Below are 72,089 nucleotides of genomic sequence, written 5' to 3'. Positions count from 1 at the left end.
GGCCAGGTTTCTCTCGTTCGCACCTGCGATTGGTGGCTCGCACCTGCGGCTGTCCAATGCGCAGGTGCGATTATGATAGTAGCTGGGAGCTTTAGTCCTTGCTCAATTTCCCAAAATTGGTCCGAGCCTCGTCCGGTTAACACTCGGGACCCCTAGGGCCCCGCCCGAACATACCAACAGGTTTGAAATCATAAAACAGATTCTCTCGAACTCTTGGAACGCATAAAACAACATCAAATCTAAGAATCATACCCTAAACCAAATTGATTCAAACTTAGGAATTTCAAGTTCTTCAGTTTACTTCCAATTCGTCGAAATATACTTAAACTGCTCGGAATGACACGAAAATTTGCGTGCAATTCTTAAATCACTATACGGAACTATTTCCAAACTCGAAATTCCAAACGGACTTCAATTACTCAAAAACCTACTCCAAACCAATTTTTAAAGAACTTTAAATCTTCAAATCGTTGATTTTCACTATTAAGCGCCAAAACGCTCCCGGGTTATCCAAAACCCGATTCGAACATACACCCAAGTCCGAAATCATTATACGAACCTACTAGAACCGTCAAATCCCGATTCCGAGGTCGTTTTTCAAAATGTTGATCGAAGTCAAACTTGGCCTTTTAAGGTTAACTTAAGGAACCAAGTGTTCCGATTTCAACTCAAACACATCCAAATCCCGAACCAACCATCCCCGCAAGTGATAAATCATTAAAAACACATTCGAGGAGTTTTATTTAAGGGAACGGGGTTCTTAAAGGTGACACGACCGGTTGGGTCATTACATATAATCACTTTCTGGTATAGAACACTTACCCCGGTCGAGGTCATGAAGAAATCCTAAAAATCGCACAAAAACTGAACTCCAAAAATCCCAATCGAAAATGAAGAAATGACAGATTTTCAATCCTTAAGTTTCTGCCCAAGTTCGCATTTGCGAACAAAAATTCGCTTTTGCGAATGAACAGTGCTCGCAATTGCGAACTTCAATAAAATCGATAAATTGTTCGCAATTGCGAACTTCACTAAAATCCAAAATCATCGCAATTGCGATAAAGCGTTCGCAATTGCGAATGAACAGTACCTCACCATAAATCAATAAACTCAAACTTCATCGAAATGATCCGAAACCACCCCCGAAACTCATCCGGAATCTCCCGGACACAAATCATATATGAATTTCAATCATAAAACATACTACGGACCTTTTTGCGCACTCCAAATACTGAAAAGAGGTCATCTTAACCCGATATTGACCATGGTCAAACTCTCAAATTTCTTAACTTTACTAGTCTCTCAACCAATGATCCAAAAATATACCCAAGCCCCTTGAGACCCCGTCAAATCATATCAACATGTCCCAAAACGTGATACAAACTTAGTCGAGGCTTCAAATCACATAAAAAAATGCCGAAATAACGAATTGCGCCTCGAATCGAATTATGAGTTTTCAAATCTTCCAACTTCTATATTTTTGCGCTGAAACGTATCAAATCAATCCGGAATGACTTCAAATTTTGCACACAAGTCATAAATGACGTAATGGAGCTATTCCAATTTCCGAAACCACTACAAAAAAGGTTTAATTTGTGGCAGTTATACTGAGGAGGTTACTCGAACCTCTATAAATTGCATCAAATTACGGAGCTTAGTCAAACCCCCAAAATAAAACCCCTACTAATAACACCCACTAGCTAGTTCCATCTGTTACAAGGCGATGACACCACATCAAAATTGAGAACTCTACCACACTCGAAAATATCAAGCTCGTTACTCCATCAACCCCAAACCTAAACATTCATAGTCCGATTGCCTTTTCTCTGCTAGCATTAAAACACGGAACCTCTGAATCATGTACTGAGAAAACCTTCTTTCTTGTCGTTTTACTGCCCAGACACATAGACAGGCATTCTACCATTACATAAACACTGTGCGATAACAACACACGAATCGTCGTAACAATAAATGCCATATTTCAAATCCTTAGGTATTATTGATACTTAACTTGAAACGATAGAGCGGCCTTCTGCAAGACGACGACAATATCCCAACTAATTACATAGGGAGAAGCATCCCGCACTACATCTATAGTACCATTAAAAATTTTCTCGATCCCCAATTTATAACAAGCGCTTCACTTTGCATAAGATTGAATATGAAGCAAATATAGGCACAGCCTCAAAGGAATCGAATCGCACGATGAGGAATCAAAAAGGAAAGTATTCCTAACACCCCTGTAGCCTCTCGAAGATAAGCACAGACATCTCCATACCGATCCGCAAGACTCTACTAGAATCTCTTATGACTCGTGAGACCTAAGTGGACCTAGTGCTCTGATACCATGTTGTCACAACCAAAGATCTAATTAAAGGCCGTGATGGCGCCGGACACCACTATCAGGCAAGCCAACCATAATCAATTAACTTAATTACCCATTTTAATATTTTTGAAATAAATATTTCTTTAATGAAGTTGTAAAGATAAAACTCATAGAGTAAATGATAAATATTTTTAGCAACTAAATTTCTAAACAATTCACAACCATTCCCAAAATCCGGTGTCACAAGTGCATGAGCATTTACTAGGGAATTAAAAATAAACTACAACATCTGTCCAGATAACAAATTAGACAGGGAAATATAATAACTCTGAAGGAGTCTTTATTAGCTGCGGATCGTAATATAGAATGCAACTCACCTATGTCCCCACAATTATTAACCACACTTTTGCGCCCACAAGGCCGCTATACATATATGTACCTGCACAATAAAATGTGCAGCAAGTGCAGTATGAGTATGAAAACAACGTGTACCCAATAAGTATCAAGCCTAATCTCGAAGTGGTAGAGACGAGATAGTCGACTTTGACACTCACTCTGGGTCAATAATAATAATTGGAATAAATTGTAATTATTCAAATCAGCATAGTTCACAGAGTTAACAATAATTTTATTCATTTAGCAAAAATAATAACAATCCTTCAAATGCAATAATTTTTCCAATTTATTTATATTTAGTCATGCAATTTCAATAAAACTTCCAATTTATCAAATAGCTTTACAAGCTGCAATTCAATTTCAATAAACTTTTAATTTATCAAATAAATCTCATTTACAGGAATAATAATTAATTCCTTAACAAGCAAGAATAACAATTCATTAAATTTCAAGGATTTTTTAATTTATCAATTAGCTTCGCAAGCTGAAATACATTATTAAAGTATCGTGTAATTATTATTATTAAGCACGATTTCTGCTGAGGACGTACGGCCCGATCCAGAGTGTCGTGTACACTTCCGAGGGACGTGCGGCGCGATCCATAGATACATCTATCCTGCCGAGGCGTTCGACCCGCTCCATAAGAAAGGAGGACATTTTCTTCTGTACCTCCGGAAGGAGAGTATATTTATTATGAGATAAATTCGGGAGGAAGAATAATTTCTTTTAACAATTAATTAATTTAAACAGAAAATCAAACATATAAATTTTCCATCCTTTAATATTTTGATCTAAAAAATCACAATATATATATATATATATATATATATATATATATATATATATATATATATATATATATAAATCTATCAAATAATATTAATTAAACAAGGAATATAATTTTCACAAGTAATTCATGCTTTGAGTCCTAAACTACCCGAACTTTAGCATTAATAGTAGCTACGCACGGACTCTCGTTACCTCGTGCGTACGTAGCCCCCGCAATTATCAATAATTATTCAATTTAATCCCTATGGAGTAATTTTCCCCTTACAAGATTAGACAAGAGACTTACCTCGTCTCAAAGTCCACTTTTCGATTACCACGTCGCGTTGAATTCTCGATTCCACGCCGAAAAATCCGAAACTATCCAAATATTATACAAATTAATTAATATATGCTAAATGATTCGAAATTTATCTATTAAATAAATTACCTTATACAAAATGATAAAATTCCTAAAATTCACCCCGGGCCCACGTGATCGGATTCTGGAAATTTTTGGATAAAAACGTTACCCATAATCTCAAGAACTTGAATATTTAATTTCTACCCGATTCCATAACTATTTTTGCGGTCAAAATCTCATTTTTATAAAAATCTAGGTTTTTCATCTAACTCATTGATTTCTAAGATTTACTAGTTATAATCTACTTATAATCTATGTATTTAACTCAAAGGGTGTAGAATTAACTTACCTCCAAGTTGATAGTTGAAACTCCTCACAAAGAGCTCTGAAATCGCCCAACAATGGATGAAAAATAGAAAGAAAAGGACTGAGTTTTCGTCCGTTTTAAGGTTCTGCCCAGACAGGTTTTTCGCACCTGCAGAACGAATACCGCACATGCGGCTTTCGCACCTGCGGAAATTCCTCGCAGGTGCACATTTTCCTGGTTCCGCACCTGCGGAAGAAATGCTCGCTTCTGCGCAAGCGCAGGTGCGCCCATCCCTTCGCACCTGCGCATTATTCCGTTTCTGCGCACAAGGCCATCGCACCTGCGCATTCGCAGGTGTGCCAAATGCTTCGCATTTGCGATGGCTGGGCAGGTTTCTCTCATTCGCACCTGCGGCTGTCCAATGCGCAGGTGCGATAATGACAGTAGCTGGGAGCTTTAGTCCTTACTCAATTTTCCAAAATTGGTCCGAGCCTCGTCCAGTTAACACTCGGGACCCCTGGGGTCCCGCCCGAACATACCAACAGGTTTGAAATCATAAAACGGACTCTCTCGAACTCTTGGAACGCATAAAACAATATCAAATCTAAGAATCATACCCTAAACCAAATTGATTCAAACTTAGGAATTTCAAGTTCTTCACTTTACTTCCAATGCGTCGAAATATACTTAAACTGCTCGGTATGACACGAAAATTTGTGTGCAAGTCTTAAATCACTATACGGAACTATTCCCAAACTCGAAATTCCAAACGGACTTCAATTACTCAAAAACCTACTCCAAACAAATTTTTAAAGAACTTTAAACCTTCAAATAGTTGATTTTCACTATTAAGCGCCAAAATGCTCCCGGGTTATCCAAAACCCGATTCGAACATACACCCAAGTCCAAAATCATTATACGAACCTACTGGAACCATCAAATCCCGATTTCGAGGTCGTTTTTCAAAATTTTGATCGTAGTCAAACTTGGCCTTTTAAGGTTAACTTAAGGAACCAAGTGTTCCGATTTCAACTCAAACACATCCAAATCCCGAACCAACCATCCCCGCAAGTGATAAATCATTAAAAATACATTCGAGGAGTTTTATTTAAGGGAACGAGGTTCTTAAAGGTGAAACGACCGGTTGGGTCGTTACATATAATCACTTTCTGGTATAGAACACTTACCCCGGTCGATGTCATGAAAAAATCCTCAAAATCGCCCAAAAATCGAGCTCCAAAAATACCAATCGAAAATGAAGAAATTACAGATTTTCAATCCTTAAGTTTCTGCCTAAGTTCACATTTGCGAACAAAAAATTCGCTTTTGTGAATGAACAGTAACCTCCAATGAACAGTAGTCGCAATTGCGAACTTCAATAAAATCGATAAATTGTTCGCAATTGCGAACTTCACTAAAATCCAAAATCATCGCAATTGCGATAAAGCGTTCGCAATTGCAAATGAACAGTACCTCACCATAAACCAATAAACTCAAACTTCTTCGAAATGATCCGAACCCCCTCCTCCCCCCCCCCCGAAACTCATCCGGAACCTCTCGGAAAAATCATAAAACATGCTACGGACCTTATTGCGCACTCCAAATATTGAAAAGAGGTCGTCTTAACCCGATATTGACCATGGTCAAACTCTCAAATTTCTTAACTTTACTAGTCTCTCAACCAATTATCCAAAAATATACGCAAGCCCCTCGGGACCCCGTTAAATCATACCAACAAGTCCTAAAACGTGATACAAACTTAGTCGAGGCTTCAAATTACATCAAACAACGCTGAAAAAATGAATTGCGCCTCAAATCAAATTATGAGTTTTCAAATCATCCAACTTCTATATTTTTGCGCTGAAACGTATCAAATTAATCCGGAATGACTTCAAATTTTGCACACAAGTCATAAATGACGTAATGGAGCTATTCCAATTTTCGAAATCAGTACAAAAAAAGGTTTAATTTGTGACAGTTATACTGAGGAGGTTACTCGAACCTCTATAAATTGCATCAAATTACGGAGCTTAGTCAAACCCCCATAATAAAACCCCTACTAATAACACCCACTAGCTAGTTCCATCTGTTACAAGGCGATGACACCACATCAAAATTGAGAACTCTACCACACTCGAAAATATCAAGCTTCGTTACTCCATCAACCCCAAACCTGAACATTCATAGTCCGATTGTCTTTTCTCCGCTGGAATTAAAACACAGAACCTCTGAATCATGTACTGAGAAAACCTTCTTTCAAGTCGTTTTACTTCCCTGACACATAGACATGCATTCTACCATTACATAAATACTGTGCGATAACAACGCACGAATCGTTGTAACAATAAATGCCAAATTTAAAAACCTTAGGTAGTATTGATACGTAACTTGAAACGATAGAGCGGCCTTCCGCAAGGCGATGACAATATCCCAATTAATAACATAGGGAGAAGCATCCCGCACTACATCTATAGTATCATTAAAAATTTTCTCGATCCCCAATTTATAACAAGCGCTTCACTTCGCATAAGATTGAATAGGAAGAAAATGTAGGCATCAGCCTCAAAGGAATCGAATCGCACGATGAGTAATCAAAAAGAGTATTCCTAACACCCCTGTAGCCTCTCGAAGATAAGCACAGACGTCTCCGTACCGATCCGCAAGACTCTACTAGACTCGTTCATGACTCGTGAGACCTAAGTGAACCTAGTGCTCTGATACCATGTTGTCACGACTCAAAATCTAATTAAAAGTCGTGATGGCGCCGGACACCACTGTCTGGCAAGCCAACCATAATCAATTTACTTAATTACCCATTTTAGTATTTTTGAAATAAAATTTTTTCAATGAAATTGTAAAGATAAAACTTATAGAGTAAATGATAAATATTTTTAGCAACTAAATTTCAAAACAATTCACAACCATTCCCAAAACCCGGTGTCACAAGTGCATGAGCATTTACTAGGCAATTAAAAATAAACTACAGCATCTGTCCAGAATACAAATTAGACAGGAAAATATAATAACTCTGAAGGAGACTCTGTTAGCTGCGGATCGTAATATAGAATGCAGCTCACCTATGTCCCCACAATTATTAACCACACCTCTGCACCCACAAGGCCGTTATACATATATGTACCTGCATAATAAAATGTGCAGCAAGTACAGTATGAGTATGAAAACAACATGTACCCAATAAGTATCAAGCCTAATCTCGAAGTGGTAGAGACGAGATAGCAGACTTTGACACTCACTATGAGTCAATAATAATAATTAGAATAAATTGTAATTATTCAAATCAGCATAGTTCACAGAGTTAACAATAATTTTATTCATTTAGTAAAAATAATGACAATCCTTCAAATGCAATAATTTTTCCAATTTATTTATTTTTAATCATGAAATTTCAATAAAACTTTCAATTTATCAAATAGCTTTACAAGATGCAATTCAATTTCAATAAATTTTCAATTTATCAATTAAATCTCATTTACAGGATTAACAATTAATTCCTTAACAAGCAAGAATAATAATTAATTAAATTCCAAGGATTTTTCAATTTATCAATTAGCTTCGCAAGCTAAAATACATTATTAAAGTATCGTGTAATTATTATTATTAAGCACGATTTCTACCGAGGACATACGGCCCGATCCAGAGTGTCGTGTACACTGCCGAGGGACATGCGGCGCGATCCATAGATGCATCTATCCTGCCGAGGCGTTCGGCCCGCTCCACAATAAAGAAGGACATTTTCTTATGTACCTCCGGAAGGAGAGTATATTTATTATGAGATAAATTCGGGAGGAAGAATAATTCTTTTTAACAATTAATTAATTTAAACAGAAAATCAAACATATAAATTTTCCATCCTTTAATATTTTGATCTAAAAAATAACTATATATATATATATATATAACAATTCACAATATATATATATATATATCAAATAATATTAATTAAACAAGGAATACAATTTTCACAAGTAATTCATGCTTTGAGTCCTAAACTACCCGGACTTTAGCATTAATAGTAGCTACGCACGGACTCTCGTTACCTCGTGCGTACGTAGCCCCCGCAATTATCAATAATTATTCAATTTAATCCCTATGGAGTAATTTTCCCCTCACAAGATTAGACAAGAGACTTACCTCGTCTCAAAGTCTACTTTTCGATTACCACGTCGCGTTGAATTCTCGATTCAACGCCGAAAAATCCGAAACTATCCAAATATTATACAAATTAATTAATATATGCTAAATGATTCGAAATTTATCTATTAAATAAATTACCTTATACAAAATGATAAAATTCCTAAAATTCACCTCGGGCCCACGTGATCGGATTCTGGAAATTTTTAGATAAAAACGTTACCCATAATCTCAAGAACTTGAATATTTAATTTCTACCCGATTCCATAACTATTTTTTTGGTCAAAATCTCATTATTATAAAAATCTAGGTTTTTCATCTAACTCATTGATTTCTAAGAATTACTAGTTATAATCTACTTATAATCTATGTATTTAACTCAAAGGGTGTAGAATTAACTTACCTCCAAGTTGATAGTTGAAACTCCTCACAAAGAGCTCTGAAATCGCCCAACAATGAATGAAAAATAGAAAGAAATGGACTGAGTTTTCGTCCATTTTAAGGTTCTGCCCAGACAGGTTTTTCGCACCTGCAGAACGAGTACCGCACATGCGGCTTTCGCACCTGCGGAAATTCCTCGCAGGTGCTCATTTTCCTTCTTTTCCTGGTTCCGCACCTGCGGAAGAAATGCTCGCTTCTGTGCAAGCGCAGGTGCGCCCATCCCTTCGCACCTGCGCATTATTCCGCTTCTGCGCACAAGGTCATCACACCTGCGCGTTCGCAGGTGCGCCAAATGCTTCGCATCTGCGATGGCTGAGCATGTTTCTCTCGTTCGCACCTGCAATTGGTGGCTCGAACCTGCGAGCTCGCACCTGCGGCTGTCCAATGCGCAGGTGCGATTATGACACTAGCTGAGAGATTTAGTCCTTGCTCAATTTTCCAAAATTGGTCTGAGCCTCGTCCGGTTAACACTCGGGACCCCTGGGGCCCCGCCCGAACATACCAATAGGTTTGAAATCATAAAACGGACTCTCTCGAACTCTTGGAACGCATAAAACAATATCAAATCTAAGAATCATACCCTAAACTAAATTGATTCAAACTTAGGAATTTCAAGTTCTTCAGTTTACTTCCAATTCGTCGAAATATACTTAAACTGCTCGGAATGACACGAAAATTTGCGTGCAATTCTTAAATCACTATACGGAACTATTCCCAAACTCGGAATTCCAAACGGACTTCAATTACTCAAAAACCTACTCCAAACCAATTTTTAAAGAACTTTAAACCTTCAAATAGTTGATTTTTACTATTAAGCGCCAAAACGCTCCCGGGTTATCCAAAACCCGATTCGAACATACACCCAAGTCTGAAATCATTATAAGAACCTATTGGAACCGTCAAATTCCGATTCCGAGGTCGTTTTTTAAAATATTGATCGTAGTCAAACTTGGCCTTTAAAGGTTAACTTAAGGAACCAAATGTTCCGATTTCAACTCAAGCAAATCCAAATTCCGAACCAACCATCCCCGCAAGTGATAAATCATTAAAAACACATTTAGGGAGTTTTATTTAAGGGAATGAGGTTTTTAAAGTCGAAACGACTAGTTGGGTCGTTACATATAATCACGTTCTGGTATAGAACACTTATCCCGGTCAAGGTCATGAAGAAATCCTCAAAATCGCCCAAAAACCGAGCTCCAAAAATCCCAATCGAAAATGAAGAAATGACAAATTTTCAATCCTTAAGTTTCTGCCCAAGTTCGCATTTGCGAATAAAAATTCGCTTTTGCGAATGAACAGTAACCTCCAATGAACAGTGCTCGCAATTGCGAACTTCAATAAAATCGATAAATTGTTCGCAATTGCGAACTTCACTAACTTCACTAAAATCGCAGGTGTAATTGCGAACTTCACTAAAATCCAAAATCATCGCAATTGCGATAAAGCGTTCGCAATTGCGAATGAACAGTACCTCACCATAAACTAAAAAACTCAAACTTCTTCGAAATGATCCGAAACCACCCCGAAACTCATCCGGAACCTCCCGGACACAAATCATGTATGAATTTCAATCATAAAACACGCTACGGACCTTCTTGCGCACTCCAAATACTGAAAAGAGGTCGTCTTAACCCGATATTGACCATGGTCAAACTCTCAAATTTCTTATCTTTACTAGTCTCTCAACCAATGATACAAAAATACACCCAAGCCCCCGGGGACCCCGTCAAATCATACCAACAAGTCCCAAAATGTGATACAAACTTAGTCGAGGCTTCAAATCACATCAAACAATGCCGAAACAATGAATTGCGCCTTGAATCGAATAATGAGTTTTCAAATCTTCCAACTTCTATATTTTTGCGCTGAAACGTATCAAATCAATCCGGAATGACTTCAAATTTTGCACACAAGTCATAAATGACGTAACGGAGCTATTCCAATTTCTGAAATCACTACAAAAAAAGGTGTAATTTGTGACAGTTATACTGATGAGGTTACTCGAACCTCTATAAATTTCATCAAATTACGGAGCTTAGTCAAACCCCCATAATAAAACCCCTACTAATAACACCCACTAGCTAGTTCCATCTGTTACAAGGCAATGACACCGCCCAAAATATTTTATTTTCACAATTCTGTCGCGGGTCTTTTTCCCTCTTTTCTTTTGCAGCCAAACCCTATCTCTACAGTATCCTCAACCCAACTGTCCCCCCTTTCCTTAGTCGTAGCTTGTTGATTAATTCTCTTAGATTTTTCTTGCGGACAGTGGTTCCTGAAATCAATGTCAGCCGTTGGTGTCGACGACATTGACAATTTCCTGAAGACTATCTGTCACGACCCAATTTCCCCTCCGTGTGACGTCGTGACGGCACCTAGTCTCTACAACTAGGTAAGCCTAACACTTTTAGGAATAATGAAATAAAAATATAAATTTAACCAACTATTCAAAAATACACAACAAATCCCAAAACCTGAAACATCGGGAATCACAAACTACAGAAGGAAAAATCTAGTGTCTCTATACGTCAGAGTCTAACAAGGAAAAATACAGAAGATAATGGACATGAAAAAGAGTAGAAGGGGACTCTGAGGTCTACGGGCGCGGCAGATATACCTTGAAGTCTCCAAAGCTGTCCCGGCTCACTGATTGTGCGGCTGATAAGGTGCACCTGGATCTGCACACGAAAAATATGTGCAGAGAGTAGCATGAGTACACCACAATCGGTACCCAGTAAGTGCCAAGCCTAACCTCGGTCGAGTAGTGACGAGGTCAGGTCAGGGCCCTACTGGTAAATATATAATAAAACAATACATAGTGTAATATCGCAATAAAAATAAAGGCTGAAATTTAACAACAATGGAATCATAGAAGGTAACAACTCAGTACACAGAAACACAACAGGGGATCTCCAGAGATACCGTCTCATAGTCCCAAACGTAAATGGGCAGGGGGATCTCCCAGAATATCGTTCCGTAGTCCCAAAGTAAATGTGCAGGGGGATCTCCCGGAATACTGTTCCGTAGTCCCAAAGTAAATGTGCAGGGGGATCTCCCGGAATACCGTTCCGTAGTCCCAAAGTAAATATGCAAGACAGGGAATCTCCCGGAATACTGTTTCGTAGTCCCAAAGTAATTATGCAGTGCGAATGATAGAAATACAACTACATCACAAAATTCTTACAATTTAGACTAAGTACCAGTCAGGGAAGAAGCAGAAAATTCACTAAGCATGCTGCACATAATTCACATAAACAATTAAGACACGTAGACATGTTGTATTTAGACTAAACATGATAGCTACACATATTGGAATAACTCGATTAAGAATGAAAATAGATTAGTATTCATTAAAATGGTATAACTCAAAATAACAGGAAAACATGTTGCTGCTCGGTAAGAAAATACGGTTTTACCACAACTAGCCCGTGTACGTACTCGTCACCTCATGTACACGATGCTCACATAGCACAATAGTACCAAATCTTAAGGGGATTTCCCCCACGCAAAGTTAGACAAGCCACTTACCTCGAACCAAGCTTAATCAATCGGTCACAATGCCTTTCCCACGAATATCCGGCTCTGAATGGCCCAAATCTAACTAAAAGCAATTACATATCATAAATACAATAATAATAGACTCATCTAATTAACGAAATCAACATTTTAACCAAAATTTTGAAATTAACTCGAAAATCGCATGTGGGGCCCACGTCTCGAAATTGAGCAAAAGGCATAAAATACGAAAGACCGTTCACTCACGACTCTAACTATATCAAATTTACTAAAATCCGACACCAAATGGTCTTCCAAATCCACAAATCAAACTTCCAAATCCCTAGCCTCAAATTCTCAATTTCCACCTTAAATACACACTAACTAGGTAAAAAAATACATGGGGAAGCAAGATTATTGATCAAAAATAAGCACAAGAGACTTACCTTAAGAAATCTCTCGAAAATGCTCTCATAAATCGCCCTAAACCGAGTTGCAAAGTCCAAAAATCGCGAAGCCCTTCGGTTTTAACCACTGCCTAGGTATTTCCGCACCAGCAGAGCCTGGGCTCGCACCTGCGGGTGCGCTTGTGCGGCAAAATGTGTGCATCTGCGCAAATCACTTACCCCCTCTGCCTTCACACCTGCGATGAAAGGGCTGCACCTGCGCGTGCGCGCATGCGGAAATCCCTTCCGCTTCTGCGGACATTGCGCACCTGCGATGACCCTGTCACATCTGCGGGCATCGCAGATGCAGAATTACCCTCGCACCTGCGACCCCTGGCACTCCTCCATTTTTTCGCTTCTGCGCTTGCCTCTCCGCACGTGCGATCACGCACCTGCGGTCTCTCCACCGCAGGTGCGAAGATGACAGATGCCTGAAGACTTCAGCAGCAACTCAAATCCAACTTTTAATCCGTTAAGCACTCGAAACTCACCCGAGGCCCCCGGGACTTCAACCAAACATACCAACCAATTCTAAAACACCATACGAACTTAGTCGATCCCACATATCACATTAACTAACGCTAAAATCACGAATCACCCTCCAATTCAAATTTAAAGAACTTGAAACTTCAAATTCTTACAACCGATGCCGAAATCTATCAAACCACATCCGAATATCGCAAAATTTTGCACACAAGTCATATTCAACATTACGGACCTACTCCAACTTCCGGAATCGGAATACGACCCCGATATCAAAATTTTCACTACCGGTCCAAAACTCCAAAAATTCAATTTTCGCCAATTCAAGCTTAAATAAGCTACGGACCTCCAAAACACAATACGGACAAGCCTCTAAGTCCAAAATCATCTAACGGAACTGACGAAATTCCATTCCAGAGCCGTCTTCACACAGTTCTGACTACGGTCCAAATTCTAAGACTTAAGCTCTCATTTAGGGATTAAGTGTCCCAAAACACTCAGAAACTTAAAACCAATCATCCCGGCAAGTCACAATAGTAGAAATAGATATGGAAAAAGCGGTTAATAGGGGTTCGGGGCTCTAACTCTCAAAACGACCTATCGGGTCGTTATACTATCACTGTTTCTCGGTGCTCGGAAGGTTTGGACTCAACCGTCTCTCACCACCTCCATGGTTATCCATTTCTATTTTCAATTTTAGTCTCTACTCATAATTTTATGCTCAAAATGGTTAGAATATCGGATTCTGATATGAACTCAATTTTAGTGCCTCCATATACTTTTTGCAATGCGGCTTTTACAGAGGACGATACCCTGAAGGCTCCTACACTAATTACGATTAGGTCTGTCTCATCAGTATCTTTTTATTTCAATCCCTTTTTTTCATGTTTTCTCTTTAGCTTTAATCTCTCCAAATTTCACGGGGAAAAGCTATGGATGTACATTTTCTCATTGTTCTATTTGCTTACAACATAGATATTAAAAGCTAGGATGTGGAATTTTCGTCTGAATAAAGTGTCTTGATTTATTAAATTCATTCTAGCCCCAATGATATCTGGCAGAAGGACAATTCTGGTTTGATAATTACTTGGCAATGGAAGCTTTATACTTAAACTGTTCCCTAGTATCTCTTGAAGTGAACTAATAATCAGCCACTGCAGCACTCTAATTGGTCTAGTTCATAGTATTTCCCATTCATTTGAACTATGATGAATATATCAGTTTCCCACATACTTAGATACTATTCAAGTTGTTGTTTAGTGTAGTTAACTTATGTGGAGATTCTATCAACTTTTGTTACCTATCTTAACTAGTAGTTATCTACCTGGTCTTGCAGGGGATTTGCTATGCTAAACTTGCATATTTTGATCTTCAATATGGGCTATGTAAAGTTACTCCCCCCTCACGGAGTCATTCCTTGTGTCTGCTTTATTTCATTCTTCTAATATATGGTTTATGCTTTTGTCGGCAGTTCATGAGATATTGCGTGGTTAGTGGTTATCTTGTCTCTCTTTCTTGGAAGCATGCTTTAGGATCCTATCAAATAGAAGTTGGAACATCAGCCCCTTGTATCTGCTGCTACGTTCTTAACAGTCATTACACAGTTTGTTCTTGTATGTTTTGAGTTATTTATACATCCTTTAATATGCGATATGTAGTTTTATATATCACATTGCATGCTTTAACATGTATGTTTCTAATCTCAACTCTTTCGTATAACATTTTGGATTTCTGAGTAGTTACTGCAGCTTGCACTAGAATAAGCTGGCATGATTATTCTTTTTAGGTGCAGTTTCTTGATTGAGTTTCTTCCTCATGCAATTGGCTTCATAACTGGAGGTTGGAGCAACCATGCCTATTAACCTTCAGCAGCTGAAGGGTTTACTTCTCTTGAATTGTTAATAAGAGCTAACTATCTTTCTCTTTGAACTCTAGTGGAATTAGACCAATGTGATAGGACTTTTTATCTTCACTTTCGTTCTGAGTGCAATGTGGAATGTATGAGTCAAATTACTTTCTTCTTCACTAAGTCTTTGTGGCCATTCGATTTGAAAATAGCAGTTGTATCATTGAGGAGAGGGTACAGAAGGGCCTTTTTTACCTTATGTCTGAAGTATGTCTAGGCTTGATATAATTAGTGGCTCTCTGTTGCCAAGGAAAATATTTTTCTATATAATGGTAGGGTATCTGTAGCAACTAATATCTCTGAGAATATGATTAATTGCTAAAAGTTACAATCCATCTTTTAAACCATGTGTATGCTACATGGACCAGTAGTGACTGAAGAAAAAATCAGTCAACTTGCTTCCTCTGTTTCATCTGTAGCAACTAGGTATTGCGTGTTCTAAAATGAGTTCCTTTATTTTATTACTCCAATTTTGTTGATTTTTTAGTAACCTGAACTTGACCATCCTTCAAGAATGGATAATATTGAGGAGAAGGGGTAGTCTTCCAAGATAAACAGGTAAAATTACTAACGATACATTGTTGTTCCACTTTAAAATTACTACTGTTACTGCTGCGGATAAGGTTGGTCTTATTCATGGCTTCTGTATCTTTGACAAGGATAATTCAAATATTTTGGAGTTTCTCTATTCAAGGAAAAAAAAGAAGATTATTCTCAACATTCATTGTGCATAACATTTAGAATAATTGAAAATCTAAAGCACTCTAATCAAGGATTAACTAGGACTTGTAATTGTTACGGTTCACTGTCATGGCAGTGGATATCTTAGTTTGTTCTATATACTCATTTTATTGAATGTACTAAAAACTAACTCTTTGATATGCTTACAAGGGGAGCAACCCATGTAGATATAGCTTGTGACTCTGAGCTGGTTAAGCTTGCCTTAGGCTTGATTAACCTTCCGGTAAATAATTTTTGTCGGAATTTGTTTGGTCTTTCCTTTAGCCTTGCATTATGCAGAATAGCTTGGGTGGACTCTTAACTTTAACATAAACAATAGATCTACTGTTTCAACCTTTGTTTTGTGAAATTGTTCTTAGGCAACATTAAAATGATAGTACTACTTCTCACATCCAAATTTTGTGCAGGTTAAAATTGAAAACTATGACTCATTCTATGAGATGACATAGATCTTCTCTCCTGAGCAGGTATTCACCTTCAACTATTACAGGATTTCGCGAAAAGTAGTTATTTGCTAAGGAATTAGTACTTCAAAACATGTTATAATGGCTAGCCAGATTCCATTCCTTTTCTTGGTTTCTAACTAATATCGAAATCCGACCTTGTTATAAAAAATTCAACCTTCGGTCGAAGTTTCTAAAAATCTTCTATTTTCCAACTTTCACCAAAATGCGTCGAATTGACCTATGGACTTCCAAATCCAATTTGGACGGACTCCTAAGTCCGAAATCACCATAAGAAGCTATTGACATCATCAAAATTTCATTCCGGAACCGTTTGCTCAAAAGTGAACTCTCCGGTCAACTCTTTTCATTTTAGCTTCTAAACTAAGAATTGTTCTTTCAATTTTATTCTGAATCTTCCGAAAATCAAACTCAACGGCACACACAAGTCATAATACATATTACGAAGTTTCACGGGACCTTAAGTCACTGAACAGAGCGTTAATTCTTAAAACGACAAGTCGGGTCGTTACAACCTTACACCTTCCCCTCGATCAACAGAATTCCTTACTCAGTCTTCTATTTTCGTAGACCATAAGGAGTCAAACCTTCCATTTGATGAGGGATTCAAAGAAAAGGTGACTTGAAACACCAAAACTCAATTCCAAGTGGCGACTCTAAATAATAAATAATCCCTTTTCGAAATGTCACTTCAATTGGAAAACCTCTTCTAACTCAATCTCGTAATAGAATTGTGTGGGAAAAAAAGAGGTGTGATAGCTCTGTGAACAACTAATTTTTGAACACACCCAAATTCTATACTATTTTAATGTAAATATTTCTTTTAGGTCTAATCTTGATATTTTAAATTTTTATCTTACTTTTAATATATTTTGTGTGAGAAAAAAATTTAAAAGTACAAAAAAATATACACATACTTATAGTACAAATTTTATTTCTATTTGTAAAGAGAAAAAGAAAATTTACAAAAATAAATATATGATTTCTAGTAATAAGAATTTTAATAAGTAAGTTATGGTATTTTTCTTAGTGCCTTATTTTTTATAAATATTTAGTTTTCTTATATTTTCTTAGTATGGAAAGTCGTTGATTAATATTCTCTTCTCTGTCTTTTCATATATATATATATATATATATATATATATATAATAAAAGCAAGACAAAAGAAAATGTCAGGGGGTCCTTAATTTGTTATCTATTTTCCAATACAAAAAAGTGGGAGTATTCTTTTTCTTTTCTTTTCTTTTTTTTTTACAATAATTTGACACCTAATAGAATGAGATAAGAATTGCTAACAATTGGAATAGTTCACATCCTAAGAATCACGTTGGCTAAGTGCACAAAGCACTTTTCATTTTTTCTTTTCACCTGTACACAAGCATTTGCACACAATCACTCCCACGTTACCCACTCCTACAATATACACACACACTTCTTTTGTTTTATTTTTTAAAAATTCAAACAATTCACAACTAACCCCATGATCCCCTCCACTGCTCCTTATCCCTAAAACCACTAACTCTAACCTTCATATCCTATTCTCACGTATCATGCCAACCATCCAACCAACTTTGTTATATAAGATCATTTTCCTCACATTAGAAAAGGGGGAGAAACGAAAGGAAAAAAAAGGAATTGAGTAAAGAGAAGAAGAAAGAACATTGTTCTTTTAGAGTAAAGATTCATTTGGAAAACTGTTTAGTTAAGTTAATTAGTGAGAAGCCGAAGTTCTAGATTTCGTTCGCGATTCCGAGTTCGTGGTTCTAAAAAAGTTAGCATTGCTAGCTTTGGAAATCAGTAGCTATAATTTGGATGAAATCTTCACAAAAAGGTTCATCTCCGTCGGACGGCGATGGCGGATTGTATAAGGAATGCGGCGAGAGAGGTATTAGGGGTCTCGAAGGGATACTTAGGTGGGCACCGAGGCGGCTGGTGGTGGAATGACATGGTCCAGAGTAAAGTGGAAGCAAAAAAAGCAGCTTACCTTAAGTTAGTGGAGAGCATCGACGAGGAGCAGATGAGAGCGAACAGAGAAAGGTATAAGGAAGCTAGGAGGGAGGCGAAAGTAGCGGTCACGGAGGTTAAGACGTCTGCGTTTGGGAGGCTGTATGGGGAATTGGGGGGTAAAGGTTGGGACAAGAAGTTATTTCGGCTGGCCAAAGCGAGAGAGAGAAAGGCTCGTGATCTGGAGCAAGTGAGGTGTATTAAAGACGAGGAAGGTCGTGTATTGATGGAAGAAGCCCAAATTAAGTAGAGATGGCAGTCGTACTTTCATAGACTTCTGAATGAGGAGGGAGATAGAAACATCGAGTTAGGGGAATTGGGGCACTCCGAGAGTCACCAAGACTTTAGGTACTGTGGCGTATTGAGGTGGAGGAGGTCGTGGGAGCAATGCATAAGATGAGCCAGGGCAAAACGACTGGACCAGACGAGATTCCAGTGGAATTTTGGAGGTATGTGGGTAAAGCAGGTTTGGAGTGGCTGACTGAGTTGTTTAATTTTATTTTCAGGACGAAGAGGATGCCAGATGAGTGGAGGTGGAGTACGATGATCCCGTTGTACAAAAACAAAGGGGATATCCAGAATTGTAACAACTATAGGGGTATTAAGTTACTAAGTCATACCATGAAAATTTGGGAAAGGGTAGTGGAAGGGAGGATAAGGAGGGCGGTGTCAATATCAGATAACCAGTTCGGGTTCATGCCAGGTCGGTCTACAACGGAAGCTGTCCACCTTATCAGGAGGTTGGTGGAACAGTACAGAGATAAGAAGAGGGATTTGCACATGTGTCACGACCCAAACTAACCCCTGTCGTGATGGCGCCTATCGTGGAACTAGGCAAGCCGACTCATTTTCAAAACAACCGATATTTTTATTTTAAAGAAAATTTCAATGTAATTTAACATAAAAACCTTCGTAAAGGAGTTCAAATCAAAATAAAAGTGCGGAAGGAAAAGGCCGACATCAGGGTGTCACTAGTCATGAGCATCTACTACAATCTGTCTAACAATATCAAGACTAACTCAGTTTGGAAAATAGCTAAATACAACTAAAGGAAGATAAGAGGGAGAAGAGCAGGGCTGCGATCGCCAGGCAGCTACTTTGCTATCCCCGAAAAAATCTGCAATCAGAACAATCAACAACTGCTACCGTGTCCAGCTACACCTGGATCTGCACACAAGGTGCAGGGAGTAACGTGAGTACGCCAACTTAGTAAGTAACAATAATAAATAAAGACTGAGCAGTAGTGACGAGCAATAAAGCATATAAAGTTCATATCAGAAAATCTCAGTAAAACACTACATGCTTTTAAAATCAGGATTTGAATCAAAACATCTCGTTTAAACCCAGTTCCAGTAAAAATCATTTAAAGATATTTTTTAACAGTTTTCAAAAAGAGGAATAATGCAAATGTGAGCAAAAATGATGAAATCATAAATAGCCTCTCGGGCAAAGCATCACTCATATACAGCCATTCAGGCAAACCTCACAGTCACTCGTGCCACTCGGGCATACCTCACAATCACTCATGCCTCCCAGTCACTCAGCAGTCGGCACTCGACACTTGCACTCAATAGGTACCTGCGCTCACTGGGGGTGTGCACAGGCTTCGGAGGGGCTCCTTCAGCCCAAGCGCTATATCAAGCCAAATCATGGCATAAATCACTCAGGACCTCGGCCGATATTAAACATGTTGCGGTGTGCAGCCCGATCCCATAAATATGCAACATGCTGCGGCATGCAGCCTGATCCCATAAATATCCTCACAAATCAGGTCCTCGGCCTCACTCTATCATAAACCTCTCAAGCCATTCGGGTATTTCAGTAAAACAGGGCATTCGGCCCAAAACATTTATATGCATCAACATATAGTCATAAAACTGAGTTATGCGATAAACAAGTATAAACATGACTGGGTATAGATTTTCAATCGAAAACAGTGAGAGGATAGTAAGAAAAGGCCCATAAGGGTCCAAACAACACTGGCACAAGGCCCAAATATGGCATTCAACCCAATTTATAGAAACTCTTTCTAAGACTTTTAAGTATCATATAGTTTCAACAAAGTATGCAACTTTACAGTTGCTACGGGACGGACCAAGTCACAATCCCCAACAGTGCATGTCCACACACCTGTCACCTAGCATGTGCGTCACTAAAAATAGTAGAATGATACAAAATCCGGGGTTTCGTACCTTCAGGACTAGATTTACAATCGTTATTTACCTCAAACCGGTCAAATCTCTACCCCGTAATATTCTTTCCTCTGAACTTGGCCTCCATATGCTCCAAATCTATTCACAATCAGTACAATACCATCAATACGCGCTAATGGAATGAATTCCACAAGAAAAGCTACAAAATTAGACCAAAACCCGAAATTGGCTCAAACTCGGCCCCCCGGGCCCACGTCTCGAAATCCGACAAAATTTACAAAACTAGAAATACCATTCACTCACGAGTCTAACGATACCAAATTCATCAAAATCCGACATCGTTTGGTCCTTCAAATCCTTAAATTACTTCTCCAAAAATCCCAAGCCCTAATCCCTCATATTCACTAATTACATGATTAAACAACGGACAAATCACCATATATACGAGTATTAGGGCTCAAGCAAGTTACCTCACTGATAGCCCTTGAATCACATTTCAAATATTACTCCAAAAGCTCCAAAAACCGACTTGAAAATAGTGGAAATGAACCAAATTCGCGAAGGGTTCTATTTATGGTTTCTGCCCAGGTTTTTCGCACCTGCGGAAAATTTCACACTCCTGCGCCATCGCACCTGCGGAAAAATCCATCGCAGGTGCGGAACACACTTAGGAGCCCAGCTTCTGCATCTGCGGCCCAAAACCCTGCGCCTGCGAAGGCACACCTGCGCGTTTCCTCCGCTTCTGTGAAGCCTGCCCAGCGTCCCCCTTTCCGCATCTGCGCCCCAGGTTTCGCACCTGCGGGCTCGTAGATGCGAACTACAACTCGCACCTGCGCATCCTACCTAGCCCAGCATTGCCTGCACCTGCGAACTTCCCAAGCACACCAGCGGCCTCGCACCTGCAACTCTTTCTTCCGCAGGTGCGAAAATAGCAGTAGCAGTAGCTTCAGCTGTATTTTCCAACTTTGACAAATCTGTTAACCATCCGGAATAACCCCGAAGCCCTCGGGACCTCAACCACAAATACCAATAAGTCATATATCAACATACCAACTTAGTCAGATCTTCGAATTACTCAAAACAACATCAAATCATCAAATTACCCTCGGATTCAAACCTAAGAACTTCTAAATTTCCAAATTTGGCACCCGATGCCGAAACCAACCAAACCACGTCCGAATGACCTCAATTTTTTCACACATCACAAATGACACTATGAACCAACTCCAACTTTCGGAATTCCATTCCGACCCCGATATCAAATTTTTCACTGCCGACCGAAATCGCCAAATTTTCAGTTTCGCCATTTCAAGCCTAATTCTACCACGGACCTCCAAATCACATTTCGGATGCACTCCTAAGTCCAAAATCACCTAACGGAGCTAACGGAACCATCAAAATTCAAATCCGAGATCGTTTACACATAGTTCAACATACAGTTGACTTTTCCAACTTAAGTTTCTACTTAAGAGACTAAGGACCCGTTTGGCCATGAGTTTTGCCAAAATAAATTTGGAATTTATTTGGCAAACACATGTTTGGCCATAGATTTTGCCCACATTTTGGCAAGATCCCAAATCCCAAAATCACCTCAATTGCTGATTTTGGGCCAAAACATGACCATTATATTTTTTAAAATTTTTAAATATTACCCCAAACTTTTATAGTTTGTAAAAGAGCCCACATTTAAATAATCACCTCAATTTCTGCTCTTGTTCCTGCTTCTTTCTTTGTATCTTCTCTCGAAAGAAACTGAGATTGATATCTACTCTGAGGAAGCTGTGACTACCCACTTGCAATTTGTCTTGCAAAAACATGGTTTAGCTAACAAAAAATTTTCACCAGCAGTGCCTTTCTTGCTTAACCCCAGCTTTCGCAAGATATTCGTTCATATGACCGAAAAAAATCAAGTCGAATGGTTTAACGACTTAAAGAAAAATTGAGCTAACTGTTATTTTCATTTTGTTATGTTGTACTCTAATGCATGAAACGCTGATGCTAATTATTTTAGTTGTACGTTGTGGTGTAGGCATGATTGTAACATGAGTAATGACTTCCTATGTGTAATATGAGTAATGACTTCCTATGTGTAATCTGAGTAATGAAGGTTATGTATATACAAGATAGCAAGTTTGTTTGTTTGGTACTATTGGGTATTTGTGATAGTTTTTGGAACTTGTGGGTATAAGTAATGTTTCATGTTTTTTAAAATAAAAAGTGAAATATATTTTGAAAAATCATGTCCAAACACATTTTCATCTTGAAATCAAACTTCACCCAAATCAGGATTTTCAAAACAAATTTGGGAATCTATGGCCAAACGCTAGCTAAGTGTCTCAATTCACTATAAAACCACTCCGGTCCCGAACCAACTAACCTGATATAACATAATATAGCTGAATAACACGAAAAGAAGTAGAAACGGGGAAAATGGGGCTTTAACTCTCGAAACGACCGGTTGGGTCGTTACATCCCCACCCTCTTAAACATCCGTTCGTCCTCGAACGGGTCTAGAAACATACCTGGAGTCTCGAATAGGCGTGGATATCTACTCTGCCTCTCCCGCTTAGACTCCCAGGCGGACTCCTCCACAGGCTGACCTCTCATTGCACATTCACTGAAGCTATATCCTTTGACCTCAACCTTCGAACCTGCCGATCTAAAATAGCCACCGACTCCACATCATAAGTCATATCACCCTCCAACTGAACCGTGCTGAAATCCAAATCATGGGATGGATCTCCAATATACTTCCGGAGCATGGAAACATGAAACACTAGATACACACTCGACAAGTTGGGTGGCAAGGCAAGCTAATAAGCCACCTCCCCTATCCTCTGAAGCACCTCAAAAGGCCCAATGAACCGGGGGCTCAACTTGCCCCTCTTCCCAAACCTCATAACACCCTTCATGGGTGATACCTTCAGCAAAAGCTTCTCCCCAACAATAAAAGACACATCACAGACCTTCCTATCCGCGTAGCTCTTCTGCCTAGACTGCGGCGTGCGAAGCCGCACCTAAATCAATTTCACCTTATCTAATGTGTCCTGGACCAAGTCTGTACCTAAGAGCCTAGCCTCACCTGGCTCAAACCATCCAATCGGAGATCTACACTTCCTCCCATATAAAACCTCGTACAGAGCCATCTGAATACTCGACTGATAACTGTTGTTATATGGAAACTCCACGAGTGGCAGAAACTGGTCCCATGGACCCCCCAAAGTCAATGACACAAGCATGCAACATGTCCTCCAATATCTGAATAGTGCGCTCGGACTGCCCGTCCGTCTGAGGGTGAAAAGTTGTGCTCAACCCAACCTGAGTACCCAACTCTCGCTGCACGGCCCTCCAAAACTGCTATGTGAACTGAGTACCCCTATCTGAAATGATGGAAACTAGGACACCATCCAGGCAAACGATCTCTCGGATGTAAATCTCAGCCAACCGCTCTGAAGAGTAAGTAGTACCAACTGGAATGAAGTACGCGGACTTAGTCAGCCGATCCACAATAAACCAAATAGCATCGAACTTCCTCGAAGTCCGTGGGAGCCCAACTACAAAGTCCATGGTGATCCGCTCCCACTTCCACTTCGGAATGTCTAATCTCTGAAGAAAGCCACCCGGTCTCTGATGCTCATACTTAACCTGCTGACAGTTGAGACACCGAGCTACAAACCCAACTATATCCTTCTTCATCTGCCTCCACCAATAGTGCTATCTCAAATCCTGGTACATCTTCGCGGCACGCGGATGGATGGAATACCGCGAGTTATGGGCCTCCTCAAGAATCAACTCCCGAAGCCCATCTACATTAGGCACACATATCCGGCCCTGCATTCTCAACACGACGTCATCACCAATAGTCACATCCCTAGCATCACCTCTCCGAACCCTGTCCTGAAGAACGAGCAAGTGGGGGTCATCATACTGACGCTCTCTGATACGGTCATTAAAAGAAGACCTAGAGACCATACAAGCCAATACCCGACTAGGCTCCGAAATATCCAATCTAACAAGCTGGCCTGTCAATGCCTGAACATCCAATGCCAAAGGTTTCTCTGCTACTGGAAGATATGCTAAACTCCCCAAACTCTCTGCCCGACGACTCAAAGCATCGGCCACCACATTGGCCTTTCCCGAATGGTACAAAATAGTGATATCATAGTCCTTAAGAATTTCCAACCATCTCCGCTGATGCAAATTAAGATCCTTCTGCTTTAACAGATACTGCAGACTCCAGTGATCAGTATAGATCTCACAATGAACCCCATACAAATAATGACGCCAAATCTTCAAGGTGTGAACAATGGCTGCTAACTCAAGATCATAGACAGGATAGTTCTTCTCATGGGTCTTCAACTGGCGCGAGGCGTAGGAAATCACCCTAACTTCCTGCATCAAAACACAACCAATGCCTATCCTCGAGGCATCACAATACATGGTGTAAGAACCTGAAGCTGATGGCAGAACTAACACCGGAGCTGTGGTCAAAGCAGTCTTTAGCTTCTGAAAGCTCTTCTCACATTCATCCGACCACCTGAACGGAGCACCCTTTTGGGTCAATTTGGTCAAGGGCGATGCAATAGATGAAAATCCCTCCACAAAGCGACGGTAATACCCCGCCAAACCAAGGAAGCTCCTAATCTCCGTGGATGAGGACGGTCTAGGCCAACTCTACACCGCCTCTATCTTCTTCGGATCCACCTAAATACCCTCACTGGACACCACGTGTCCCAAGAATGCTACTGAACTGAGCCAAAACTCACACTTGGAGAACTTTGCATAAAGCTTCTCCTCACTCAATCTCTTTAATACGATCCTCAAATGTTGAGCGTTCTCCTCCTGGCTACGAGAGTACACCAGGATGTCATCAATGAATACAACGACGAATGAGTCCAAATAGGGCTGGAATACACTGTTCATCAAATGCATGAATGTTGCTGGGGAATTGGTCAGCCCAAAAGACATCACCAAGAACTCATAATGGCCAAATCGGGTCCTGAAAGCTGTCTTAAGAATATCTGAATCCCGAATCTTCAGCTGGTGATAACCGGACCTCAAATCAATCTTTGAGAACACCCTCTCTCCCTGAAGCTGGTCGAATAAATCATCAATACGAGGCAAAGGATACTTATTCTTGACTGTGACCTTGTTCAACTGCCTGTAATCAATACACATTCTCTTGGAACCATCGTTCTTCTTTACAAATAGAACCGATGCACCCCAAGGTGACACACTAGGCCGAATAAACCCCTTATCATGGAGTTCCTGAAGTTGTTCTTTCAATTCCTTCAACTCCGCCGGTGCCATACGATACGGTGGAATAGAAATGGGCTGAGTGCCTGGCACCAAATCAATATCAAAGTCAATATCCTTATGAGGCGGCATGCCCAACAGGTCTACAAGAAACACATCCGAAAATTCACGTATCACCGGAATAGAATCAATGACATGAGTCTTTGCACTAATATCCCTCACAAAATCCAAATAAGATGGGCAACCCTTCTCAACCATGCGCTGAGCCTTCAAATATGAAATCACCCTACATGGTACATATTCTACAGAATCGCTCCACTCAACCCGCGGAATTCCCGGCATAGCCAATGTCACCATCTTAGCGTGACAATCTAGAATAACATGACATGGAGATAACCAATACATAACCAATATCACATCAAAGTCGACCATACTAAGCAGCAAAAGGTCCACTTGGGTCTCCACAACCCCAATAGTCACCACACATGACCGATATACGCGGTCCACATTAATAATATCTCCTACAAGAGTAGATACATGTACATATGAAACTAAAGATTCACGGGGCATATCCAAAAAATGGGCGAAATACGAGGAAACATATGAATATGTGGAACCAAGGTCAAATAATACTGAGGCATCTCTGTGGCAAACTGAGACAATACCTGTAATCTCAGCATCTGAAGCAATAGCATCTGGTCTGGCAGAGAGGGCATAGAAACGGGCCTGGCCACCCCTGATCTGCCCCCCCTCTAAGGCGACCCCTAGCTGACTAATCTCCACCCCGAGCTGACTGGGAGGGTGGTGAGGTAACTGGTGCTGAAGTCGGAGGCTGACTCCTCTGCTGAGATAGACCTCCATGAAAACGAGGACAATGCCTCAACATATGCCCTAGCTCCCCACACTCAAAACAACTCCCTGGCACTGGTGACGGAAACTGAAGGGAACCCCTAGCACTGGGATGACTGGTAGAAGAACCTGGCATGGAAGAGCCGTGAACAGGTAGAGCACGGGACAAACTCTAACCTGGAAAGGCACTAAGTGATGAGTGGCCCTGATGAGAACTGTGAGAACCATGGCCAAATAATGCACCCCGATGAAATGGCCGAGCTGACTAAGCCTGTCTGAAATGACGACCTCTACCGTGCTGGAACTGACCCTCAAAAGGAGCACCGCTGAATCCACCCTGACCACGAGGTCTCTTGGCCTCCCTCTCAACCATCTCCTGACCGCGAACCATCTCAATTTTCCGAGCAATGTCGACAATCTCATCAAAAGTAGCACCCAAAACCCTCTCTCTGGTCATGAGCAACTGTAATTGATAAGTGAGACCATTAATAAACCTCATAATCCTCTCCTTGTCTGTGGGAACCAACCAAATCGCATGACGGGCCAACTCAGAGAATCGCATCTCATACTGTACCACAGACATATCACCCTGGCGAAGTCGCTCAAACTGTCTACGTAGCTCCTCTCTGCGGGATCAAGGCACGAACTTCTCTAAAAAGACCACGGAGAACTACTGCCAGTAAGGGGTGCTTCGCCAACAGGCCTACGCCTCTCGTAAGTCTCCCACCATCTAAGTGCACCCTAGAAAACTGAAAGGTAGTGAATGAGACCCCACAAATCTCCAGAATACCAGCAGTACGGAGTACTCTAACACCTGTCCAAAAAGTCCTGAGCAACCTCTCTCTCTGTGCCACTGAAAGGTGGTGGTTGGAGTCTCCTAAACCTCTCCAACCTACGCTGATCATCCTCAGGCATAGCAGGAACCACATAATCCTGAGCAACTGCAATCAGCTGGGTTGACGGTGCCTCCGGTGTCTGAAATCCCTGAATAACCTGCTCGGGTGTGCGAGCGACGGGAGTCTGAGTGCCTCCCCTGGCCTGAGAAGTGGTTGCGGCCGTCAAAATAGATTCCGCCTGAGCAAGGCCGGTACACGGTGTCAGAATCTGAGCTAGGGCCTCCTGAAGGCTTGGAATCACAATAGACACAGGTGGTGCTTGAGCTGGTGCATCAACAACTGGAACCTGGCCCTGATCTGGGACAACCGGTGGATCTGCAGGTACTGCCCCAGCTGTTGTACGGGCTGCACCTCTGCCCCTATCACAGCCTCTACCGTGGCCTCGGCGTCTCGCGACCCTAGCTGGTGGTACTGGTGGCTGGCTCTCCTAACCGGTAGCACGAGTCCTCACCATCTGTGAGAGAATAAAACAACGGATGTTTAGTTACTAGAATCAACAAATTCGCACGACAAGAATTCAAGAAGGTGGAGTTTCCTAAAGGTTCTGTAACCTCTCGAAGATAAGTACAGACGTCTCCGTACCAATCCGCAAGACTCTACTAAACCCGCTCATGACTCGTGAAACCTATGTAACCTAGGCTCTGATACCAATATGTCACGACCCAAACTAACCCCTATCGTTATGGCGCCTATCGTGGAACTAGGCAAGCCGACTCATTTCTAAAACAACCGATATTTTCATTTCAAAGAAAATTTCAATGTTATTTAACATAAAAACCTTCGTAAAGGAGTTCAAATCAAAATAAAAGTGCGAAAGGAAAAGCCCGACATCGGGGTGTCACTAGTCATGAGCATCTACTACAATCTGTCTAACAATATCTAGACTAACTTAGTCTGTAAAATAGCTAAATACAACTAAAGGAAGATAAGAGGGAGAAGAGCAGGGCTGCGATCGCCAGGCAGCTACCTTGCTATCCCCGGGAAAATCTGCAATCAGAACAATCAACAACCGCTACCGTGTCCAGCTACACCTGTATCTACACACAAGGTGCAGGGAGTAACGTGGGTACGCCAACTCAGTAAGTAACAACAATAAATAAAGACTGGGCAGTAGTGACGAGCAATAAAGCATATAACGTTCATATCAGGAAATCTCAGTAAAATACTACATGCTTTTAAAATCAGGATTTGAATCAAAACATCTCGTTTAAACCCAGTTCCAGTAAAAATCATTTAAAGATATTTTTTAACAATTTTCAAACAGAGGAAAAATCAAAGGTGAGCAAAAATGATGAAATCATAAACAGCCCCTCGGGCAAAGCATCACTCATATACAGCCACTCGGGCAAACCTCACAGTCACTCGTGCCACTCGGGCATACCTCACAATTACTCTTGTCACTCGGGCATACCTCATAATTACTCTTGCCACTCGGGCATACCTCACAATCACTCATGCCTCCCAGTCACTCAGCACTCGGCACTCACACTCAGTAGGTACCTGCGCTCATTGGGGGTGTGTACAGACTCAGGAGGGGCTCCTTCAACCCAAGCGCTATATCAAGCCAAATAATGGCATAAATCACTCAGGCCCTAGGCCGATATCAAACATGCTACGGCGTGCAGTCTGATCCCATAAATATGCAACATATTGTGGCGTGCAACCCAATCCTATAAATATCCTCATAAATCAGGCCCTCGGCCTCACTCAGTCATAAACCTTTCAAGCCACTCGGATACTTCAGTAAAACAGGGCATTAGGCCCAAAACATTTATATGCATCAAAATAGAGTCATAAAACTGAGTTATACGATAAACAAGTATAAACATGACTGAGTATAGATTTTCAATCGAAAACAGCAAGAGAATAATAAGAAAAGGCCCCTAAGGGTCCAAACAACACTGGCACAAGGCCCAAACATGGAATTCAACCCAATTTACAGAAACTCTATCTAAGACATATAAGTATCATATAGTTTCAACAAAGTATGCAACTTTACAGTTGCTACGGGACGGACCAAGTCACAATCCCTAACAGTGCGTGCCCACATACCCGTCACCTAGCATGTGCGTCACTAAAAATAGTAGAATGATACAAAATTCGGGGTTTCGTACCCTCACGACTAGATTTACAATCGTTACTTACCTCAAATCGGTCAAATCTCTACCCCGCAATGCTCTTGCCTCTGGACTCGGCCTCCAAATGCTTCAAATCTATTCACAATCAGTACAATACCATCAATACGCGCTAATGGAATAAATTCCATAAGAAAAGCTACAAAATTAGACCAAAACCTGAAATTGGCTCAAACCCGGCCCCTGGGTCCACGTCTCGAAATCCAACAAAATTTACAAAACTAGAAAGCTCATTCACTCACAATATACCAAATTCATCAAAATCCGACATCGTTTGGTCCTTCAAATCCTTAAATTACTTCTCCAAAAATCCCAAGCCCTAACCCCTCATTTTCACTAATTACATGATTAAACAACGGACAAATTATCATATATACGAGTATTAGGGCTCAAGTAATTTACCTCACTGATAGACCTTGAATCATCCTTCAAAAATCACTCCAAAAGCTCCAAAAGCCGACTTGAAAATGGTAAAAATGAACCAAATTCGCGAAGGGTTCTATTTATGGTTTCTGCTCAGGTTTTTTGCACCTGCGAAAAATTTCATGCTCCTGCGCCACTGCACCTGCGGAAATATCCATCGCAGGTGCGGAACACACTTAGGAGCCCAGCTTCTGCATCTGTGGCCCAAAACCCCACCCCTGCGAAGGCGCACCTGCGCGTTTCCTCCGCTTCTGCGAAGCCTGCCCAGCGTCCCCCTTTCCGCATCTGCGCCCCAGGTTTCGCACCTGCGGGCTCGCAGATGCGACCTCCAACTCGCACCTGCGCATCCTGCCTAGCCCAGCATTACCCGCACCTGCGAGCTCCCCACGCACACCAGTGGACTCGCACCTGCGACTCTTTCTTCCGCTGGTACGAAAATAGCAGTAGCAGCAGCTTCAACTGCATTTTCCAACTTCGACAAATCCGTTAACCACCCGGAATTACCCCGAGGCCCTAGGGACCTAAACCTAAAATACTAATAAGTCATATATCAACATACCAACTTAGTCGGACCTTCGAATCACTCAAAACAACATCAAATCATCAAATTACCCTCAGATTCAAGCCTAAGAACTTCTAAATTTTCAAATTCGGCAACCGATGCAGAAACTAACCAAACTACGTTCGAATGACCTCAAATTTTTTACACACATCACAAATGACACCACGAACCTACTCTAACTTTCGGAATTCTATTCTGATCCCGATATCAAATTTTTCACTGCCGACCGAAATCGCCAAATTTCCAATTTCACCAATTCAAGCCTAATTCTACCACGGACCTCCAAATCACATTCCGGACACACTCCTAAGTCCAAAATCACCTAACGGAGCTAACATAACTATCAAAATTCAAATCCGAGATCGTTTACACATAGGTCCACATCCGGTTGACTTTTTCAACTTAAGTTTCTACTTAAGAGACTAAGTGTCTCAATTCACTCTGAAATCACTCCGGTCCCGAACCAACTAACTCGATATAATATAATATAGCTGAATAACACGAAAAGAAGTAAAAATGAAGAAAGCAGGGCTATAACTCTCGAAACGACCGGTCGGGTCATTACAACATGGTATTTATTAATCTAGAGAAGGCGTATGACAAGGTCCCTAGGGACGTTCTTTGGAGATGCCTGGAGGTGAAAGGTATGTCGGTAGCTTATATTAGTGCAATAAAGGATTTGTATGATGGAGCTAAGACTCGGGTAAGGACTGTAGGAGGGAACTCAGAGCCTTTTCCGGTGTTTATGGGGTTACACCAAGGATATGCGCTCAACCCATTCTTATTTGCTCCGGTGATGGACGCACTGACACACCATATTCAAGGGGAGGTGCCATGGTGTATGTTGTTCGCTGATGATATAGTTCTGATTGATGAGACGAAAGGCGGCGTGAATGAGAGACTGGAGGTATAGAGGCAGGCCCTGGAGTCTAAAGATTTCAAGTTGAGTAGGACCAAGACAGAATATTTGGAGTGTCAGTTCAGCGTGGGGTCGGTGGAAGCGGGCGTGGGGGTGACGCTTGACTCGCAAGTCATCCCTAAGAGAGATAGTTTTAAGTATCTAAGGTCAATTATCCAGGGAGATGGGGAGATCGACGGGGACGTCACACACCGTATCGGGGTAGGGTGGATGAAATGGAGGTTAGCGTCTAGAGTCATGTGCGACAAGAAGGTGCCACTAAAACTTAAAGGTAAGTTCTATAGAGCGGTGATTAGACCGGCCATGTTGTATGGAGCTGAGTGTTGGCCAGTCAAGAATTCTCATATCCAGCAGATGAAAGTAGCCGAAATGAGGATATTGAGATGGATGTGTGGGTACACTAGGCTGGATAAGATTAGGAATGAAGATATTCGGGAGAGGGTGGACGTGGCTCCCATGGACGTCAAGATGCGGGAAACAAGGTTTAGATGATTCGGGCACGTGCGGAGGAGGAGCCTAGAGGCCCCGGTTAGGAGGTGTGAACGGTTGACTTTGACAGGTACGAGAAGAGGTAGAGGGCGACCTAAGAAGTATTGGGGCGAGGTGATCAGGCAAGACAGGGCGCAACTTCAGATTTCCGAGGACATGGCCCTAGATAGGGAGGTGTGGAGGTCGAGCATTAGGATTGTAGGTTAGGGGGTAGTTGAGCATTTTTTCAGCTAGTCTGATAGAGTTTGGTCTAGGTCTGCTAGCGTTTGTTGTTCATCACACGATTTTTATTTCCATAATTTATTTTTCAATTTTATTATTGACATACTTATTGCCCTTACACTTATTTGTTGTCTCTTACGGTGCTGATTCTATTTATCTGGTTTTTGTGTTGTTACAGATCTTTTGTCTCTGAGTCGAGGGTCTCCCGAAAATAGTCTCTCTACCCCCGAGTAGGGGTAAGGTCTGCGTACACTCTACCCTCCCCAGACCCCACTAGTGGGATTACTATTAGTTTGATGTTGTTGTATACATGATTAGATATGTTTGCTGATAACTTTTGAATCATTTTTATGGTATAAGAATTTGAGAAGTTTTAGTCATATTCGGTTTCTGCATTCCTAATATTGTTTAGTATAAGTAAAGGTTTGAAAGAAGAGCCACTAAAAGAGGTTCAGTTTTCTGATGAATATAGTTTGACGTCCTTGTCTTCTTTAGCAAATTTTCGGATTATAAACGATTGTTGGGATCTCTATTTTTTTTTATTATCACAATTAATGTTGAATGTGCATTTTAGTGATTGTCTTTTGATATAATACAACACGCCTTCTTGTTATTCATCTTTGGTTCAAACATAGACTGAGAACTAGTTTAGCGTAAAGTTTGGTTGATGTAAAAAGAATATTTTTCTTTTATATGTCAGTAGATCATGTCTATGGAGTCAAATAAAAATGCATTTAAACTCAAAGATTGAATATCAGTCTTTAAGTCTTTGGTAAACCAAAAACATTTAAAAAACAATTAAAAGAAAAACTTTGATCAGCAATCATATGTTCTTCACAGAATGATGCCTTTGATTCTTGGATGAGAAAAACTTTGATATTTCTATCAAATTCTTATTGATATAGAATTATCTTTACCAATTTGATCTTGTAATGCCAATATTTCAATAGGAAACTGACAAATACCCACAGATGGATTTTCTGCTGTAATTTCACCTAAACCTTCAAAATCACAAGCTTCTACCTTTTGCTTCTCCTTTTGAAAATATGCATTAAAAGCATAGGAAATCTTAGAATCGTCACTTAATCCATCACACGAAGCTCCTTCTTCCAAACGTGTACAATCTGCTTCTTGACATGCAAAATTATAATATTTATTCACTAAATCTTTATCACTGTTATCTCCATCAAATTTACACCATCTATTTGGCATTGTCACAAGCCCCTTAGCTTGAGTTGGATAAATATCACGATCTTGTAATGAAAAATCAATCTTGTATTTTGGATTTCCATCTGCTTCGTAAATTCCCCAGTGTCTTTGAAATGCACCAAATACAGAGCGAAACTCATTCTCATCTGATAAACTATGGAGAAATACATCTATAGGTCCTGGCCTAAGAGGTGTTCCTTTATTTGATGCTAAATATTTCAATAAACCCTTGTGAAATCTACGTGCATTTTCAATATTTGCATGTGGATATCCGTCCGTAGGCCAACCAATTTGACCTATCATAATTTTCATATTAGGGTATCCTGCTTTTGTTATTGCCCATGCAACGTAATCAATCATTAACTCCACTGCATTTCTGTACGTGACATTACCATCTTGAATCTTGAACTCGCTCTTATTATCAAAGAACCCAAATTCCATAGGACATTCAAGTATTTCTCTAACCATTTGGATTGGAAACATGTTTAAAAGAAAGGGTGTTCCTGTTTGATTGAAGAACTCTAGGGATTCAAGCATTAGGGTTTTTATATCATCGCGAAAATCGGCTTCTGATGGAACTTTTGTAAGCTTTAAAACATCCATACCATGGGAAGTTGTTGTTCTTATATACCCTAAACCCATATCATTTAGAGCTCCTCGTACAAGTTTTAACACATTCACCAATTGATAGGTCTTTGAAGTTTCTCTAAAGAACGAACTTGAAAACGGTTCAGACCCAACAGTAACTTCCCTGAAAAAATTACAAGAAAGTATAATAAAATCACGAAGTGTAGTTCAAGGAAATTGCAATGAAAATTTTGATTTTGAAAGAAAAAAAAAAGATTGAACACCATACACTATATTTACACCTTTGTTGACAGGTTCCTTGACTCGGTCATTTACCCATATATAGGCAAGGTCTTTCCTATTTACCATATTAAAGGCTTGATGTCCAAGGGTAATTGTGATGCTAATGTTAGTAGCAGAAAATATTTCAATAATATCATTGGCTGAAGTCATTAATCTCAATGCTGGAATTTTGTTTTGTAAAAGTAAGTCAACAACCATTGATGGAACCAATTGTTGTGATTGTTGTCTGCCCCATGTTATGCCCACAAAGCTATTTACACGAGTTGCCATGAACAAAACCATGAAACATATGCCTATGCTTAGCCTCATCTTGCCTTTTCTTTTTGAAGGATTGCGCTTCGCCACAATGGTACCTAGAAGCGAAGCCAGGAATTTTAACAACATAATGAGATTTGAATAAATACAAGAATATTACAATTACAATTCAATTTTACGACGTAAAACAATTTTTGAGCAATCTTTTCCGTTGCACTAAATTATGTTTCTTGATTTTACTATTTATATATGTATAAAAAGTTTATTTTTTACCTTATTTATGCAATGTAACGAAAGAGATTGAACAGAAACTCCCTATAAAAGTCTAGGATGATATATACCTGTCTTGTCACAAACTAAGTTTTTTGTGGCTCTCCAAATTAAATTTGAAGATCCCATAGGTGTTTGCTTGTACATGAATAGATGGAGAGAAGGAGGTGTTTCCCTCAATAGTTTAAGTGATCAGATTCTCCTAGGGAAAAAAAGAAAAATAAACTTACACCAAAGGTGAATACACATGTCCGCTTATTACGGGCATGCATTAAAGGTTATAAGTTTATGAGTTACACACCAATCACCATTTATCTCAGTTTAATTTAGAGAACGAACCCATTATTCACCTTCACTTGTTTTATTTACTTCATATCAAAGAGTATAAATTTTTAAAATTACACAAAAATTATTAACCTATGTAATTGAGTTATAAAATAAAACTAAAAAAAGCACAAACTCTTGAAAATGATGAATATTGATCATATATAGTCAACTTAATAAAGAAAAAACTATGTACCTCACACAAAAGTATTCTAATATCTTATCATAACTTATGTATATGTTTGCTTTAGTGGCTCAAACATAACAGAATAATATGTTGACTCGTACTCAAATATATTTTATAACAATATTATTTTCTTCATGACCTTATAAAATAAATTCTATTTGCTCAAGTACATAATATAAATTTTATCTTATTCCTTAATGGAACTTAAACTGAAAAATAAAATAATAATAAAAGACTCCATATTATTAGGTTTAACTAACGTAAGAAAATTTAGTTGGATGGGTTGTTTAAACCCAACTACATGTGTTTCAAAAAACAATAATTATCATAAAAATTAAGGTAGAAAATTAATATTTATTTTTATTATTTTAACCAACATGAAGGTATCATAATGTAATATAATTCTCAAAATGTATAAAATTTATTAACATTTCATGCAGATTTTAATGTGCATTTCGATAAATCATTACAATAGTATTTGCAATATTTATTTCTAATTTGCATATACATTTTTAATTTTTTGAATTATAAAAGTGAATTATAGTTAACTAATTTAAAGCTATTTATTGATAATATTTAGTGACATTGTACTTAGATTCAACTGACTGGATATTATCTCTCTTAATTCATGAAGTTAGTTGCTGAAATATGGTTTTTTTTATTATTTGAATGGATTTATTATGAGAATATTACTATTAATACTGATATTTGTTACGAGTTTCATAGTTATATCAATAATTAAAGTTAATGATGAGTCAAAATACACACGAAGTATAAAAGACAACAAAAACCTAAAAGAGGAATTCTTTTTTAAAATTTCAAAACTAATTCTTCCAAAACTAAAATCAAATAAAATGCATTAACTAATGGCGTTCTTTTGATTTAAAGTTTTAAATAATAAACATACTCTTTGTCCCTCAAGTGTGTTCCACGTGCTTCAAGAAAATATAACTCATATTATCTTAATATGAAAAGTATGTTAATTTAAATAAGGTAAATTTTTTATTAATTTTAAAATCCTAAATATTAATAGTTGTTATATATTTTAAATAAGAAAAGATTTCTAGTAAAAAATAGTTGATTTTAAAATACTAAATATTAGAAAATTAATTAAATGACTATTCCTAAATATTAGGAAAATAATTAAATTATTATTCCTAAATATTAGAAAATTAATTTGAATGACTATTTTATTCAGTGTGAACCCTATTTTTAAAGGGTAAAAAAAGCGAATGACATTTCGCTAAGGGTCTTCATGTTTTTAACATAGTATAGATGAGTCACCAATTTGTTTAATTATTTAAGAGTTTACACTTTAAACTGAAAATATAAGAAAAAATTTACACTATGAAATCATTCAAAATATTTATCAGAAACGACCTATTGAACAATAGTCATCGCTTTACCATAATGTTCCTCATTTTTTTTGCATTTTAGGGTCATAAAACAAGAATTCAGCATGATTCCTAAATTTCCGTGCTATCCTCGCCATCTGCATGAATTCGGGCGACTCACTCCGAATAGCCTAAAATTTTGTGGGATCATAAGAAATGACCTAATGAAAAATAGTCATCGCTTCGCCATCAATGTTCCTTATATTGTTTTAGTATTTAGGGCCATAAAAAAAGAATTCAGCAGGATTCCTAGATTTTCGTGTGTTATAATCTATGTCGTCTGCATGAATTCGGGCTACCGACTTCAAATCGCCTAAACTTTTGCGGGACAAAAAAAAATGAACAAATGAACAATAGTAATCGCTTCGCCATGACTGTTCCTCGTTTATGGCATTTTAGGGCTGTAAAATAGGAATTCAGCACGAATCCCAAATTTTGGTGTGCTACATCTGCATGAATTAGTGCAATCGGCTCCGAATCGCCTAAAATTTTGGGAGACCATAAAAAATGACCTAATGAACAATAGTCATCGCTAAGCCATTATCGTTCCTCATTTTTTGGCATTTCAGGACCATAAAGTAGGATTTCAGCACGATTCCTAGATTTTTGTGTGTTATAGTTCGCGCCATCTGCATGAATTCGGGCGACCGGCTCTGAATCGCATAAAATTTTGCGGGACCATCAAAAATGACTTCATGAACAATAGCCAACGCTTCGCCATGACTGTTCCTCGTTCTTTGTCAATTTTGGGCCATAAAATAGAAATTTAACACGATTCTCAGATTTTCGTGCATTGTAGTCCACGCCATCTGCATGAATTCGGGCGACCAGATCTGAATCACCTAAAACTTTGCAGACCATAAAAAATAACCTAATGAACAATAGTCATCGTTTTTCCATGAACGTTCCTCTTTTTTCTTTTGGTATTTTAGGGCCAGAAAATAGGAATTTATCACGATTCCCAAATTTTCGTGTTTTATAGTCCACGCCATTTGCATGAATTCGGGTGACCGGTTCTGAAATGCCTAAAATTTTGTGGGATCTAAAAAATGACCTAATGAACAATAGTCATCGCTTCACCATAACCGTTCCTTATTTTTTGGTATTTTAGGGCTATAAAACAGTAATTCAACACGATTCTAAAATTTTCGTATTATATAGTTCACGCCATATGCATGAATTCGGGTGACCGGCTCCGAAATGCCTAAAATTTTGCGGGACCATAAAAATGACCTATTAAACAATAGTCATCATTTTGCCAAGACCGTTTCTCATTTTATGGCATTTTAGGGCCATAAAATAGGATTCACCATGATTCTTAGATTTTCGTTTCTATAGTCCACGCCATAGCGAGAATTCAGGTAACTATGAATTGCCTAAAATTTTACGGGACCATAAAAATGACCTAATGAACAATAGTCATCACTTCTTCATAAGCGTTCCTCCTTTGTTGGTGTTTTAGGGCCATAAAATAGGAAATCAGTACGATTTCCAGATTTTTATATGCTATATTCCACGCCATCTACATGAATTTGGGTGATCGGCTCTGAATCGCCTAAAATTTTGGGGGACCATAAAAAATGACCTAACGAACAATAGTCATCGCTTCTCCATGACCGCTCCTCGTTCTTTTCACATTTTAGGACCATAAAACAGGAATTCAACACGATTCCCAGATTTTTGTGTGTTATGGTCCACGCCATCTGCATGAATTCGGGCGACCGACTCCGAATCGCCTAAACTTTTACGGAAGCATAAAAAATGACCTAATAAAAAATAGTCATCGCTTTGCCATCAATGTTCCTTATTTTTTGATATTTTAAGGCCACAAAAAAGAATTCAGCACGATTCCTAGATTTTCATATGCTAGTCCATGTCATGTGCATGAATTCAGGTGCCGGCTCCGAACCACATAAAATTTTGCTGGACCATAAAACATGACTTAATGAACAATAGTAATCACTTCACCATGACATTCCTTATTTTGTTTTGGTATTTTAGGGTCATAAAATAGAAATTCAGCACAATTCTCTCGTGTGCAATAGTTCACACCATCTGCATGAATTTGGGCGACCGACTCCGAATCGCCTAAAATTTTGCGGGGACTATAAAAAACTACCTAATGAAAAATGCTTCGCCATAACCGTTCCTCATTTTATAACATTTTGCATCCATAAAATAAGAATTCAACGCGATTCTCAGATTTTCGTGTGTTATATTCCACGCCATTTGCTTGAATACGAGCGACTGGCCATGCATCGCCTAAGCTTTTGCGGGACCATAAAAATGACCTAATGAACAATTGTCATCACTTCTCCATGACCGTTCCATATTTCTTTTGTTATTTTAGGGCCATAAAATAAGAATTCAGTACGATCCCAAATTTGCGTGTGCTATAGTCTACATCATCTGCATGAATTCAGGCTATCGGCTCCAAATCGCCTAAAATTTTGGGGGATCACAAAACGATCTAATGAACAATAGTCATCGATTCGTCGTGACCGTTCCTCATTTTTGTTTTTGGAATTATAGGGCCATAAAATCGGAATTCAGCATGATTCCTAGATTTTCATGTGCAATAGTTCACGTCATCTGCATGAATTCGAATGACCGGCTCCGAATTGCCTAAAATTTAGTGGATCCATAAAAAATGACCTAATAAACAATAGTCATCTCTTCGCCATGACCATTTCTCGTTTTTTGGTATTTTAGAGCCATAAAATAGGAATTCAATACGATTCCTAGATTTTCGTATGCTATAGTTCACACCATCTCCATGAATTTGGGCGGCTAACTCTAATCGCCTAAAATTTTGCGGGACCATAAAAACGATCTAATGAACAATAATCATCGTTTCGTCTTGGCCGTTACTCATTGTTTGGCATTTTAGGGTCATAAAATAGGAATTCAACATGATTCTCAAATTTATGTACTATAGTCCATGCCATCTGCATGAATTTGGGCGACCGACTCCGAATCGACTAAAATTTTGTGGGACCATAAGAAATGATATAATGAATAATAGTCTTCGCTCCGCCATGATCTTTGCTCCTTTTTTGTATTTTAGGGCCATATAACAAGAATTCAGTACGATTCCCAAATTTTCTTGTGCTATACTCCACGCCACATGCATGAATTCGGGAGACCAGTTTAGAATCACCTAAAATTTTGCGGGACCATAAAAACGACTTAATGAACAATAGTCATTACTTCTCCATGACCGTTTCTCATTATTTGACATTTTAGGGCCATAAAATTAAAATTCAACACGATTACCAGATTTTCGTGTGCTATAGTCCATGTCATCTGATGAATTTGGTCGACCGACTCCGAATCGCCTAATATTTTGCAGGACCATAGAAATTACTGAATGAACAATAGTCATCGCTTTGCCATGGCCACTTCACATATTTTGGCATTTTAAGGTCATAAAAAAAGAAATTCAGCACGATTCCTAGATTTTCGTGTGCTAGTCCACGCAATCTGTATGAATTCGAGCAATCAGTTCCAAATTGCCTTAAATTTCTGTGGACCATTAATAACGACCTAATGAATAACAGTAATCACGTCTCCATGATCGTTTCTTGATTTTTGGTATTTTAGGATCGTAAAACAGGAATTTAGAAAGATTTTCAAATTTTTCATGTGTTATCCACACCATATGCATGAATTCGGGCGACCAACTCTGAATCATCTAAAACTTTTGCGGGACCATAAAAAATTACCCAATGAATAATTGTCATCTCTTCGTGCCATGATCGCTCCTCTTCTTTTGGCATTTTAGGTCCATAATATAGGAATTCAACACGATTCCCAAATTTGTGTGCTATAGTCCACTCCATCTACTTAATTTCATGCGACCGACTCTGAATTGCCTAAAATTTTGTGCGACCATAAAAAATGACCTAATGAGTAATACTCATCGTTTCGCCATGGCCGTTCCTCAGTTTTTGGCATTTTAGGGCCATATATCAGGAATTTAGCACGATTCCCAGATTTTCGTGTGCTATAGTCCACTCCATCTGCATGAATTCGGACGACCGACTCCGAACCGCCTAAAGTTTTGTGGGCCCATAAGAAATAATCTAACGAAAAATAAACATCTCTTTGCCATGACCGTTGCTCGTCTTTCGGTGTATTAGGGCCATAAAATAGGAATTCACGACAATTTTCAGATTTTCGTATGCCATAGTCCATGCCATCTGCATAAATTTGGGCGATCAGCTCCGAATCGTCTAAAATTTTGTGGGCTCATAAAAATAACCTAACGAACAATAGTCATCACTTCGGCATTATCGTTCCTTGCTTTTGACATTTTAGTGCCATAAAACAGGAATCCAAGATGATTTCCAAAATTTCGTGTTCTTTCGTCCACGCCATCTATATGAATTCAGATGACCGGCTCCGAATCACCTAAAATTTTGCGAGATCATAAAAAATGACCTAATGAACAATAGTCATCTCTTCACCATGACCGTTCCTCATATTTTATTTTTGACATTTTAGGGCCATATAACGAGAATTCAACACAATTTTTAGATTTTCGTTCAATCATCAACATTATTCTTTCCTTTAATCAGGGTAGAGCTATAGTGCAGCTATGGGTTCACGTGTATCTTATGACCAAACTTAGTAAATATGTTAAAAAATTTATTAAATATCTATAAATATTTTATTGTGAATTTAGTTTTTATTATATATTTACTTGAAATCACTATTGGATCCCATAAACTTTAAATCTTGAATCCACATCTGCCTTGAATAAAGATCAGTTCGTGTTGCTTCAAACACGAAGAAATTAAGCAACAATGATTCGTCAGTATAGTTGTTTTCCTTCATTTCTTCTTTTCTTGAAGATTTATCTACCATTGAGTCGTGACCATGTTTTTTTCTTTTTTGTTCAAAATAGGATAATAGCATGTTTGGTCAAGCTTCTCAAGAGGCCAGAAGTGCTTTTTATTTTTTCCAAAAACATTTCTTTTCCTAACTTGAGGTATTTGACCAAGCTTTTTTTGGGGGAAAAAGTATTTTTAGGAAGAAGCAGAAGCAGTTTCTAAGAAGCAGAAAAAAGTAGTTTCTTCCCAAAAGCAGAAGCAGAAGAAACAGTTTTGACTTTTCTTCTTACCAAGAATACCCTTAATAAAATATAGTATATACAAAAATAACCGTTAAACCTAATACTTAGGATATTAATGTATACATATTTTCAATTATTTTTAGAACTTTCTAATATATAGTGACTTTAGGGGTGAATGCTTTTATATTTGTTGAATAATTTTTAATATATTTAACTTATATTAAAAGAATTAAGTATTTTTAAATTTTATTTTCATATTTTATTTAAATAAAATAAAAAAATTTAATTATTGCTTGTAATAACAAATTTTTGAGATTATTTATTTACTTAAAATATTAACTATTAAGTAAATATATTCATGTTCTTATTCGTAATTTGATACTTAAAAGTACTTTCTGAAAAGCTTGGCCAAACACAAATTATTGCTCAAAAGTGCTTTTCAGAGTGATTAGCCAAACACAAACTGCTTCGGTCTAAAAATACTTTTTCAAAAGCATTTTTAAAAAAAATAATTCTCAAAATAAATTGATTTCTCCAACTTGGCCAAACGGGCTAGAAGTATGAGGTATTCATGTTCATTCTGTTGCTTTTTTTAAATTTCGAAAAGAAAAGATGCAACTTCAAGAAGAGGACTCTTGTATGGTGAACTGATTTTGATTTCCTCCTTGTTTTAATTTCTATAAATTTTATTCTACCGGTTAGGTAATTATGGTGATTTAATGTCATAGTTAATTTTTGTCAATTATTTACCACAATTAGGGCCTTAATTAGTTTACTCTCGTTTGAATTCTCTTTGTTTCATTTTTATTGTCCTTGTTCTTGTTGTTTTCATTTGGGATTGTGTTATATTCAACATTCCTATCCGTATCAGGAAGTTGCATAGTATATTTTAGCAAATAAAGATTTTCTTTGTTATTATTCTTCCAATCCACTTGTCACGGACACAATACTTTAAAGGGACTAAAATTACTTGTCACGATCAAAATCCATAAAGGCCGTAATGGCGTCGGACACCGCTGTCAGATAAGCCAACAATAAATACTAAATAAATTCTCATTTTAATATTTTTGAAGTCATAGTTGCTCCCATCAATTAAATAGCAGAAGATGAAGTTTACAAAATACGTAATAATATCTTTAAAATTTTCCAATACAGTGCAACCCATAATCATCCCAAATCTCGGTATCACAAGTGCATGAGCATTTACTAGGGAATTAAAAATAAAATACAGCATCTGTCGAGAATACAAATTAGACAGAAAAAATATAATATTTCTGAAGGAGACTCTGTTGGCTGCGGATCGTAATACAGAATGCAGCTCACCTATGTCCCCACAATTATTAACCACACCTCTGCACCCACAAGGCCGCTAGACAAATATGTACCTGCACAATAAAATGTGCAGCAAGTGCAGCATGAGTACAAAAACAACGTGTACCCAATAAGTATCAAGCCTAATCTCGAAGAGGTAGAGACGAGATGACCGACTTTGACACTCACTATGAGTCAATAATATTAAATAATCATGAAAATAGAAATATTTATATCAACGCGATTCACAGAGTTAACAATAATTTACTTAACCAGAAAAAGTAATTAAATTCCTTCAAATGCAACAATTCTCAATATATTAATTAAATTCCTTCAATTCAAATAATTTTTAATTTATCAATTAATCTCATTTATAGGAATAACAATTAATTCCTTAACAAGCACGCATAATAATTCATTAAATTCCAAGGATTCTTCAATTTATCAATTAGTTTCGAAAGCTGAAATAAGTTATTAAGGTACAGTGTGATTATTATTATTAAGCACGGTTTCTGCCGAGGACGTACGGCCCAATCCAGAGTGTCGTGTACATTGCCGAGGGACGTGCGGCACGATCCATAGATGCATCTATCTTGCCGAGGCGTTCGGCCCGTTCCACAAGAAAGGAGGACACTTTTCTTATGCACCTCCGGGAATGAGAGTATGTTTATTATAAGAGAAATTCGAGAAGATGAATAATTTCTTTTAACAATTTATTTAATCTAAACAAAAATTAAGCATATGAAAATTTTATCTTTTGCTACCTTTCATAACAATTCACAATATACACATCAAATAATTTAATTAATAAAGAATATAATTTACACAAGTAATTCATGCTTTGAGTCCTAAACTACCCGGACTTTAGCATTAATAGTAGCTACGCACGGACTCTCGTCACCTCGTGCGTACGTAGCCCCGCAATTAGTAATAATTATTTAATTAATCCCTATGGGGTAATTTCCCACTCACAAGATTAGACAAGAGACTTACCTCGTCTCAAAGCCTACTTTTCGATTACCACGTCGCGTTGAATTCTCGATTCGATACCGAAAAATTCAAAACTATCCAAATATTATACAAAATAATTAATATATGCTAAATGATTCGAAATTTATCTATTAAATAAATTACCTTATCCAAAATGGTAAAATTCCTAAAATTTATGAAAATTGTTATCCATAATCTCAAAAACTCAAATATATAATTTTCATCCAATTCCATAACCATTTTCGTGGTGAAAAATCAAAAATACCAATTTCTAGGGTTTTTTTCAAAACTCCAAATTTCTACAAATTTTCATGTCTAAATCCACATATAAACCATGTATTTAACTTGCAATAGGTGTGAATTAACTTACCTCCAAGTTTCTAGGTGAATGCTCCTCTCAAGAAGCTTCCAAGATCGTCCTAGAATAGGGAAATGAGCAAAAATGCTCAAATTCCCGTTTTAAATACTCACTGCCCAGCGATCATCGCGCCCGCGGCAAAATTTTTCGCACTTGCGGCTTCGCACCCGCGATGAATTTTTCGCACCTGCAGCTTCGCACCCGCGATGGATTTTTCGCACCCGCGATCACACCAAATATCAGCTAACTCTTCTTCAAATTCCAAATTCGATCCTTTAACCACCCGGAATCCATCCGAGACCCTCGGAACCTCAACTAAATATACCAACAAGTCCTACAACATCATACGAACTTATTTGAAACCTCAAATCATATAAAACGACGCTAAAACCACGAATTATACTCCAATTCAAGCTTAATGAAACTTAAAATTTTCAACTTCTACATTCGATGTCGAAACCTATCAAATCAACTCCGATTGACCTCAAATTTTGCACACAAGTCATAAATGACATAACAGACCTATAAAAAATTTTGAAACTGTATTCCGACTCCGGTATCAAAAAGTCTACTCCCCGGTCAAACTTCCAAACTTAAATTCTTGTTTTAGCCATTTCAAGCCAAATTTCACTACGGACTTTCAAATAAAATTTCGATCACGCTCCTAAATCCAAAATCACCATACAGAGCTGTTGAAATCATTAAAATTCTATTGCGGGGTCGTTTGCACATAATTCGACATCCGATCACTAATTGAACTTAAATATTTTTAATTGTTTCATCAAAATTCTATATCTCGGGGTAGGGACCTCGGAATTTGATTCCGGGCATACGCCCAAGTCTCAAATCACGATACGGATCTACCAAAACTATCAAAATATTGATCCGAATCCGTTTGCTCAAAATGTTGACCAAAGTCAAACTTGGCCTTTTAAAGCCAACTTAAGAAACCAAGTATTCCGATTTCAATCCAAACACTTTCACATCCCGAACCAACCATCCCCACAAGTCATAAATCATTAAAGCACATACGGAAAATTTTATTTAAGGAAATGGAGTTCTAAAAGTCAAAACAACCGATTGGGTCGTTACATTACTAGACAAGTCCTTATATGTATGTGGCGTATACATAATATTATCTTCTAGTTTCAATAGTTTACCGAAATATTTTATAGACAGACAAAAATAAATTTGATCGAAATGCATACTCGGAATCAAAAAGTCTAATTTTGCAAGAGTAATCATAAAGAAATATAACAATAAGAGAATTTTTTTTTTTTGAAAAAAATAAGAGCACTTTCTTATATATTTTATTTATTTTGACAACCATTATTGTTATTTTTAGTATTTATTTCATAATTTGAAAATGCACTCTCTTTTCCCTCCCTCTTTTCCTTTCCAAAAAAGTGGCCTAAGATTAAGCACATGCTTCCTTCAAGAAGTTGGGTTGCTGTGAGCACCTAATTTTTTATTATATTTGAATTTTTACCACCTTATACTATGTAAATATTTTTAGAAATTTAATATATATATTTTTTAGCTTTGTTATATTTTTTTTATATAGGGTAAGAATTAAAAATATTTTAAAAGGTCAGATTATTACTATTAGTATTATTTTTATTTTTTATCTTTATTTTAAAATACAATAAATTAAAAAAACCTAAAAAATGAAATATTTTTTTAATTTTCGTATGGGAATAAAATAATAAAAAAATTAAAAGTATGGAATAAAAAATTAAAAGTAAAATTATGTGGAAATTATTTTTTTTGTAAAAACTAAAAGAAAGTAGAAAATTTAAAACAATAAAAGTAAAATAATGTGGAAATTTAAAAAAATATAAAGTAAAATAAAGATGAAATTAAAAAATAAAAGTAAAGGTAGCTGAATTTTTTTTAAAAAAAAGTAAAAGAAAGTGGAAATTTAAAAAAAGACAAGTAAAATAAGTGGAAATTAAAAAAAGAAAAGTAAAATAAATGAAAAAAAAGTAAAGTAAAAGAAGTGAGAAATTAAAAAATAAAAGTAAAGTAAAGTGGGGAATTATTGTTTTTTAAAAAGAAGAAAAATGGGAAGTAGGAATTCTTTTTAATTAAAAATTAATAAAATAATAAAATAATTAAAACAAATATGAAAATTTCCGAAATTGTTTCTATAAATAGAAGAGAAATGTGAGGAGAAAAGAGGGAGAGAAGAAGAAAAAATATAGGAGGGAATTGAGAGAAATTATTTTTCTTCTTCTACGCTAAGGGAATTTCTAATCGTGTCATTCTTTATTCGTCTTTCTTTCGAAAAATCCAGCAAGTCATCACCCAAAACCCAACAAAAATACTTCATAATATCCCTTTTTACACGCCAAAAAGTGGAGTCAATAGTCGAGGTCGAGAATTCTGTTGGAGCTCAGTTCACTAGGTTTGATGTTATTCGTCGCTTATGCGTGTTCGACGTTCGTCTGAGTTGTTATACATGTTCTTGGAGACTCATTTAATTAGAAATTTTGCATTAAAAGTTTATTCTTAACTCTGTTCTTTTTATCTTATTTCATGTGATTTTATTTATTTGCCTTTAAACTTTATAAATAATAATGTAAGTTAGTCCTTAAATACAATATGCTTAATCATGTTTTTGAAAATATGGTATTCAAACTTGCTTTAAAGTTGGGAAGATTTAGACCCTAATGAGTTTGGTCTTCAATTATTGGGGGGTGGGGTATTGGTATATGATGGTTTATTTATTCAAATATCTAAAATCATACACTTCTTCCACAAGTAATTCCATAATCCATGACCTTCATAATAATCTCAAAATTAGGAAAGAAATAAATCATGAATGCGCTAGAGTGTTTTAGACGTACTCTTAATTAATTGAATCATCGTGATTATGTATACGTTCTCGTGACATAATTACGATTCCCAAAACTAAAATCAAGGTATGCGTTCGCGCAACTTTAGGAGAAACAACCTTAAATATAATAAAAATGCTATTAATTGCGTGCACGTACACGTGACATGATTTTGGCAAAATAAACAAAACGAATTCACACAAGTAATTCATTTCAAAGATAATTCTATATTTTAATATAAAAGCGGATAGATAAAACACGAAAACCAATAAATCACAGCTTATCTAAAACTAATTCAAGCCAAGTTGTAGTCAATAAAGCGATCGTGCTAGAACCACGGGACTCGGGGAATGCTTTACACCTTCTCTCCGGTCAACAGAATTTCTTACCCGGACTTTGTTTTCGCAGACCAATAATAATAGAGTCAAACCTTTCTTTGACTAGTAATTCAAATAAAATGTGACTTGGAACACCAAAAAAATCAATTCCAAGTGGCGATTCAGTAAATAAAATAATCTCTATTCAAATTTGTGATTTTAGTTGGAAAAAATTTTAACCCATAATAATCCATAATACATATCTTTTGGGGCAAAAAAAAGAGGTGTGACGGTTGCAATATGAGTTACTGGACTAGATTTAAAAAGGCACTAAAGTGAACGCAAAAAGCAATATAGAAAGTAATATCCTTTAAATTAATTGGAATATATTTTGATCAACAACCATGTTCTTCACACTCGTTACATGAAATACAATGCCTTTGCTATTTGTGGTAGAGGAAGACTTTGATTCCATTTCTATTTAAATTCTGTCACAACCAATTCCATCATGTTAGATCTTTCACGGTTTCGCCGCTAAAATAATGGTAGGACATCTGGTGCACAAAGTATTTCGTATTTGTCAAATTCTTAAAATCATACCATCTTTAACTGCTTGATCTTGGAATGTCAATATCTCTATAGGAAACTCGCAGTTACCCGTTGATGGATTTTCTGCTGTAATTTCGCCTAAACCATCAAAATCACACAATTCTACCTTCTGCTTCTGCTTCTGCTTTTGGAAGAATACATTAAAAGCATAAGAAATTTTAGAATCATCACTTAGTCCATCACATGAGGCTCCTTTTTCCAGAGACGTACAATCTGCTATATTGCATGCAAAATTATAGTTCTTATTTACCAAATCCATGTTTTCTCTATTTCTATTAAACACACACCACCTATTTGGCATTTTCACAATCCCCTTAGCCTGAGTTGGATAAATATCACGATCTTGTAATGAAAAATCAATCTTGTATTTTGGATTCCCATCTGCTTCGTAAATTCCCCAGTGTCTTTGAAATGCACCATATATCGTACGAAACAGATTCTCATCTGATAAACTATGGAGAAATACATCTATAGGACCTGGCTTAAGAGGTGTTCCTTTATTTGAAGCTATAAATTTCAAGAAACCCTTATAAAATCTCTCTGCATTTTCAACATTGGCGTGTGGATATCCGTCCGTTGGCCAACCAATTTGACCTATCATAATTTTCATATTAGGGTATCCTGCTTTTCTTATTGCCCATGCAACGGAATCAATCATTAGCTCCACAACATTTGTGTACGTAAACTTACCATCTTGAATCTTGAACTCGCTCTTATTATTAAAGAACGCGAATTCCATAGTATAATTCAATACTTCGTTTACGTAATGGATTGGAAACATGACCAAATCAAAGGGTGCTCCAGTTTGATTGAAGAACTCTAACGATTCAAGCATTTGTTCTTTTATGTCATCGCGAAAATCGGCTTCTGATGGAACTTTTGTAAGCTTTAAAACATCCATGCCATGGGAAGTTGTAGTTTTGACATACCCTAATCCCATATCGTCAAGAGCTTCTCGTATAAATTTTATTACCTTCACAACTTGATCGGTCCTTGCTTCTTTCATGAACGTATTCGAATATGGTTCAGTCCCAACGGTTACATCTCTGAAGAAATATAAGAACATATATTAAGGAAATAAAATCACAAAGTCTAAGTAAGGAGATTGCAATAATTAAAAAAAAAAAAAAAAGTGGAATCCCATATGTGGGATCTGGAGAAGATAGTGTGTACGCAAATCTTACCCCTTTCTTGTGAAGGTAGAGAGGCTATTTTCGATAGACCCTCAACTCAAGGCAGAGGCGGAGCCATGGTGTTGGTCGCGGGTTCGGGCGAAATCAGTAACTTTTGTTCAAACCCTATATTTGTATTAAGAAATCCAATGAATATGTACAAATTATTAATTGGGCATCCAGTAGCTTAAAAGAATTATAATCTCGAACCCATAAGGTTCAAATCCTAGCTCTGCCTCTAGCTTAAGGAACAATGAAAATAAAGCAACAAACAGTAGCGCGACAATATAACAGGAACAAATGGCACAACACCAAAAAAATCTAATGTAATCCCACACATGGGGTCTGTGGAGAGTAGTGTGTATGCAGACCTTACTCCGGCCTCCCTTGTGAAGGTAGAGAGGCTATTTTAGATAGACACTCAGCTCATGGAATAGTGAAAATAAAGTAACAAACAGTAGCAACGACAATATAATAGGAACAAATGGCACAACCAAAATCCAGTGTAATCCCACAGGTGGGGTCTGGAGAGGGTAGTGTGTATACATATTTTATCTTGGCCTCCCTTATGAAGGTAGAAAGACTATTTTCGATAGACCCTCAGCTCAAGGAACAGTGAAAATAAAGTAACAAATAGTAGCAACGGCAATATAATAGGAACAAATTGCACAACATGTGAGATTGCAATAATAATAGTTCTTAAAAAAAAAAAGATCGAATACGTACACTATATTTACACCTTTGTTTACTGGATTCTTGACTCGGTCATTTACCCAAGTATATGCAAGGTCTTTCCTATTTGCCTGCCACATGAAATTATTTACCAAAGTAATAGTGAGGCTAATATTAGTTCCAGAAAAAATTTCACTGATATCATAGCCTGAAGTTCTTAATCTCAATGCTGGAATTTGATTTTGTAAAAGTAAGTCAACAACCATTGATGGAACCAATTGTTGTGACTGCATTCTGCCCCATGTTATGCCCACAAAGCTGTTCACTTGAGTTGCCATGAACAAAATTAAGAAAAAAATGCCTATAATAAACCTCATCTTGCCCTTTTATTCCTTGAAAAATTCAACTTCACTGCAATTTTCCGGACATCTTTACCGTTGTACTAAAGGTTTTTCATTTTTCGAGGAGTTATTTTTACCTTATTTGCGCAATATAATTGCAGGTGATACCTACATATGTTTACACAAAGTGAAACTTTATGGGTTCTTCAAATTATATTTGAAAGATCCCAAAGGGAGGTTTGCTTAAAACTACATGGGTATATATATATATAGATGGAGATAGAGAGGGTGGGGGTGGGGGGAAAGAAAGGGAGCAATGTTACCAAAGAATAGAAAATTGTAAAAGATGAAGAAACATAACTTGTTTCCCTCAATAATTTAAAGGATCAATTTTTCAAAGGAAAACCAAAAAGAAAAAAAGGCTAATGTCAAAGGTGGGCATCTATTTCCGATTATTCAGCTTCACTGCTTGTTTTATATATCGTGAGTCATCGTCATTTGTGTAATATCAGATATATGTATTTTTCTATGGATAGACATACTAATTCTGTTACATATTTGTGGTTATAATTTAATATTACTAATTTTGGTAAATAGAGCTACAAATTCTTTTATTGTATATACCGGGACGGATCCACGTGGGGTCAAGAGGATTCATATGAACCCGGTTCGCAAAGGCATTGTCCAGCCCATTGGCAAAGTGGGTTCAAGTTTTCTCGGATGTCCCAGTCAGCTATACATGGTGTTTTTCCCCTATATACAGCATTTTCCCCTCTGTTCTCTGCATAATTTTAATAATTTATTGTGCTGACGCATTTGTATATTTATTTTTTTGTATTTTGAACTCGCTTGGTAAAAATTCCGAGTCCGCCACTATATATATATATATTATAACGGTTTACTGTTCACAATCTACCGTGAATTTATCAACCTATCTTAATGGATTTCTTTGTCACCATTTTAGTACATATTTCCATTGATAAGATATTTGGATGAGTAGATCCGATTATTGTTTTTTTCTCGGGCAAAGATTACTTTTAGTCCGCGATCGAGTCTATTTATATCTAGTAGCCGTAAAAGTATGTGTATATATATATATATATATATATATATATATATATATATATATATATATATATATATATATATATATATATATATATCAATTCAGTAGAGTGCCGTATGATTAGATGGCCAAAATTAGCTTGAATTTAGGGGTGTCAATGAATATTTAAAAACCGACCAAACTGTACCGAACCGATTTTTAGATTTTTTTTAATAAAATAGTAAATTTTTATATAAATCTATAACCATATCGATAATTAGGGTATGTTTTTTATTTCATGAAAAAAACATTCGAACCGTACCGAATAAATTTACATGTGGAATATATATTTATATATTAAGTTTAAAAATAATAATGCATTAAATTTTTCCTTTGGCCTTAGAATTATGAACACGGTTACAAGCCAACAAGTAATTAAACTCAAAATCCTAATTCTCAAACCTATTATGCTACTCCTACTAAAACTAAATTATTTCCAGCATATTCATTAGCAAGACACATTCTAGCGATTATGAGTAGCAAACTATAATGCATTGAATATGTTTTCTTCCCTATGATGTAGATTTATCTTTTTGAATATCTAATCTTCTATAAACTTTATTCTTAAGTCCAAACTTGGTTAATATCTTTTCACTCGTATGATTTATAATTTCTTTGTCTTTGCTTAGTTTTTTTTACGCTGCTTTGAAGAGTTGATGGATCTATACTCTGGTCATCTTTCATGTTCTTAATTCATTATCCTTTAAACAGTAAAAATATCTAGACATTTTTGCTAAGTCCTATAAAATACCGAAAATTAACTGATACCAACATGACTAGAATGGTTTCGAAAAGTCTTATTTTGGTTAGTTTGGTATGGTACAAATTTTTTAAAAAAATGTCTCCGAAATCTTATTTTGGTTGTACATAATAGAATAACCAAAATTTTGGTATGGTACAATTTTTTTAAAAAAAAATGGCCCCAAAATCAAATAGTAAAAGGGGCACAACAGATGGATTGGGAGTTTTGAACCCAACGTGAATCGAACATGCAACCTTCTGATCTGGAGATAGACGCGCTACCATTGCGCCACGGATGCGTACGATATTAATTCACCAAACGTATATATTATTATCATCTTTGTCCAAATATATGTACTGCTATTTGTTTTTTCTTTTCCTGGACACACTTTTCCTTTTAGCATATACTTACATTTTTATATTTACAAATAAATTAGCTCCAAACATCTTACTTTTTTCTTAATGAAATGATTTATATATCTTTTGCTTTTTTAGACCCTAAGTGTCAATTTTCTTTTCTGAATTGAACTTAATGACCAGCTAAACATTGCCCCATAAATTTAGACGGTGGGAGTACTATCTTTAATATTATTTGCTTATGAACAAAAACAGCAGCAGCAGAAACCTTATATGAACTTGAAAGCACTGACTAGAATTTAAGATGAATGCTATTTAATTTCAACCACAGTTAACATTGTATCCACAACGTACAAGAAAGTAAAATATTGAAAGAGCACTTCAATTATTATTTGAAGATTTTTAATTAAAGAGAGAAGGGCACGTCCCTTGAAGTAATACAAGTGGCCCATTAAAATATAAAGTTATCTTCATATCCCTTTGTATAGTCCAACTGGCCCATTGAAAAGACAGATGTAATGTCAACTTTGTGATTCGTTATGATCTAGAAATAAGTTATCCCATAATTAATTATTTAGAGATGGGCTATCTCACATTTTCATAGGGATAAAAAATACTAATATCGAGTTTAATTATATTACCATTTTATCCCAACTAAACAGGAATAAACTCATCTCAAATTTAATTGCGTAACTAATTATCTCTTATCTCGTACCAAAAAGAACCCACACGGCATGTCTGTCTATAATGCTTTAGGAAACCACACGGTTGTCAACTCTATTTAGATAAAAGCAATAAATGAACATCAATGATTAATCTTATATACACACAACTCGAGCCTTGTGGAAAAAATACCTAGAAAAAATTAGAAAGATGGCTGAAGATAAGAGAAACGAGATTCAAGATCTGTCTAAATCCATCACTCCAAGTGAAGAACCTGCTAAAGGTAATTAAGAGATGAAAACTATCTTATCTACAAATGTTTCACCATGTTTGTTTGTGTCCTTTTTTCTTTTAAAAGTTTTTCATATTACATAGGGAAATTGGGGAATGAGGTCGTCCTTACCTAAAACACTTACACATACCACTAGATTATAACGCTTAATTAGTCATCATGTTGATTTGCATTACGAAGACCTTTAATGGAATTAGTGGACTCACATTATCCATTAGAATTATAGAAATGTTCTTAGATAATTATTCTGGTTGATAACTCAAGAATAGTATATTGTTCCGCAAATCATGTCTATACATTCATAACTTGCATACATTTCTTTAATGTATAAACTATTGAAATTTCTTTTACATGATTTTTATGGAACTGTTTTGATGAGAACTGGAGAAATATTTTATTGTTTTAAATTTTGTGATGCAAGAATCACTCAAAAGAATATTTTGGGAGTTTCCTTAGATTTCTGAGAAGGATTCATAACCTCTAGTGGTTTATGTTAACCCGAAACTATTCGTGCCAGAGTAGGAGATTAGTGTACCGTTGGTTCGGGCACTATGACAGAAGTGCCCTGATAAGGCACAAGAACGCGAGCATACTTACACTGATACCACTAGACTTATAACCCTTAATTAGTCGTCATGTTGATTTCATTATTAAGATCTTGTTCTCTTTTTTCATTTTTCGCAAAATGATTTGGGTACGTATATGAAGGGGAGCCTTAACGTAACTGGTAAAGTTGTTGGCATGTGACTAGGAGGTCATGGGTTCGAGTCGTACGTGGAAGCAGGCTCTTGCAGAAATAATGTAGGGTAAGGTTGCGTACAATAGACCCTTGTGGTCCGGCCCTTCCCCGAACCCTGCGCATAGCGGGAGCTTAGTTAGCGCAGCGGGCTGCCCTTTGATTTGGGTATGTATATGCCGAGGGTCTATCGGAAACAGTCTCTCTATCTCACATAAGATAGGAGTAAGGTTGTGTACGTCCCACTCTCCTCAGACCTCACTTAAGAGGTTACACTGGGTATATTATTGTTGTTGATTCGGGTATGTCTATGTTTTCATTTTTGTCGGGATTAGAAAATGCTAAAGATCAAGGGCTAGTGGAGAAAGCTGAAGCAGCAAATGCTCAAGACGAGGGGTTGGCGCACGTAGTTGTAAGAGCAAAAATGCCAAAACCTCCAGGCAAACGACCTCCTCCAACGACTGGTTGAACTGAAATAATATAAGCCTAATTGGAAATTTCAAAGTTTAAGTGTTGTACATTTAAAGTAATTAACCAGATGTAATTGGTTAATTGCTTTTTTAATTTCTTCGTGTGTGTTTTTGTTCTTGCTCGTCCTTATGATTTCTTATTTGTACTTTGATCTTTATCAAATATGATTGGTGAAAATACAATTGTGATGATAATGCAGTTTGTGTGTTTGATAAGGGGAGCTTTGGCGTAATTGGTAAATTCGTTGTCATGTGAACAGGAGGTAACTTGTTCAAGTCGTGGAAACAGCCCTTTGCAGTGCAGTCTAAGGCTGCGTACAATAAACTTTTATGGTCCGGCCTTTTCCCGATCTTATGCATAGTGGAAGCTTAGTGCAATAGACTGCTATTTTAATGCACTTTGTGTGTTTCAGCAAGGTGATCAAGCAAAACACGCTACCCCGAGTCTATATATTACATAGAGATCAGACATTAAAAAAATTAGTTACTTGCAATTGTTGTTTATATAAACCAAACCAAACCAAACAATTGAACTATAGGAGTAGGAGTTATAATACTATTATGAATTAACTATTATTAAGTGATAAAATATTAATATAGAGACATATTTATTTGCTTGGTACAAACGCAGTGCATATAAGTTCATTTTAGATCATATCTTAAGAACCAAAAGTAGTTAATAAAACTTTCCAAGAATTAATCTCTCGTTTTACTTCAACTTGTTTGGATGGTTGTTATATGTCGTTTCACAATGTATCGTATCGTATCGTATTATATTGTATTGTATTGTTTGATGAATACAATATTTGAATAAATTGTATCGTTTGTCGTTGTATCATAATGTCACGTATCAACAATATGAAGAATAAACTTGCAACATTACTAGAAACAAAATGGGATACATAACAGAATTATTATATAAAAAAGGTAGGGTAAAAGATAAAATATGATTATTTCATAATAAGGAAGAACAAGATGAGAAAAAAAAAGGTAACAACGGCGCCACACCAGTTACATAAAGTGACAATTTTCGTTGTTACATAACAACGGATTTAACGATACGATATGATAAAATTTAAGTAACAATCGAAATAAATATTATATTTAAAGTATCAATACGATACAATACAATACGTAACAACCATCCAAACAAGAGTAGCCTCCCTCGTGATTAACATTTCATTTAAAAAAACTGCTATAAGGCCTGGAGTGAGTTTATTATGATATTTTCTCTTCAAGATTTTCTTCTTACTTTTTCTTACAAAAATTATACAACTGTTTTGCGGTGGTTTTGTTTCGTTCAGATTACAAAGAAGTATCTTCTTTAATATCTTGATAACTACTTTTTCCCCTTGTAAGCTAGTAATAATGAGTAAAAATAATTTAATCAATTGGTCTAAATTGAATTAATTGGTTGACAACTATATACATTCACATGAATGATATCCAATTAAATTTGATAAAAAATAATTTAAAAAAACGATTAGGTAGGAAACTCCATTTCCAATCAATAATCCAACTGTCTTATTGGAAAGACGGATGTAATTGTGTGAATATTTTAGTACTTACATGATATGACGTTATCGAAACTAAATAATTCACAAATTGAGATGGTTCTAATTCTCAACTCTATTGTAATAAGAAGTTATAAAATGAACCTTTCAACAAATAATCTCTAAGCGTGTTTACCCGAAAAATGGATAGAGTTGAATTTATACGTAGTTCTAAGGATGCGTGACATAACTTGATACGAATTGAAAAGATAAGTAGAAATATATCAAATATTTACTGTAAAAAGGAATGAATACCAAGCCAATTTGAGTAAAGAATGGTTGATAAACGAACAATATGAATCAATGTCCAAAACCCAAAAAAGAATAATATTTGCTATATGTGTGTAAATCTCAATAATCTCTAGATGTGAGGGTGTCTCAATGTATTATTTTTTTTTTCACAAATGATAGCCACTCTTCATATAGTGGTGGAACCCTACTTTGGATATAATTAAAAATACATAGTGGGTATCCCATGATAGATTAGTTAATTAGCCTTTCCTTGATTTTCGCCGAGATTCTCTTCCCTAGTGCGGCTACAATGACTCTTTGTCTCTTGGCTCGATCTCGATCTTGGTTGGTCTCGGTATTGGTCGGTCTCAGGATCTCGAGCTTGATCGGTCTCTGGACTCGAACTCGATATTGACTCGAGCTCGATATTGATTCGAGCTTGATATTAATTGGTCTCTGGGTATCGATCTCGATATTGAATCGTACTATCGTTCCCTGGATCTTGAGCTCGATAACCCAACTTCATATTACAGCTTGAAATCATAATGACGACCCTCGGTCCATCATGCTCCCATCTTGACTAATTACACGAAGGGCAAACTTGATTTTGACCGTATACAGATAGTTCCCTCCTTTCTCGGAAAGAAGGTGGTGAGAAACGATATGATTTTTCAACCTCTGACTAGATACATACTGACGTCTGCGTCGAGCCTGATTGTGACGTATGTGACAAATGTCCCGTCGGTCCAGTTACCAAGGAATTAAATGCGCGTCAGTCGATGGTCGGCCGCTACCAATTTTGAACCGTCACTGTGAAATCTATAAATAGCCCCCTTCTTCATCATTTCAAACTTTTACCTTCAAATCTCTTTTTATTCCGATCTTCACAGTTCTTCGTCTTTCCCAAAGCTCTCTATTCCCAGGTTTTGGAATTTCTTTGCTTGCTTTTCTCAAAACACCAAATACCTTACTCTCCCTTCTTCTTTGTTCACAAAAATTTAGATAGCAAAAATATCTAAAACTGTTCCGTAGAAAGAGGCCGCTTCCTCATCTTGGCCGGTCGGCGAGAAAACAGTAGTGGAGCCTCGCCTTGAAGAACTTGTTCCTGGGGGGAGGGGGTGTTATTGTTTCCGATTTTAAGGTCGAGAAACCCTCATCGGTTGTTGGTCGATATGAGCCGGTATCGAGATATATATACTCGATACCAAAAACGCTTCTTGATCTGGTGAAAAAAGATGAATTGGGAAAATAAAGAGGTTGTGATACCAGCACCGGAGGAGGCGATTGGTACCCACATGGAAGGGTACCTTAGTGTTTATACTTACCCTTTTACGCTGGGTCCCCTCGATCCGATCATCATCGATTTCTTCAAGAAATACCAGATGACCCTCAGCCAAATTCATCCATCTTTCTAGAGGATCGTGATACTGCTCCGTTTCTTTGTGAGCAAAATCGACGGTCTTCCCTTTACCCTCGACCACCTCGTAAGATTATATAGTCCTCGGCTTTATCGAGGTGGGATGATAAAGCTTCATCGCCGTGCCACCAAGGCGTTCGCCTTGAGCATAGATGAAGACAAAGATCGAGGTTGGATGGGACGGTTTGTTCGGGTGAAGACTTCGGACCTGATCCCGGCTGAGAGTATGCCATTTCCCGAGAATGGAATATGAAGCATAAGTATGATCTCCTTTTAAATTTTTGTTTGTTGTTTTACTTCTTCCCCATTCCTTATCAATATTTTTCTCGATGCAGCCGTTGCGTGGATGCCGGGTGTGGTTCCCCATCTCGAGAACTGGGTCAGGAGTCTGGTCTCGACGTCAAAATACGCCAAGTGCACATGGCGCGATTTGTCAAAGGGCCGGTGGGAGGCTCGTACTCACGGTAAGCCTTCATCTTGGCTTACCGATTTGCCTATCGTTCGAGGCGACATTATTGCCTGAAGCATGAGTTTTTCTTATTTCTCCTTTTGCAAGTCTCAGAAAGGATGCGGCTATGAGGCCCCCATCCGGTGATGAAGAAATTTATTTTACCGCTTGTCTCGAAACAGGAGAAGGAAAATAAGAGGAAAAGGACCTCGGACTCCAAGGGTCGAAAACCTAAGAAGAGAGTGGCCCGTAAACCCAAGGGGATCACAATCCCACTGTCTATGGAGTCAGTCCAAAGACTAAGGGAGGAAGAAGAAGAAGAAGAAGAAGAAGAAGAAGAAGAAGAAGAAGAAGAAGGTGATTCCGGGTTGGTGGCCCGTGCACGGGCTAGCATCGATACTCAAAATACTTAGGTACCGGTGGGAGCTGATACCGCTCTATGCAGGCTTGAAGAGGTCGAGGAGGAGATTTTGACCCAAGTTCCCAAGCCAAAGGCGACCGAGGATGTTTTACCTAGGGGCAAAGAGACCGTCGAAGAGGCCGTGGATGCCGGTGCAGGAACCGAGCTTGAGGATCCCCAAGATGGAGGCTGCACCCAGAAAAACTTACTTGGGGCAATAGAGATCGGAGATGCCCCTCGTTTCCTTCGTTTTCGTAGTCGATGATACGTGATGCTCTGGCCATGGAGGCCTATCAAGGGGAAGGAGCCCATGAATAGGAAGACCCTTTCCGTGGTTATTTTGTCGGGGTAGAAGATGTCACCAGTCTTGGTGACCTGGAGACTCCGAAGAAGAGCTCAGGCAAGGTGGGAGCGTCATGTCTTTTCAATGAAGTTCAACAGGCCCTGAATCGAGTAAGTTTATATTTTGCCTTTGTCAATTTCCATACTTTGTATTTTCTTTCCTTGTATAATTCCTTTTTTCTATTCTTGTAGGCTTCTGCGCTTCATCACGAAATGTTCCTCCGATCCCGAGGGGAGCTGAGCCGGTATGAAGCCGAAGTCCGAAGTCTTACTGAGGAGAGATATGCCTTTAAACTTCTCCATGAGCAGAGAGAAGGAGAAGCAAAGGGACTTCGGGCTGAGCTAGAAGTAGCTCGAAAAGAACAAGCCAATTTGTCTAAGCAGGTAAAAAGAATCTTTGAAGTTAATGCCACTGCCTCGGGCGTGATGGCTTATAGTTCGGTTCCACAGGTCTAGAAAAAGTTCGACGTGATCAGGAAACTTCGTGTTGAAGTGAACGTAGTGAGGGCGGAGGCTGAAGAGTGGAAAAAGAACATGGACCGCCTTGCCTCAGAAAAGGAGGTCGCCCGAGCTCAACTGGTGTCGGCTGAGACCCAACTCCGAAGTTTGAAAGAGAAAACCTTTGTTACACCCTATATTTTCGTACGTAAAAATGCGTCGTAAGCAAACTAATGTAGAACCAAAAATGAGATAATATTTAAAAGTATATAAAGTAAGTTAATCATATTACCTCTGAGGTTACAAATATTGAAGATCATGAACAACAAGTACAAAGAGGGTTGGACAGTTCAGAAGCTAAAGCAATTAAATAAAATAATATTTCGTCGAAAGTCGACAAGTTGGAAATGTTACAACATGTACCTTTGGGGTGAGACTAGGGTGATTAACATGATAAGGATATTATGTTATGATTTATATTAGTCGTATGACATCCGTGTGTTATGTTTTGAAGTCAAGCAAGTTGTGGAACAAAAGTCGATGAAAGTCATCACAAGTTACATTCATAAGTTTTATTGAAACTTTGGGTCAAATGTAACTGCAATTTTCTCCCAATATACTTAGAGTTATGGTGTGTTCCACCCATCAAATTAAATATCTATGAGTCTATTTTCCAACGCATTAAACTGTTTGTCAATACGACATTGGAGTAGAAAGATATGGGCATTTGTGCGATACTGCGCAAGCTGCTAGGTGACAAGTAGGTGTGTCACCTACTTGCTTAAATGAGAGCCCAAAAAAGGGGCCATTTCGGGTCGTCCAAAGAGGCCTTTTAAGGGCCTATTTTCTTCATATATTAGACTTAAAATAGAGCATAATAACCAGACATAAGCTCTGCAAATAATCCTCCCAAAATTTCCCACAAACCCTAATTGATTTTCTCTCCCTTTCAAGTTCTAATTGGAGGTAAAACCTAGAGTTTGAAGAACCAAGATAGGAGCTGAGTTATCCAACAAATAAGGTGAGTTTACTACTCTCTTTCATCCAGTTTTTCTTCTATAAATTCATGGTAAGTCGTTCTATACTTGTGAGAACTCACGGGACGGTGATCGGAAGCCGTGAGTTCGAGTTATTCACTTGTAGCGGACTGTTTTGAGGACTGTTTTGTGTTGCTGTTGGGCTGCGTATTTTACTACTGTTTTGTGGAGTTTTGGAGGAGGAAGGGGGTATATAAACACCATATAAATGTAGGGTGGTTGGCTGGTCGTTCGTCATAACATTTTCAGGTCGTTTGACACTACTACGGTGGTCGTTTTGTGTATGAAGAGATTGGGGTGTGTTGGGATATTTTGTAGTATTTGATGGTGTATATAGGGCTGGAAAATGATGTATATATGTTGTCATTTTTCTGTTCTTGTATTGTTGGTGTTATCTTAAATTTGGAGGAAGTAAGGATTATAGGGGAGATGCTGCCCGTTTTAATACAAAATAAGTTTGTCGTTCGTTGTGCGATAGTTGTACCTTTCGTAACTTAACGATAGTATTATTATCATTCTTGTAGATTAAGGTGCGAAGAGGTGAGTTCAACTTGGTGATTGGAAAGATTGTGATAAGGTATGTTAAGGCTAAGCCCTTCCTTCATTTTGGCATGATCTCGTAGCTACATGTGTTAATAATGAGACATAAAGAGAAGTTCGTATTCATGAATTTATTCACATTATTCTAGTCTCATAAGTTACAATATTATTCCTTATCGAGACTTCATATTCAGTTTAGTTTTGTCTTTATTCAGTCAAGAGAGCAGAGGGTCTATATATATATACAGTATTACACTATTTTCACCACCATCGAGCTATAATCGGTGGGCAGGCCCCTATTGGGCAACCTCTAATCAGATGGAAAGTTATATACCGAGCCTACTGTGGCCGAGCGCCTATGAGCGAGCCCAGCATGGTCGAGATACATAGCCTAGTATGGCCGAGCGCCTATGAGCGAGCCTACTACGGCAGAGCAGTTATATATACCGAGCCTTATAAGGCCGTACAATTATTTTACTTACTATATTGAAGGAGTTGAGTCAGTATCAACAGGTAAGTATATCTCCAGATCATCTTTGACTCCCAATTATTTTCAGTTATTATATTATCAGATCAGTTTTGATTTTCAGTTATGTTATTGCCTTACATACTCGGTACATTATTTCGTACTGACGTCCCTTTTCCGGGGATGCTGCATTTCATGCATGCAGGTTCAGATAGACAGACGAGTAGACCTCCTCAGTAGGTGTTTCCAGAGTTTAGCCTGATCGGTAAGCTCCACATCCTTCGGAGTTATCGGGTCTAGGTTTTTGTGTGCATCTTATGTATGTATTTATATATATAATATGGGTAGGTCGGGGCCCTGTTCCGATCACAATATATCTATCAGTAGAGGTTTGTAGACATATCCTGTTGGTTAGTGCAGTATGTTGGGTTTGTAGGCCTGGTATGTATAATTTGGTGGTTTGTCAGCTGTAGTAGCTATGACGGCCTTTTCAGCCTAGCTTTATATTGATGTTTAGTTAGCGCTATTATCCATTCAGTTTTATATTTTGCTTCACAAATTGTCTTGCAAGCTGGCCCCATGGCCAAAGTATGACATTATGTGTTCAGAATCCCTTAGTCGCAATTTGGTACGCCAGGTTAGGTGCGGCACCGGGCGCTTGTCTCGCTCCTAGGTTCGGGGTGTGACAAACTTGGTATCAGAGCAGATGTCGCCCAAAATCACACCACTAATTTAGGTTGTGAGGTGGTCGATGCAATAATAAAAATCCAACGCGAGTCGGGGTCGATTCCACAGGGAGCTTGATGTGGGATTAGGTATATACCTAGTGTGAATGTATCACCTGCCTAAGATTACACACTTCCACATATTCATTTGTTTTTTCTACTTCTACTTTTACGCTAAGGCTTGTAATTGTAAAGCTAAGAGACAATTTTTTTGGTTTTGGTTGTTTTTCAAGTTATAAAAGATCTAGGGTTGCGACTTCCGCCTAGTTGGTTACCTAACGGATTTAGAGCTTTAGGGCATATTTGGTTGATCGGGATACAATATAGTAATCACACGTAATTATTCGCTCTATACCTCTTGGTAGTTTGAGTAATTTTGCCAAATTCGGCTTTCTCAAGTCCAAATGGGTATCTCACAAAACAGGTGATAAATGCTCAAATCAGGTCTTACTATCTCTAGATTCGACCCTTTAATTAGGGCTATCAATTTCTTGAGTTCACCCCAATCTTTTGTTAGCCAAGTTTTCCTAGACTTAGTCTCACTTTCTCAAGTATAGACCAAGTCAATTAGGCATGAATCTATATTTGCAACCATCAATTCTCAAATTCAAGCAAGAACTAGGCTAAAATTCATATACCCAATCACAAATAAGCCCTAAATCAATCACCCATTAAGTGCCCATACTAGGGTTGGGTCACAACCCTAGCTAAAGGATTAGCTACTCATGGACAATAAAGAAATTAAAGAAGACACTAAGATAAAATGCATAATAATTGATTAAGGAAAGAAATTGTAATGTTTAAATTCTAAAATAGTACAATGTTACTCAATACAGTAAATAAAAACAGCTCTAAATGTTCAAATGCACAAAACTTGACCTAAAATGATAAAAAGATCTATTTATATCCAGCTGAAAATATCTGATAAAATTGCCCCTGCGAAGGTTGTGCGGCCGCAAAATTCTGTGTGCGGTCTGCACTTTGAGACTGACTGGTGGGTATGGCTTTCTGCGGTCACACAAAAGTGAGATGCGGCTGCACTTTCTCTAATTGTGTGGACCGCATAATTCTGAGTGCGGTCGTACCCTTGCGCTTGGAGTGGATCAGGGCTTCACTCTGCAGACCGCACATTTGTGTGTGCAGCCGCATTTTTGGCATCCTACGGCCGCACAATAATGATGCGGTCCGCACATCTTCAAGCTCCCAAAACTAAAGGTCTCTGAATCTAGTCTTCTGCGGCCGCACAATAATTGTGCGGTTCGCACTCTGTGAAGAGAATCTATCAGTGCATCTTCAGAGTTTGCGGCCGCACACAGTATTGTGTGGTCCGCACTGTAGCCCTTTTTGTTGTGTTTTGGTTCTTGTCCAATTTTACTCCTTTTTTGAGTTGATTTTCACTTTTTTGGCTTGTTTCCCAATATTCCTGCAAGAAAGCACATTTCATTAGTTCTCGGGAATACATTTAAGCATTTTCGAGCTAAAACATAAGTAAAAGAGAGCAAATAAGCGGTCAAAATCCCTACTTATCAAAGGCCAAGAAAGTCGAGGAGTTCCAGTCTCGGTTGGGCTCAGCAATTTATGATCAAGACAGACTGACCATAGAACTTGCAGCAGCCAAATTGAAGGTCGCGATAGCCACTGTTAATGCTGATGCAATGGTGGCCGTCTACCGGTCCGATGCCGAAGTTGCTCAGGTTCGAGCAAAGGAGGTTGTTGAAGCTACTCAGGCTCAGGCAAACTGGGTTGCCGAGCAAGCCAAATGCCAATCTCGAAGGGAGACTCTCGAAGCGATTCATGCTCGTGGCTTCAATCTTTCGCCCTTTTTTTGTTAATTTATACAAAGGTTAAAAGGTGCCTTAGCATGGAATAATTATTTGAAGGTCCAAGACTGAGATAGTAAGGACCGGTAACAAGTACTGTGTTTGACCATTTCTTATAGGTAGTCCCCGAGTGAATGTTCAAACTCGAACTGAGGCGGCTCTTGGGCTTGATAAATAGATGTCAAATGAAATAATTTGCTCAAGCTTGAAGCAGAGTAGCTCTTAGGCATGATATGTAGTCCTCAAGTGAGAATGGTTTGTTTGAACTCGAGTTAAGGTAGCCCTTAGGATTTTATAGTCGAGTGAGAATGATTTCTCGAATTCGAATTAAGGTCGCCTTAGGCTTTATACGTAGTCCCCGATTCGGGGTAGTAGTTCTATCTCGAATTGACGCGGCCATTGGGCTTGATAAATAGTCCCCGAGTGAGAATGGTTGCTCGAACTCGAGTTAGAGTAGCCCTTAGGCTTTATGGTTGAGTGAGGATTTGTTCGAACTCGAAATAAGGTAGCCCTTGGGCTTTTGCAGTCAAGTGGGAATGATTTCTCGAACTTGAAGTAATGGTAGCCCTTGGGCTTTGTAGTCGAGTGAGAATTTTCTCAAACTCGAAGAAACAACAGCCCTTAGGCTTTATGGTCGAGTGAGTGTTTGCTCAAACTCAAAGTAAAAAATAGCCTTTAGGCTTTATGGTTGAGTGAGTGTTTGCTCGAACTCGAAGTATTGTAGCCTTTAGGCTTTGTAGTCGAGTGAGAATGATTTCTCGAACTTGAAGTAATGGTAGCCCTTGGGCTTTGTAGTCGAGTGAGAATTTGCTCGAACTCAAAGAAAAAGCAGCCCTTAGGCTTTATGGTCAAGTGAGTGTTTGCTCAAACTCGAAGAAAAAACAACCCTTAGGCTTTATGGTCAATTGAGTGTTTGCTCGTACTCAAAGTAAAAAACAGCCGTTAGGCTTTATGGTCGGGTGAGTGTTTTCTCGAACTCGAAGTATTGCAGCCTTTAGGCTTTGTAGTCAAGTGAGAATAATTTCTCGAACTCGAAGTAATGGTAGCCTTTGAGCTTTGTAGTCGAGTGAGAATGATTTCTCAAGCTCGAAGTAATGGTAGCCCTTAGGCTTTGTAGTCGAGTGAGAATGATAGTCCCCGATTTATGGGGTAATCATTCAAACTCCGGTTATGGTCGGCCCTTAAGCCTGTTTGCATAATAGATCGAGAATATGAAGTAGAAGAACCTTTCTGAGGTATGAGATATCTATAAAGAAGAAATTTCTCTTTATATGTCATCATACATGTGTACATGTTTCGTGCCAGGGCTCGAGCAAACTATGCGGGCATGGTTCGTTTGACTATTTGGCCCTTACAGATTTTTCCCGTCGAGACCCTATTGCCATGAAGTAATTTCCTTGTATCAAACTTGATATATTCGAGGGCAATGTCCCCCAGTATTCAAGGTTTATTGTAAAGAGGCCTCGGATACTGTTGAATTTCTCTAAGTTAGCACGATCAATGGTTGTCTCATTAAAAACCTCGTCGAAAAACCCATTTGGGACAAAACCGGTCTAAGTGAAAAAAAGTGCAACGCGTGCTTTCAGGCCTAAAGGATTCAAGTTGAAGAATTCATTCCTGTTTTTGGTCGAACACCTGCAAGGGTTAGTTTCAAAATACAAATGAACATGGGAGGGTCGTAGCTTAGCAGTAGTATCGCTTCAAGTGCGATACGTTCCAATTACTCAGTAGCCGTTTGCCGTTTATCATAGAGAGCTTGTATGATCCTTTTCCGATGATTCCGAGAATCTGATACAGTCTGTCCTAGTTCGGACCCAGTTTCGCTTCATTTAGATTTCGGGTGTTGAGGGTGACTTTTCTTAGCACCAAGTCCCCGATTTTAAAATGTAGAAGATTGGTCCTTCGATTGTAGTACCTCTCGATTCGCTGTTTTTGGGCGGCCAATCGGACGAGAGAGGCTTCTCGTCTTTCGTCTAACAACTCTAGGCTCGTATTCATGGTCTCGTTATTCGACTCCTCTGTTGCATATCAAAACATGATGCTAGGTTCTCCGACCTTGGCCGGGATCAAGGCTTCGGTGCCATAAACCAACGAGAATGGTGTTGCTCTAGTACTGAATTTCGATATTGTGCGGTATGCCCATAGGACCTCGGGTAGTATTTCTCTTCATTTTCCTTTGGCGTCGGTCAATCTCTTCTTAAGATTTTGGATGATGGTTTTGTTGGTCGATTCGGCTTGTCTGTTCTCGCTGGGATGACACAGTGTTGATAGGATCCTTTTGATCTTGTGATCCTCGAAAAATTAGTCACTTTGTTGCCGATGAATTGTTTTCCATTATAACATACAATCTCGGATGGCATCCCGAATCGACATATGATGTGATCCAAAATGAAGTTTATCACTTCTTTTCCTCTGACTTTCTCGAAAGCCTGTGCTTCAACCCATTTAGAGAAATAATCAGTCATAAACAAAATAAACTGAGCCTTACCTGGGGCTGATGGGAGGGGGCCAATGATGTCCATTCCCCATTTCATGAAAGGCCATGGAGATAGGACCGAGTGGAGTAGCTCCCCGGGTTGATGAATTATGGGCGCATGTCTTTGGCATTTGTCGCATTTTCGAACGAACTCCCTTGCATCTTTGCCCATATCAATCCAATAATACCCTTCTCTAATTACTTTGTGGACCAGCGAATCGGCACCAAAATGATTTCCACAAGTGCCCTCGTGAATTTCCCGTAGGATGTAATCGGTATCTCTCAGTCCTAAACATATTGCCAATGGTCCATCGAACGTCCTTCTAAACAGTGTTCAGTCTTTAGACAGGGTGAATCGTGCTGCCTTTGTGCGCAGAGCTCTCGATTCCTTCGGATCCGATGGAAGCTTCCCGTTCTTAAAGTAATCAATGTATTTGTTTCTCCAATCCCAGGTTAAACTTGTGGAATTTATCTCGGCATGACCTTCTTCAATTACCAATCTCATGAGTTGTATGACAGTCCCCGAGTTGAGTTCGTCATCTTTGACCGATGAACCTAAGTTTGCAAGAGCGTCGGCCTCGTTGTTTAATTCTCGGGATACATGTTGCAAAGTCCATTCCTTAAATCGACGTAGAGTCACATGTAGTTTATCAGAGTACCTCTGCATTCGCTCTTCTCAGACTTCGAAAGTCCCGTTAACTTAGTTTACAACGAGGAGGGAATCACACTTAGCTTCTACGAGTTTCGCTCCCAAGCTCCTAGCTAGTTCGAGACCTGCAATCATGGAATCATACTCTGCCTCATTGTTAGTCAATTTTGTAGTTCTAATAGACTGTCTAACTACATTACCTGTGGGTGATTTTAGTACAATGCCTAGTCTGGACCCCTTCGCGTTCGAGGCACCGTCCGTAAAGAGGGTCCAGACTCCCGAAGAGGTACTCGATTTTATCTATAGCTCTTTTTCAATCTCAAACACGAAGGCCGGCAAAAAGTCAGCCACGAAGTTCTCCAAGATTTGAGATTTGGTAGCGGTTCGGGGTCGATACTCAATATCGTACCCACCAATTTCTATGGCCCATTTGGCCAATCGATCTGAAAGCTCAGGTTTGTGCAAAATATTTCGAAGAGGATAAGTTGTTACAACATGTATCGGATGACACTGGAAATATGGTTTTAATTTCCTAGAGGCGCTTATTAAAGCAATCACTAACTTTTCTAAGTGTGGATATCTAGTTTTGGCCTCGCCTAAGGTCTGACTGACATAATAAATAGGGAATTACGTACCTCGTTCTTCTTGAACTAGAACTCTACTTACCGCTATCTCCGAGACAACTAGGTACAGGTAAAGTTATTCGTCCACTTTCGGGGTATGAAGTAGTGGCGGGCTTGATAAATACTGCTTTAGTTCTTCCAAAGCCTGCTGGCATTCCGGAGTCCATGCAAAGTTGCTTTTCTTCTTCAGTAGTGAGAAAAATCGGTGGCTCCTATCTAAAGATCTCGTAATGAAGTCCTAGGGCGACTATCCGCCCCGTTAGCCTCTGCACGGCCTATACATTATCTACTACCGTGATGTCCTCGATAGCTTTGATTTTATCGGGGTTGATCTCGATTCCTTGATTGGACACCATGAAACCAAGCAATTTGCCCGAGCCAACCCCGAATGCACATTTTTCGGGGTTAAGCTTCATATTGTACTCCCTTAGTATGTCGAAAGTTTCATGCAAATGCTTTAAATGGTCCTCTGCTTGCAGGGACTTAACTAACATGTCATCAATATAAAATTCCATTGATTTTCCTATTTGTTTTTCGAACATTCGATTTACTAGGTGTTGATAAGTTGCACTAGCATTTTCTAGACCAATTGGCATCACGTTATAACAGTAGGTACTGTACTTAGTGATAAACGAGGTCTTTTCCTGATCCTCCGGGTTCATCTGTATCTGGTTGTACCCGGAGTAGGCATCGAGAAAACTGAGAGTCTCGTGGCCGGCCGTGGCATCGATCATACGATCGATATTAGGCAAAGGAAAAGAATCCTTAGGGCATGCTTTGTTCTGGTCTTTATAATCTATACACATTATAAGTTTGTTTCCCTTCTTAGGGACTACCACCACACTTGCTAGTCATTCGGGGTATTTTATTTCTCGAATGGATCCTATTTTAAGAAGTTTGGTTACCTCATCCTTGATGAAGACATGTTTGACCTTGGACTGGGGCCTTCTTTTTTGCTTTACCGGATGGGGTTTCGGATCCAAGCTTAGTCTATGGGTGGTTATTTCTGGCGGTATCGCTATCATGTCAAGATGGGATCAAGCAAAATAGTTCATGTTAACTATAAGAAATTGAATAAGCTTTTTCCTGAGCTCGGGATCTAAACCCGGGCCCAGGTATACCTTTTGCTTGGGCAGATGTTCGATTAGTGTGATTTGCTCCAGTTCTTCGATCGTTGAATTGGTAGCATCAGAATCATCGGGGACCACGAAGGATCGAGGGATGCCATAGTCATCATCTTCATCAGTCTTCTGATTCTCTAGTTGGGTTGAGGCTAACGTTCGTAATTACGAAACCATAGCAACAAGAATCGTCAAATTCTGAGGTCGTATGAGAGAGTTATGCCCATTTTCGTGTCGGAAAGGATTGATGGTTTCTGGTGCGAGATTTGTTCTTCACGAACGTGAAGGAGGTCCCGCGAACGCGAAGAAATAAATCTAGGTTGACCGGTCAACGTGAAATTTTCTCTTCGCAAATGCGAAGGCGAAAAATAAAAATCACATGGGCAGTGTTTTAAATGGGTAGACCGAACATTTTAGTATTTTGAGGATATCTTGAGTTCTAAAGCTCCATTTGAGGTAATTTTTGCGGCGTTGTTCTCTTCTCAACTAGGGCGTAAATATATAACCTTTATTTTGATACTTTTTCATGATTATTTTTGTTGGTTATTATTTTTATCCGTGCTTGATTTGTAGAAATTAAGAGTTTGAGCCCCAAAGTTTAGAAATGATAAATCCTTGATTTGAGGGTCAATTCATGGACGAAATTGGATGATTTTATAGATATAGACTGTATAAGTTATGAGTAATATTTATTTTTGATAATTTTCAGAATCCAGGCACATAGGCCTGGGGGTTGACTTTATTGACTTTCCGAGTAGAGTTGGGAATAGTAATAAATTGATTAGTTTTGAGTGTTGGTATATATTTTTATTGGTCTGCGTGTTGTTTGGCTAGTTTTAGATCGTTTGGCAATGGTTTGAGGAGTTAAAGAGGCGTTGGAGCCGGTTATCGAATTTTTTGAGTGCAATCAGTGACCCATAAAAGTTTCATATTCTAATGGGATCGGGCCGTTAGCCTCGGCAGTGTCATGTAACACACTCTTATGGGATTGGGACGTTCGCCTCGGCAGAGTAACATATTCTTATGGGATCGAGTCGTTCACCTCGGTAGGATTATGTATTATACTCTTATGGGATCGGGTCGTTTGCCTCGGCAGTTATATGAAATACTCTTGTGAGATCGGGTCATTCGTCTCGACAATTCTATGAAACACTCTTATAGGATTGGGCCGCTCTCCTCGACAAAATCGTGCAAAATACTTGATAAGAAGTCCACGTACTCATGAGTTTCCTAACTTGAGATGTGATTGTTGGTTTGGTATTGACCATTACGTATTCCATTTGAGGAGGTATCCGATAATTGAGCACCTTGTGTTCACTGTTCAGCTGTAGACCGTACTATTTGCCTATATTTGTTCTCATTATTTGTTTACCATATTTCATACATGTCTACTTTATTATATTTAATTTACTGGACCACTAGTAAGTGTCAATGTCGACCCCTCATCATTACCTCTTCGGAGTTAGGCTAGATACTTACTGGGTACGCATTGATTTACGTACTCATGCTGCACTTCTGCACTAAATGTGCAGGATCTGTCAGGTACATTTGGTGGTCATTTGAGCGCATAGGTGCAACTGCTGAGGGGACTTTATGATAAGCTGCATTCCATGCTACAATTCGTAGCACATATAGTCTCCATCATAATTATTTACTTTATCCTGTCTATCTTGTATTCCAGACAGATGTTGTATTGTTATTATACTTCCTAGTAGATGCTCACGTACTTGTGACACCGGGTTTGGGATGTTCTAGAATTTGTTTATAATTTTTCTTACCATTGACACACTTTTACTTAATATTTCATTGAAATTGTACGTATCTTCGATTTTTAATGCATTGATTTCCCTATCTAATAAGATTTATGATTTCAAAATATTAAAATAAATAATTAAGTTGGTAGGTCACCGGTTGCTTGCCTAACAGCAACATTGGGCGCCATCACGACCTATAATGGGTTTTGGGTCGTGACAATTTGGTATCAGAGCACTAGGTTCATTTAAGTCTCACGAGTTATGATCAAGTCTAGTAGAGTCTTATGGATCGGTACGGAGACGTTTGTACTTATCTTTGAGAGGCTACAGGGCCGTTAGGAAGAACTTCCCTTTCTTGATTTCTTGTCATGCGATTTGATTTCTGTTGAAGCTTATGTCTTCAGTTTATTCCTACTCATTCAAACACGATGTTGAGCACTCGATATCAGTTGGCAATAGAGGAGTTATGTTGGTGCTACATGTGTGTTGCATGATGTTTTCTCCTGCGTTATGAGGGCAGACTACTATCGTTGCCTCGTGGAAGGGTGTTCTGTCATTTCAGTCCACTGTTGGTATTGCCCACAGATTTAGGGCTATACACAGTGTATTGTGATGATCATGCGTTGTTATCGCGTAGTATTGGTGTGAATGGTAGGGTGTTTGCTTATGTGTTACGGCAGTGAGTGCTTCAGGAGATGGGTTGTTTGGTATGTGATTGGAAGATTCAGCATTAAATTCCAGCGCATGAGATGCAATTGGCCCAAGGATGTTCAGGTTTTGGTTAAAGAAATAGCGAGATTTGACATCTCCGAATTTGGTGGAATTCTTGTTTGTGTTGTGGTGTCATCATCCTTGTTTGAATGCACTAAGGCTCATTGGTATGATGGCTTTTATTTGTTTGCCTCTAGGGCACGATGTTGTGATATGGTACCTAAGAATCACTTATCAGAGATGATGGTGTGTTGCGATTTCATAATCGAATTGGAGAGTCCAGTGTTGATGGTACAAAGGAGATGATCCTTGAGGTGGCTTTTGTACTTAGGGAGTACGAATGTGACTAGAAGGGGCTTGATTAGAATGTAGGAAAATGTGAATTTTTTATTATCGTTTTGGGATGCAATATGGCTCCGAGTTTTATACATATTATTGGACCTTCGGTTGATGTTAACGAATAGGTGGATTCTTACGGTTGGCGGATATGTGTGGACTTAGGGGGATTAACTGATTTCATAATGGATGTAACTATGGCAATATTGTTGGGGGGTGCCGATATGAGGTTACACATGTGGGTTATA

The 72,089-nt window shown here is 38.2% G+C and overlaps 3 protein-coding genes and 1 long non-coding RNA gene across 4 annotated transcripts; 2 read left to right on the top strand and 2 right to left on the bottom strand.

The window, feature by feature from the left end:
• The first annotated feature begins 18,141 nt into the window (after positions 1-18,141).
• On the top strand, positions 18,142-18,543 carry LOC138909249 (uncharacterized). The gene has a single exon (XM_070200435.1). It carries the CDS (start codon positions 18,142-18,144, stop codon positions 18,541-18,543), a length of 402 nt encoding a protein of 133 aa, XP_070056536.1.
• A 14,503-nt stretch (positions 18,544-33,046) lies between these two features.
• Positions 33,047-35,028, bottom strand: LOC104118277 (glucan endo-1,3-beta-glucosidase 8-like). Its single transcript, XM_009629492.4, has 3 exons — positions 34,873-35,028; positions 34,263-34,629; positions 33,047-34,157 (listed from the first exon to the last, which is right to left on the bottom strand). Exons 1-3 carry the CDS (start codon positions 34,946-34,948, stop codon positions 33,083-33,085), a joined length of 1,518 nt encoding a protein of 505 aa, XP_009627787.1. The 5' UTR covers positions 34,949-35,028; the 3' UTR covers positions 33,047-33,082.
• Positions 35,029-47,950: 12,922 nt separating this feature from the next.
• LOC104118278 (glucan endo-1,3-beta-glucosidase 8-like) lies at positions 47,951-50,856 on the bottom strand. The gene is made up of 2 exons (XM_009629494.4): positions 50,104-50,856; positions 47,951-49,251 (listed from the first exon to the last, which is right to left on the bottom strand). The coding sequence occupies exons 1-2, from the start codon at positions 50,424-50,426 to the stop codon at positions 48,177-48,179; spliced, it is 1,398 nt and encodes a 465-aa protein (XP_009627789.1). The 5' UTR covers positions 50,427-50,856; the 3' UTR covers positions 47,951-48,176.
• A 2,535-nt stretch (positions 50,857-53,391) lies between these two features.
• On the top strand, positions 53,392-54,838 carry LOC108948881 (uncharacterized). The gene is made up of 2 exons (XR_001973670.2): positions 53,392-53,539; positions 54,620-54,838. It is a non-coding gene; the product is annotated as an uncharacterized lncRNA (long non-coding RNA).
• The last annotated feature ends 17,251 nt before the right edge of the window (positions 54,839-72,089 follow it).

This window comes from Nicotiana tomentosiformis, chromosome 4 (assembly GCF_000390325.3).
Source record: "Nicotiana tomentosiformis chromosome 4, ASM39032v3, whole genome shotgun sequence".
NCBI lineage: Eukaryota > Viridiplantae > Streptophyta > Magnoliopsida > Solanales > Solanaceae > Nicotiana > Nicotiana tomentosiformis.
Note: the sequence above shows the minus strand (reverse complement) of the source record. Positions and strands in the feature narration are given on the sequence as shown.

What these genes read in the sequence shown, in the direction of transcription:
- LOC104118278 (XM_009629494.4), bottom strand. Translation starts at nt 50,426, where the DNA reads ATGAGGTTTATTATAGGCATTTTTTTCTTAATTTTGTTCATGGCAACT. An exon ending in AACAAAGGTGTAAATATAGT is followed by an intron (nt 49,252 to 50,103) that starts GTACGTATTCGA and finishes ATATTTCTTCAG; the next exon opens with AGATGTAACCGTTGGGACTG.
- LOC138909249 (XM_070200435.1), top strand. Translation starts at nt 18,142, where the DNA reads ATGGCGGATTGTATAAGGAATGCGGCGAGAGAGGTATTAGGGGTCTCG.
- LOC104118277 (XM_009629492.4), bottom strand. Translation starts at nt 34,948, where the DNA reads ATGTACAAGCAAACACCTATGGGATCTTCAAATTTAATTTGGAGAGCC. An exon ending in CTTAGTTTGTGACAAGACAG is followed by an intron (nt 34,630 to 34,872) that starts GTATATATCATC and finishes CTTCGCTTCTAG; the next exon opens with GTACCATTGTGGCGAAGCGC. An exon ending in AACAAAGGTGTAAATATAGT is followed by an intron (nt 34,158 to 34,262) that starts GTATGGTGTTCA and finishes TAATTTTTTCAG; the next exon opens with GGAAGTTACTGTTGGGTCTG.